At 36.6% G+C, this 68895-nt stretch overlaps 1 protein-coding gene across 2 annotated transcripts; it reads left to right on the top strand.

Annotated features, from left to right (window-relative positions):
• The first annotated feature begins 16406 nt into the window (after window positions 1–16406).
• Window positions 16407–36679, top strand: LOC131072202 (probable serine/threonine-protein kinase PBL7). 2 transcript variants are annotated; one of them, XM_058008278.2, is made up of 5 exons: window positions 16407–16881; window positions 34367–34560; window positions 34662–34851; window positions 34962–35353; window positions 35579–36679. In XM_058008278.2, the coding sequence occupies exons 1-5, from the start codon at window positions 16752–16754 to the stop codon at window positions 36203–36205; spliced, it is 1533 nt and encodes a 510-aa protein (XP_057864261.1). In that variant the 5' UTR covers window positions 16407–16751; the 3' UTR covers window positions 36206–36679. The 2 variants fall into 2 exon arrangements, with proteins under 2 accessions (XP_057864261.1, XP_057864262.1); XM_058008279.2 differs by having other exon boundaries at window positions 16409–16881; window positions 34370–34560.
• Window positions 36680–68895: the final 32216 nt, after the last annotated feature.

Here is a 68895-nt window from a genome sequence, read left to right as displayed (position 1 = left end):
TAAATGGGGAGTAGTAGTCGTCGAAAGTCTAAACAGAAAAGAAAGCTTTCAAATGACCAAATTGAAGTGTATAGAGAAAGAGATAGAGAAGGTCATAAGAGGAGAAGACAATGTATGTTGAATATTGCTAATGTTACTTCAAGTGAAGAGGAAATTGAATTTGAAAATGTTGAACAAGTTATTGAAAATGAAAATGTAGATTTTGAAAGTGAAAATGTTGAACATGTTGAAAATGTTGAAAGTGATAATGAAAATGCTCAACATGATGTGAGAATGGAAAATGAAAATTTGGGAGTTGACAATGAAGGTGTACATAATTTTGGTGTAAATATGAAATTTTTTGACATTGGAGGTGAAAATGTAGAAAATTTTGACATAGGAGGTGAACATGTGGAAAATTTTGACATTGGAGGTGAAAATGTGGAAAACTTTAACATTGACGGTGAAATTTCCCAACCAAGTGAACAATATGTAACACCTAATTACTTCAAAAATGAAGACCCTCTCATGGATGAAAGACAAATTCCAAATCCAAGACCTTCAAGAACCCCAAAATGGTTACTTGAAATTGATGGGAACATTATTGTGGATCTTGAAGGCAAGAGGTCAACAAGAACCGTTCGATTGTGGGCTACACAACTTTTTGACCAAAATTTTAGCAATGAGACATTGACCGAGCAATACCAACTATTTGTTCAATTTCTAAAGATGATAAAGATGAGACCATTGCTAAACAAATTGAAGATTCGTATGAACAAGAAGATGGAGAGAAATTCGATTATTGTCAAAAATCTACCTAATGCTCTCAATTCTATAGGAAAGAATACCAAGGAAAGAGATAAGAGAGCCACTCAAAGAGTGATTACAACCTCCTTAGTAAACCATCAATTGAGGAAGGCTCGTTAAATGAGATAAACTTGTGTTGATTTGAACATAAACCATAAAACTTTGGATAGAGCACTTGCACGAAGACAAAGACTTGACGATCCACTTCAACATGATACATGGGATTTTGGTGGGAGGCTTCCATGTGTTGATAGAAAGTTGACTGACAATGTGAAGGAGGAGATTCAATAATTTTGGTACTCTAATTCTAGAGTATCACCCAACGTAAAGGATGTTTTGAAATTAAGAATCGACAACCGAGACTGCACACCGCATCCCAAACATTTCTTGGAATCAAGCCAAACAATGTTGTACAAAAAAAATTGTGAAGTACATCCAACTTTGCAAATATCACAAAGGGCCTTTGAATCTTTGAAGCCATTTTATTGTGTACCTCTTAAGATTCATAATACTTGTTGTTGCAAGTACCATGTGGAGTTTTCAATGTACCATGAACTTTTATGCCATATTCGTTCTATGATGCATACTAATGTGATGTTGCAAGAGTGTGGTGCAATGCTATTTCCAAGATCATGAAGAGACTTGCAAGATCTATGTTTATGCCCTAGAGATGGTGGTTGCTATTTCTATAGAAATGATTGTTTGAATGAGAAGTGCTCACAATGTGGTGGGTTGTCAAAGTTTGTTTCATGTTTTCATGAGGGCAACAGACACAATTTTGGAAAGAATTATGTTGAGAAAAAAAGATATGAGACAATGAAATATACTTTGAAGAGTGGAGATGAAGGTTCTAGATGTAAATTAGTCTCAAGAGAAGTGAGTGTTGCTGATTTTATATTGGATTTTAAGGAAAATATTTTCTACAAGTATGCAAGGCACACCCATAGGTCTCAGTGGTTGGATCAACAGTTTAGGATGTGTAAGAACTCTTTCCTGATTGGCATTGGTGGTTGATTTTGCAAAGAACTATACATTGCAACCACAGAATGAGGTACAGTCTCAATACTACAATTCAATCCAGATTGCTATTTTTGTTCACATTACATATAGACATGGTCCTGATAGTACTGAAGAGGACATGAAGATAATCAGGGAGTATCATTTTTATATGAGTGACGATAGATCACACTCCTCTGAGTATGTGAAACATTCTTTTGAGAATTTTTTTGAGTTCTTGCATGAGAAAGATATTGCAATTGATCGACATCTCATATGGTCAGATAACTGTACAGGTCAATTCAATATTTCCTATATGTTTTATTGGTTGAGTAGAATGCATGTAGAGAGGCGTATACCTCATATTTGGTGTTTTTTTGAGGCAGGGCATGGGAAGGGGGAGCATGATGGAGCAGGTTCATGTTTGAAGAGAGCTCTAGTTAAGGATCAATTGAGGTTTTTAGGTGCAAATTTCTCTGATGCACGTTCTATTGTTGATTGGTGTAGTTCAACATTGTCACATGGAGGTACTCTTGATTCATCAGTGACCAGATGCTTTTGGTTGGTTGAGGAGGGCATAGTGGGAGACAGGTTGGACTGTCAAACAATTAAAGATTCTTCAAAGACGCATTCATTTCTCATCTTAAATGCAAGTACATGGACCATTTGGACACGAGCGTTGGTTTTTTTTTGTCAGAGTTGTGTTCGGTGTGATTGGGATCAATGCGAGTCAAGTGAGTAGATTGATACGTGGGTTCCACAATATCTAACTCCTTTATCTCAAACAATATCCTTGTCAAACGATGACATGGAAAGTTCACTTGAGTATGATCGTCTATCAAATCTTGTACAACCAGGACATATTTTTGCAGTTGTTGCACCGCAAGGGAATGAAGAGAGATCAAAATATTGGTTGGCACAATGTGTACAGGGAAAAAATAAGCTAACACAACCAGTGCCAAATGATGATGGGTTCACATATCCTACAGGTTCAGTTGTTGTTGTGGTAACTTGGTTGTGAACATACATGATTAGAAAGAATGACATACCTGCATTTGAAGACTATGAGAGACACAAAACCATTCTCATGTATTCACACCTTATTATTGCTACAAATGTCAAGTTGTTGAAACATTAAGCAAAACCGAAGACCAAAGAGCTATGGACAGTAACTACTGTTGATCATGAAGCAATACTAGATACTCTTAAGCAAAGAGATGACCCTTCAGACACACTTGAGTAGTAGCTCTTTAATGGTGTCTTGTTTTTTTTATCATGCATTTCATTTCAAACAATGATCATAAAACCTTAATGTTCAAGTTTGTTACGTGTATATTAAGCATGTGTTCAAAATGAAGGTCTATTGATGAACGTTTTTTTTTGCAACACAGTTTTTGCATGCACATAGCAGGTACACTCGATATAATTTGAAGGGACGTATTTTGCAACATGACTTATTATCATGCATTTGATGAGCATTACAATTTTTTATAATAGACAACATTATTTGACATTTTTTTATGATATAATTATTGTAAAACCTTTATGCTCATGCAGGCCTTTTTGATGATATACAACACTATCGCATTATGATTTTTGCATCAACATAGTGGGTTCACTCGATATAATTCGAAGGGACATATTTTTACAGTATATAATTCCACCTTTTCATTTATTATCATGCATTTCAGTTAAAGTGATTATCATAAAGCCTTTATGTTCATGCATGCATTTTATGTGTAGACTAACAATTCTTAAAAATACAGGTTCATGCTAGATCATTCGTCGTTGACTAGTTTACTCTTGGTGATGGTACATATTCCTTGGGGTTATCAATATTTAGCTACTTTTAAAGTTTTCTTTTCAAGAACTACAAAAATTTACAGCCAAACACAACACGATATGCTCTGTGTGCATTAATGAGATTAAATTTTGTGTGTAAACACTAAGTCCCTCACTTTGTCAATGTGATTAAATTTTGTAAACTTTCACACACTATGTCAAGTGAATGTATTGCCATTCAGAAATGACAATATCTACCATCGTCTTCAACCATGTAGAGAATGCAGTGAGAAATGAAGTGAGAAGGGCTTTAATCAACATGCGTCTTTCTTCAAAGTTATGCTTGTAGACTTTGCAGAGAAATTGGTAAGTTTCATAATTATACAATCTTGTACGTCTTAAAAATGTTTCAAATGATTTATTTATAATTTGACAAAATAATTTGTATTAAGTGCTATAATTTGTTTCTTGTAGCACATTCATTTTCCAATAAACGGTTGCTTATTTTGGTCTTCATTTATATGCAGCCATTGCTCTGCATAAGCTTTTCTCTTAGGACATGAGGATGTCTGATGTTGATGAAGTGGGATGTTGTATTTGTATATGGATGTGAATTGATGTAATTTTGTTATGATCATATACGATGTCCATGAGCAAACTGGTTTAGTTATATTGATGATATACAATGTATCTGTGCATGAGTACATTGGTGTAGTTGTAGTGATAATGATGAAAAATCATGTTTGCATATTCGTTCATGGATGTCACATGCAAGTGTAATGGTAATTATGTGTATACAATACATGGAAATATTGATGATCATTATGTGTCTACAGTGTAATGCTTGTTTGTCTATATTTTTTCATTGAATGAGTCTGACGATTTTTTCATCTACTGAAACCATAGGGAATCTTGAAAAACTGAGATAGGATTTTGTAGGGACCCCTCTCATGGCCTCGTAGGTTCAAATGGATTATTTGTAGGTGCCACGGATTTTGAGTTAGGGCCCATCAAAGTTTGACAATTTTTAGCACTTAGGGCGCTCAAGGGACAATGTCGGTAGGGTATGACCTCGAGCGTTCGACCAAGTGGGGGGGGGGATAGGAGCATGCATAGGGTAAGAATGCCTAAATGGACATGTCGGAACCGACGGTTCATGATCATGACAATTAGAACAAGAAATTGGCCACATGACAACATTTGATTGAATGAGACTGATGATTTTTTCGCCAACTGAAAAAATGTTGCCCTACAAAAATCATAGGGAATATTGAAACCAAGATAGGATTTTGTAGGGATCCCTCTCATGGACCCGTAGGTTCAAATGGGTCATTTCTAGGTGCCACACATTTCGAGTTAGGGCTTGTCAAAGTTTGACAATTTTTAGCACTTAGAGCATTCAAGGGACGACATTGGTAGGGTATGACCCTGAGTGTTCGACCGAGTGGGGTGCAAAAAATAGGAGCATGCATAGGGTAAGAATGCCTAACTGGACATGTCGAAACCAACGATTCGTGATCACGATGAGCAAAATGAGAAATTGGCCACGCGACAACATTTGATTGAATGAGACTGACGATTTTGTCACCAACTGGAAAAATGTTGCCCTAATAAAATCGTAGGGAATCTTAAATAACCGAGATAGGCTTTTGTAGGGACCCCTCTCGTGGCCTTGTGGGATCAAATAGATCGTTCGTAGGTGCCACAAATTCTGAGTTAGGTTCCGTCAAAGTTTGACAATTTTTAGCACTTAGGGCGCTCAAGGGACGACACTGGTAGGGTATGACCCTGAGCGTTCGACCGAGTGGGGGGGGAATAGGAGCATGCATATGGTAAGAATTCCTAACTAGACATGTTGGAACCGACGGTTCATGATCATGATGAGCAAAACAAGAAATTGGCCACACAACAACATTTGATTGAATGAGACTCGCGATTTTTTCACCAGCTAGAAAAATGTTGCCCTAATAAAATCGTAGGGAATCTTGAAAAACCAAAATAGGCTTTTGTAGGGACCTCTCTTGTGGCCTCATAGGTTCAAATAGATTGTTTACAGGTACCATAGATTCTGAGTTAGGGCACGTCAAAGTTTGACATTTTTTAGCACTTAGGGCGCTCAAGGGATGACGTCGGTAGGGTATGACCCCGAGCGTTCGACTAAGTTGATTTTTTCACCAATTGAAAAAATGTTGCCCTAATAAAACCGTAGGGAATATTGAAAAACCGAGATAGGATTTTGTAGGAACCCCTCTCATGGCCTCGTAGGTTCAAATAGATCGTTCGTAGGTACCACAAATTCTGATTTAGGGCCCATCAAAGTTTGACAATTTTTAGCACTTAGGGCGCTCAAGGGACGACATCGGTAGGGTATGATCCCGAGCGTTCAACTGAGTTGGGGGGGGGCATGCATAGGATAAGAATGCCTAATTGGACATGTTGGAACCGATGGTTTGTGATCACGACAAACAAAACGAGAAATTGGCCACGCGACAACATTTGATTGAATGAGACTGACGATTTTTTCACCAACTGAAAAAATGTTGCCCTAATAAAACCGTAGGGAATCTTGAAAATTTGAGATGAATCATTTCGACACATGAATCCCCCATTGACAACTTTTTAGAACTTTTGAGCAATCTTGAGCAATTTTGCTAATATGAGTAACCTATGACTAGACATAACAAATATTGGTCTAGATGACCTTATTACATAAAAAATGATTATATTTCACCTTATTTACATTGAAAATCCATCAAAACACTTGTATTCCAAATTTGATCTTGTGGAGGACTAATGAGCAAGGAGGTCATTAAATTTGGTGAAGTTGCCAAAGGCAACCAGTTTTCACACTTCCAATTTAGATGAAATGAATTATATATAATCTGAAGATTATACAAACAACACTTACAATGAAATGAAATGAATTCTATTGTTCATTAAATTACCATTATTAACCATTGTTAATTATTGGATTGAATATTACAGTTTAAAATGATAACACCATGCACACATGAGAAACAATTTATATGATCAAATATTAACTTTTGTATATATGAAAATGTCAAATTATTACAAGTGTATGTCCATACACAAATATGGCACAAATGCCAACTCAAACAAAATGTATTTCTATATACGTGAATGTATGTCTATATACAATATATGCATGCCAACTAGACATGTAAGCATCCCAAAACTATCTATAACATCCTAAGCTACTGATGGATCATCAAAATCAATCTTCACCACACTGCTTGGCTCTGAAGGATCCTGCACAAGAAAAAACAAACCACGATTAAGATTAGTTATATTATATAACTCACATTCAAAAAGTTAACATAAAAATGAACTATAATTGAACTATTCTTGTTTACCTCATCTCCATGTTTTCTCTTCGGATTTGGAGGACTCTTGATGTATGTCTTTGGTAGAGGAGGTATGTTTTCAATATTTTCATACATAACCTACATATGTTCACAAACATGACATTGATACAAGTTAGCATATAATTGCCACTGATAATAATGAATTATATCTACATGTACCCGAGGCATCTCTTCTTCTTCTTCTTCTTCTTCTTCTTCATCTCTAGGTATAATGGGTGTAGTCAACAAGGATGTGAAGCCAAGAATTTTCTGTACATATACACAAGTATTGGAAACTATCAATCTATGTCTAGACGTGTATAATTATTTATACTATTCATTCAATCATATTTGCATTCGATTACCTTTCCCTTGTCTCCAGCTGCACTACCAGATCTCGAATTGCACAGCCCCGCACTCGCTCTACTTGTGCCCTACAAGAGTAAAATAATATATACATGCAAGTTACTACATACTCTAATTAATGCCAATATAAATGATGAGCATGTATGCACAATAAAATACAAACGACTAGGTGCAATAATATATGTACCGTAAAGCTATCAAGGCCAAATGAAATGGTTGTCAAGGTGCCCTTTTGGACTTGTGTCAACTCCTCCTCTGACATCAACTGTTAAATAGACCATGTAAATAAACATTAGTACTTAATATTATCTAGATTATAAATATTCATTTGAAATATAGAATTGTAAAGCGGAAAATCACGATCGAACCCTAGTTGCTCTCCCCTCTTCCAACTCCAAGGAGAGAGAAGGGAGATTCACTAGGGTTGATGGTTTTCACTTAGGGGAGAGACTTTACATTCAAAAGAGGGGTTGAAACCCGCAAGATCCAATCCCACGAATGCAAGATTGGATGCTAAATGAGTTTCAAGGGTTAAGAAAGCAAGGCTACCCTCTTTTGTAAAGAATGTGCATAGGAGAATTAGGCTAGGAATGCATAGAAAGTGACAAAGATTCGCTTATAAACTGAGATAGGAATACAGTATGAAGCTGCGGACCTGGAATTAGCAGTGAAATGTCGATACGGCGCTGTCCTACAAATTTGAGCAAAAGTTGTCAGGACGATGGCGCCCGGTGCCACGGTCCTCCGAAAAATCCGCGAAACGAAGGGGGATCTGTTCGTCTCTGCACAAGGATTCTAGATCTTCAATTTCAGCCGCGTACCTGCAACCTACACACAGAAAAGCGAAGACGATTGGGGGGTTAGGGATTAGGGGTTTGCCTTTAGGTCAAACCCCGGTTTTGGAATTAACCAAGAAATGAGCAAGTGCTGTAAATGTAAATGACTGTAAAACAAGTACTAATACCTTGTTCTAAGGATGTTTGTATCCTTATGTGCGAAGGTTTAGATGTTGTATGTTGTATGTTGTAGTAGTATGTTGTATGTAGCATGTAGTATGTGATCTCCTCTTCAATGGTTGAATCCTTGTCTTGAATGCGACACTTAGCCTTGAATGGAGACTTGAAATGATCAATTGCTTGAAGGAATGCTTGAATGCTTGAATGCTTGAGTATAGTTTCCACGCCTTTTCCCTCATGTCGAATGAAAGAGGAAAATGTAGTTTATATACTTGTCATTTAGGGTTAAAAGACTGATTTTCCTGACCTTAGGCCGACCAGGGAATGTAATTTCCAATTTGCAAACAAAAAGACCTGAGACCCCTTAGGAGACCGGGCCCAAAATAGGACCCAGGGACCAGGGCGCTGGGTGCTCTGGTCCCACCTCCCGGGACAGCAGGGTGCAAGGAGGTTCAGGCCAGGGTGCTTGAAAAATGCAGTTTTCAGTGTCGTGGACAAGTTTCAGGGTCTCCATTCAGGTTGCGTGTTGCGTCGCCATCGTGAAGACCGAAATGCAGTCGAAATTGCAAGTGTCGCAATTTTAGGATGCTACAAGAATGAACTGTGAAAATACAAATCTTACCACTACATCATCAATGTATGATGAAGGTGCCTCCTCACCTCTAGCATGTGAGGACTCTCCAGGGTATCCTCCAGTCCCTGTCATAACATCTGGTGCATCGTGCATCTCATGCACCTCATAATTTGCAGTGTGCGTAGGAGGATCAACAGGTTGTCCAATTGGACCCAAGCATAGGTGCCCACACATGACACAACTATGGGGCACACAAATGTGTGGAGCCTAGGAGGATGTATCAGCGCCACTAGATGCACAACTACCATCAAAAGAAGGCTGAGCTACTGCCCCAGCCTGAGAAACCAAAAGGCTACTCAAAGAGTGAATAGCCAATATGGTCTGTGATGCCGCCTCACATATGATATCTAGATGTTGCACTGGAGGTGGGGGATCAACAGGAGGAGGGGGAACATATGGGCCCTAGACTACTCTGATTGCCCCAGGTCTATTTTGGGGCATACCTAAACCCACACCCTGGAAAGGTTGGATATCAAATTAGTTCACATGTTTTCCTAAAACAAACACAACATACAATTTTTTGATGAAGTAGAAAGGGGACATCAAGATTGTTGTTGGATGGTTTATTGAAAACCATCCACCAACGATCCCAATTTTTTTTCACAATATCATTATTTGTGTACCATTTAATAGAATTTTTTTTTTTGGGGGGGTCTACGGGTTGACCAATGCTGGGATTCTCAAACAATGCGGTAATATCGGCTTTGGATATCTCGAGATCCTTGATCTCCTTATAGGACAAGCCATCTGCATATTTTCCCCTCATAGAATCTCACCACAAAAGAGTGACATTGTGCTCCTCAGTGACGGTTTCTGTACTCTTTATGATGGACGTGAGGGGATCAAACATTGAGTTCAGGCGAGGGATCCTACGATATACATCTGCAATCCCCCTCAATTGGATCAAATTTTGTGCAATTAAATCTTGAATTGAGGGGGAGTTTGGCAAAGGAGGGTTTGGTTGTTACGATTGTGGTTGATCAATATTTTCCATATATATGTATATATGTGTTTCCATAAGGTCTAGGTGGTTAATAACCAATGTTGTCCTAAGTTGCAAAATGTTGCATTTGTTGTCAAGCAGCTTTTCAAAGTTGCCGGTAGGATGCCAACTACTTCTCCAATGGTCCTAACTATTCAAAAGTTGGTTATGGATGTTGGAAAAGATTTATATATGCTTGGACAACCGTAGGAAGAAAGGAGTCAAAAGTTTTGTAAAGTTTGGTGGAGAAAGTGAATAGAACAAGTTTGATTTTGCCATAACCGTGATATTTTTCTATACTATTCGTAGAGAGCATGAGATCTACTGATGAGTTTTTGATCTAGTTAGAAAGAACCCTGAAACACCCTTCCAATGCATTTGGTCTGACCTTAGGAAGTAAAGTTTAGTGGAAGTTATAAGCGTTTTATCCTCTGCAGGTTTGAAACCCTCCATTTTCAAGGCTTACCATGCAAATAAGACCCTAAATCGCAATATACTCATTGGGATCCGATGGCCATGGGTAGAATGCAAGTTAGGGACATGTATTTTGAGATTCCAGAGGGGCGAGGTCAGAGGAGTTGGTTGGTACATTACCACCAAGCCCTAGTCTAAACCGGTTGAGGGTTTAGATTAGATTAGATGAGTTTCATCGAGAATACAATGAACAATGATGAGGTGATGAGTTGAATTGATGGAATTGGAGTATTTGAACATAGAAGAAACTTCTTGAAGAGTTGGAACCTTCTTGTGATCCCATTCTCATATACCTCCTTTGTGAAATCGGTCTAACCTGATCAATTAGGCTTGTGACCCAAGTAGGTGTTGAAGAGTGCAGGAATAGGGTGGAGTTCCAATCTTTTGGAATCTGATAGTAATCCCAAAAGGGTGTCTGAAACCTAAATTTGTTTAGGGTGTTGTTTGGTGTTAGCTAGAGAAAAGTCCAAAAAGATAGTGAAATAGGGCTACTAACCGGTAGGCCGGTGTCGATAAACCTGTGCCGGAAGACTTGTACCGGTAGGATTGTCTAGGCCTCAAAAGCCAATATTTGTCTTATGCTTCAAAATAGCATTGTGGAAGATCTTGATAGGTCTTAGGAAGTGGTAGAAGTGTTGTGCCATCCCTGGTTAGGGGTAAGAGTTTGATTTCATAGTTGAGGTGTGAATCATAGCCGTGAGGGAGACTCAAGGTAAAGAAGACCAAGGTGTGTAGGTGGGTTTATCACCCTACTGTTGCCAACCTCTACATCAGTTAGACATGGAGCTCAAAGGCATAAGAGTTAGACATGGAGCTCAAAGGCATAGGAGATGAGGTTAGGATGTTTTCCATTGAATAAAATTTTCCACCTATCTATCTTATGCTGGGGAATACCACTTTACTATAAAAGTTAGTCTTTATAATTGTTTATATACCTTTTTAAATTGAAATATATTTATACACAGGAGTTTTATTTTATAGAACTTCATGAATTTTGAATGGAAAAAGAAGCAATTACATTTGCAAGAAAGAGAGGTAGTTATGGAAGACGAAATTCACAAGACAAAAAAAAAAGAACTCTTTAAATATGAAGAGAAAGAACATTAGAAGGATCCAGATTTATGATCCCCCTTGTAATTGGAGACATGAGTGAGACTCGATCTTAGTAATTTCTAGAAGGAGATTCGTTATTTGATTTTCTATAGAAAGGGGAGATAGCAATACAATTCTTTTGAAAGATGATGTTTTGTACAAGAATGAAGAGCCTTTGAATTCTCTAATTTTATATTCAAAGGAGATCTACTAAAGCTTTGTATCCATTTGTATTTTCTTCTGATTGTCATTTACTTTGTGATTTATAATCATTCTTAAATATTTTCACTTGTCATACCAGATCATGGGTGTGTTTATAACAAGAACTTTGAATCCTGAATAAGTCATATCAACTAAAAGGAACTGCTGCTGACTTTCCTAATCATTTGTGTGGGTCCTAAGTGAGTGGACTTTATATCATTTATCTCTCTTTCCCTTTGTTTTAAATTCATAATCGCATCTATAGCATAGTGATGCCCAGGTGTTAGTTGCCTTTCCTGCTTTCTTGTTAAAAAGATACCCCTGAGTTAGATTATATCATCTGAGGGAGCTATACCTCTAAAATTCAAAGGAAAATTGTTTATTCAATAACAATTTCTCCAACTGTTATTTATTTATTTGTCTTTCATTTTGGGCATATTGAGTTTTTTTCAAAATTATCTTGGAAGGACAAATTTGTTAACTAACAAAATGGAGAGCTAAGATTGAGAAGTAGGTAATTTAGAGAGACATGTTGTCATGTGGAGAAAAGAAAATAAAAGAGGTCGTTAAAAGGAATTTGACACTTATCACATGTCCACAAATTTATATTATGATCCATGTGAATGAGTTGGAGGGCTAGTATTAGAAAGAAGAGGGTAATGAATTAATTATATAAATTAAAGTATTTATTTAATTAATAGAGTAAAAAGGTGGGGTTTAGAATAATTAATTAAATAATAAGTATTTATTTAATTTTTTAGGAAAGAAAAGGCTAATGAGTTAATTAAATAAATAAAAATACTTATTTAATTAAAAGCAAAAAAGCTAACAAATTAATTAATTAAATAAAAACATTTATTTATTTAATAGAGAAATACTAGAAAATAATTAAATAACCAATAAATATTTATTCTGGCAATGCTCTCGGAAGTAACAACCATAGGGTGCAAATGCAGTTGTGACCAAGAGTCAACAAAGGAATAAATAAAGGACTTGTTTGTGATAGAGGGAGATTTGGAGGAAGGGGTGGTTCGAGGAATCATTGGAGAGAAATCTTTGCAGGGCCCCCACTCCCACAATGTTGCCTTGCTAGAATAATTCATCTACATAGTAGCCATAATGATGGGGGGCCATGAAGCTAGAGAGAAAGCCATTAGACAATTGATTGTTCCCTAGTTCAGAGAGCAAGCTATGAAGGCACTCAAAAAAATGGACACCATAGCCTTCAAGGGTCTAGTGGCAGATGCATTCAACATTGAAGAGCTACTTGGGAAGAATGACAAGTATAACACCATCATTGTTCTCAGAGATGGCTTGAGTAGGAATAATCTGGAAACTTAATATGAGCACACGATGTCTGTCAATGGGAGCATGTTACCCCTTGAGAAAATTGAGAGATCACAAGATATCATTGAGGCCATTAAGACCCCGTTGTTCTGTCTGTGTGGTTGATATGTAATTTTATTTTATTTTATTTTTTATTTTTTCTATATTAATATAATGGTAGCTACCCCTAGGCAACAATTTGCTTATAAAAATAAAATAAAATAAAAATTTATTCAATTGGGCTAGGACATTTTTAGGTGTCTATAGGACCTATTAAGCCAAAATTTTCTTAAATACTTAGTTATCATTATGGATCCATAAAATGAATAGAAGCCAAAATAGGCTAATACAATAATTTGGACCGACATGGGGGACAAGAGGCTTCACTTAGTGACCATCCCATCTTATAGGAGTTCATGAATGCCTTTTCTTTAGACTTGCTAGGGATGCCATCTCGATGAGAGCTATATTTTCATATAGATCTTGTTCTTGGAGTGAAATTACTTTAACAAGCACCCTATAATATGACCACACACAAGGTCAATGAGATCAAGCTATATATTTGGGGTTTCTAGAGAGGCCACATTCATCCTAGTGTGTCCCCTTGGGTGTTCCAACTTTTACTTATTAAGAATGTGTCCCTTCACTTTTGCAGTGATTATATGTAATTAAACAAGGTAACAATGACAATTTATTATCCACTTCCTAGGATTGATGATCTCTTTGACCAGCTGTAGTGATCTAAAGTGATCTCTATTATAGAGTTAGAGTCTAATTATCATCAAATGAATATTATAGAGGTATACATTCACATGATAGCCTTTTATACTTATTATGAGCATTATGAGTTCTCTATGGTTCCATTTGGGTTGATGAATTCCCCTACCATGTTCATGAGCCTCATGAAAGAGGAGTTTGATACCTTTTAGGAATATTTTGTGCTACTGTTCTTGGATGACATCTAACATGCTGATGGATAAAGAAGGAACATGAGGAGAAAAGTCATGCTAGGTTATATATTGTTTAAGAGAGAACCAACTTTATGGCAACTTGTGAATAATTTGTTAGATTGTTCCTTCTTATTGAATCTACTACTGAATAAATGTTACATGTTTCCTCATTTTCATAATCTCTATCCCTAACTCATGACAAGTCAAAAGGTTAGTGTAGGCATGTGTTATTAGCTTTCGATTGTTAGGATAATCCGTGAACAACTAAGAGGGGGGGGGGGTGAATCAATTGTTAATAGATTATAACTTTTAATCCACTTAAAAACCTTTAAATAGATCAAGTATCGGTAAAGCACATACAGATGCCGGTAGGAACAGATACCGGTAAACAATACAACTTAACAATAAAATAGATAATCAATGCAAAGCAACCATACCACATAACACCATGATTTGCACGTGGAAAACCTGAAAATGGAAAAACCACAGTGGGAAGCCTACCCGCAGTTAGATGATACTTCTGCAGAAAGTATGTGTTACAATGAGGGGCCTGCACTTGTACAAAGGCACATTGCCTAGAGCGTACTGCTCATTACAAAAGAGTCTCACTGACTACAAAGAGGCTACAACCATCTCAAGATAAATGGACAACAATCCAATAGAGTGAACTGTCAGAAATAACATCTACCATGCCTGATTACAGTCTCGGTTAAGCTTAATGTCGGAGGACTAAATCCTCTTCCTTAATCCAACTCGATCACCAATGATCTACCAACTCCTATGCTTGAATGATATTACAATATTCACACATTACATTCCTTGACCATGACCTTTTCATAACCATGATACTCTACAAAGAGTTTCTACCTCTTATTTATACAAACTCTAAGGCCTAAACCAATTAGGTCGGCCACCTAAAAGATATTACATAAATCCATATTACATTGATATGCCATGTCGGCTTAAGATCAAAACAACAATAAGAAATCCATAAATCATCTCGAAACATCCCGGTAACGTGTAGGGTACATGTTAGCATGATACCGGTCCATAACCTAGATAGGTACCAGACCTATTCTGGGTCCACTATGCCAAAGCAATGTCTTCAAGCAGTTGAAGCACGATCAAAGAACATCTTCAACATCCTGAAATCCATGTAGAAGCTGCACCAACACCACTTATGCATCCTGTCAAGATTCCTCAGTGAAAGCTCTATCGGTAGAGCCTTAAACCAATGCCGGTAAGGGTTTACCAGAATGTATGATAGTATCCAATACCAAGCCAATACCAACTGACCAAAACATGCTCATGAAGCACATATCACATGTAATCAAACATACTTCACTGATCCAAACATGCCGAAAATGTCCAACAAATAATCTCTTCTGTCGGTAACACTAGATCTTCTACCGGTAACAAAAACTTGTCTGCCGGTAACTATCCATATCAGCTAGTGTTGACATCAATGACAAAACATCAATGCAACACATAATCAATTTATCCATAATGCCAACATCGATTACATATTACTAGGAAGGGATATGATTATGTGATTGGTTAATTATCTATCATGTTCAATAGTAAGTTAGTTTGAGTATGCTTTTGCCTAAATGGGTCAAGTACAATACTTTTTAGCACCACTAGCTTTTGGTTTGCCAACTTGGAAGGGTGTAACTTGGATTGCTACACAAGGCTCAATTGAGACCAATATAAGTCACATATCTCCCCACTTAACAACATGGTGTACTAGTGTTTTTAAGCACCACCTAGATTAGATTCATACAAGCAAAACTGTTTCTAAAGCATAGAAAGACACACTTCAAGGTTGCAGTTGTATATTCACAATTATGTGAAGATTCAGGGATGTTACTTTCTAGATCAAAATTATCTATACATTTTTTATTGCTAACGAAACACAGATCAATTTCCATTTTATTGAAACCTTACTATTATAGATATTATCATAAAATTTCAAGTTAGATTACACAACTTATGTCTTAACATTAAATTCATCATCACATACAAAATCAAACACTATTTTCTCTTAGTCAATTTTAATGTTTTAAATGAATTGCTTTATTATTATTACATTTGATTAGCCTAGATATTATTATAGGGGTGTATTATTCCTATAAATTGAGGAAGAAGAAACATGTAAACTCATTGAATATTCTCTCTATCATTTTCCAACAACATCGGAGGGTACAACATCATGCGAAAGCAGCTAAAAGGGAAAAAGCAACATCACAGCAAGCACATGGGAATAATCAGGGAGGCAGAGCATCGGCGTTTTCTTGCCTTCTGGTCATCCTTATTCCTCCCCCTCTTAACGTCACAAAGAATCAGATTGTCTCTTTTAATTTAATGTTAAACATATCACAGCGCTAGCGCCTCATCCAAAGCCAAGAACAACGAAGTACCAACTCCAGCTGCTTCCAAGACGCGTAAGTAAAGACTCTTGTATACGTGTGAACTGGGCTGTAAACCGTGCAGTTAACCGCGCGGTCCCCTTAATGGAAGTAGTAATGGTAATAGTAATAGCACCAGCAGCATCACCATTTTTTTGTCGAGTCATTTGCACGGATGCAGTTAAAGTGATTTGTGTAGTGCAAAATGGATCGCCCAAATCCAATACGAGCACCATTTCTCATAATTTTGTCGCCCAAATTGAAAGTTTTACAAAAATGAGTTGTCTTGCTGCGTAGCGAGCATTTGTTTCTAGGATAGCTGCCTGGGCTGCCTACCGTGGAATTGGGCATGCCCAAGTTTCAGTAGTTTTGGAGATGGGTTAGTTGTTTTGGCATGAAGGGGTCAGTGCACATTGCACTAGTTTAGAAAGAGATGAGCTGTTTTAGATGTTATGGGACCTTCAAGCGGGAGAGTCAGTTGAAGAGGCTGGAGGGTAGTAAAGACACAACAGCAGACTTATCTGGTTCCTCACCTACCCAGCAAATCTCTAAGGTGCCATCAGGTGGGTGGTTCACATTTCTTCAATTTCGTTGTCATTCTTCTTGTTTTTTAATTGGTTGTTAGATGTATAATTAGGTCCTAGAGGGTCAGGTCGCCTAATGGGCTTTTAGTAATCTGGTTCATCATACTTCCATGTTGCTTGAGACATTTTCAGGGTCATAGTTGGGTTTAGATTTTCCTATCAGAATTTGAGTTCATTTGAATGCCTTTCGAGTGCACTGAAATTTAGTGTATTGCACTTCCTGCTTGAATGACTGGTTGCATTACCTGTTTCATGTACCACTGAAGCGGACCATACCCGTTGAGTTAAAATGTTATACTATTAAGTACTCCTGGATAGGGCCTATTTAGTTGTCATCTCTCAATTTCTACACTTATTTTGTTGTTTCTCTTTGAGGGTGTTCCTAATATTGGATCAGAGCTTGTGTATTGATTCACTTTTTGTCTCGACTCAGTTTTCCTGATAAATAATGTAATATCTCTGGTATTGGAGATCTATGTCATTGTTTTACTCAGTAAATTGTAAAACACACTCACGGTGTTTTCAGTCCTTGGAGAATGCGCCATCAAACAGTCTTTTTAATGCACGAGAGATGCACTGTGAAGCTTAGATCATGGTCAGGCTTATCAGTTACACTGCTTTAACACAGGGTGTATATTTCAGAAGGCTTGAATCTGGGTCATCATCATAACAACTGCTTCTCCTTGCAACATCATTTGGTTTTGGCCTGCAACTGGAGATTTCCAACTTTAGGCCTATAGGTTGTTATTTTATTTCATGGGAAATGGACTATTAAACAATCTTTAATGTGCGTGGAATGCACTTAAAGTTCAGCTTACCGTTAGGCTTAGAAATGACGTCACTTTAACACAGAGAGCATGCTCCCCAAGCTTTGAACCCAGCGGATCATCATGTTGATCACTCCACCTTGCACCACCGTTAGATTATAACTTGCTGGATTGGAGAGTTTCAAAATTGTAACATTAGGCCTCTGGGTTGCTTGGCTTTATTATCGGCTCAAAGAAATTATATTTAAGTCAAAGTAGGTACAAACAATTATTTGAACAGCTTCCAGTCACGAGCATTTTTGAACAGGAAAAATGAAAAATCCCAGCAATGAATAAGAGTACTTCTTTATTATGTCGCTACTTTTTCTAGTGATCTGGGATTGCCTACCTGATTCTACCACTTCTTGGCAACGGAATTTTAGGGAGATAGTTTTGATTTTCTTCCCTTTGTTTTAGAATTACCGCCTCTAGATTATCTTGATTCCCAACAAGTTCTGCTAAAGAATTTACCATGTACTGCTTTTGAGGACGATCTTTAATTTATTAGAATTATATATACTCAAGGGAGACAATTCTGGTTATTAAATTTTTAATTTATGTAAGATTTAATCTGTGCAGTTTTAGTGATCTCAAGATGATCTCAGTGAGTAGTCATTGCACGAATGACTTTTTTCATTTATGTCGGTAATACGGTAAACTTGCAATGCAAGGGGACCCCTTAGCAAACAAGCACCTTCAAGCATATTCACCACTATTAGCTTTTCACCCTCTAGCCACTTTCTCAAATGGGAAAGCTTTTGGAGCATGTAATGCCTTAAAAATATGACAAAAATAAAATCTAGTTGAAAATGCCTGTGAAAGCATTCACCTACTTCACAATTTGGGTTATGCTTTAGACACATCAAGAATAATACAAAATATATTTTGATCAGTTTTATAAGGAGAGATAAGAATATTTTTAAATTTTTTAGTTTTGTACAAGGTCACCAGGAGACGGGTACTTGGAGACTCTGGAGACTGGTACTGGTACTGGTACGGCTAATTTTCAAAAATAGGATATAGGGGTACTCGGAGACGCCAAATTTTTTCTTTAATATAATTAAATAATTTCCAAAAAATATCATGACATAGGACTTTGAAAACAAAAACAAGGGTAAAGTTTAACATTAACTTTAAAGTTTAAAAACACAAATCAAAATGTCAAATCTCATTGTGTCAAAGAGTTCAAAACTCTCACTACATATTTCATATTATATTATCATTATATATTGAAATTCAAAAGTATTGATAGTTGATGCTGATACACAAACATAAAACAAAAATCAGAAATCTATCATCTACTCTTCAGTTTTTTGATCAACTATATCAAGCTCCACATCTATGATGCTCTCCACATAATCATCACTCTCAAACTCCAGTTCCTCTGATGGTACTAGAACTTGGGGTAATTCATTAAGGCCATTTGATTCAACCGCTTCATCCACCATGGCTGTTGAATGATGGAAAACAGCATTTTCTTTTGATTTTGACCTTTTCACGTTCCTTTGGTCAGAGGAGACGTGTGGGAGATGGCCAAAAACCTGGCAAGAGACAGGGAGATGGCAGGAGACGTGGAAGTAAATTCTCCAGCCAAAAATGAGGTCTCAGGAAGTGCAAAAAGTATCCGAGACGCGTCTCAGGGGGATGGAGATGCGTCTCCGGGTTACAGAGGTTTTATATGATATTGATCCTTAACAAGTGTAATTCAGGACTAGTAACAAAGTGTGATGGATCAGAGTGTGATCCAAAATGTTGATGCAAGAAAATGATCATAGCTAAATCCAAAAGCTTGAAAACATCTTCATGGACTGTGGATTACTCATGTCTATACTAGCAACAAAGTAAAATCACTCGTAAAAATGTGAATTTGTGAAGTGTTTTTGATATTCAAAGAATGGTAACTTGCAGAGCTAAAGTCCTCTAGAAGAGTTCAGAGATTTTTTGGCCTTGAGTAGGTGCCATTTGCAACAAACTATTTTGATCTTTACGAGTAAAGTGATTTATAGGGTGATCAGTTTAGATCTTGAGGGGAGAGCTTACATAGATCCTTATGCATTTGCATGCAAAACTTCTTTGAGGAGGGCCAATAACACAACTTGAAGGCCCTGGTTTACTAAATAAATGTGGACGTATATTTATATATTTGTTAGGACAGTTTTCCAAATTTCTTTTGCACCAAGTTTCCCTTTTATTTATTTTTCTTTGGTTGAACTTACAATGTGGCTTCGTTATAGCTATTGGGGTACTCATTTGTTATGTGACATTTTGTATTTCTTTTCTTTATTTAGGGATATCAATCTTCCAGAAGTCATAATGTTAATGACATAGCTTTTGGATACAATTGTGTAAATTTTTTGAAGGACTGACAGTTTGAACTACCTAGTGTGGTTAAACATCTGGATGTATGATAAGGTTACAGATGAGGATTCTTTACATATATTACCCTGATGAAAATACAATAGAAATAATAAATTTCAACCACCTGTAATATTTATTCAATGCTTTTTACAATTTTTTTTTTGCTTGGTAAATTGGAGGGTTACATCAGGTCCCCCAATTTTAAAATACAGAACCTAGAGTTGGCCCTGAAAATCAAATGCGCTCAAGCCTATCATGCCAGAATTCAACTGGAATCATAGACAAGAACTTGCATACTATCTATATTTATTAAAAAGTGAGTTACAATACTTCTTAATCAGTTTGGGAGATGAGGGCTATTATCAGTCCAAGTTACAAAATCTCTCACTATGTGAGGGCTTAACCCAAAATTCTGTTGGCCCCCTTAACAACAGACTCATTACAAAAAAACCTAAAATAATACATTTCCTAAACAAAACAGCAAAAATAAATAGGAGACTTTAGTGGCTCTTTTGCTATGAACCATAACTCCCACCTAAATTGGTCATCCTTTCACTTCAACTACCCAGACTATCCTCTAATTATTTACACCCCACGCAATGCAGAGGCTCTTCTAGTCCAGTTGCAATGCTTCTCCGGTCTATTGAATTTACACAAATGCAAGTAGCCTTCTGGTCTTGTTTGTTGTTGAGTATGAGAGATTGGTCCATTCCCTGGGATAAGAACCACCTGCCAATCCTGTGTGGCGACCTTCACAAGCCTGTGTCCCGCTTCTGACTATCATCCTAATTAAAATCCTTGGCGTTGTCTGCACTATCTTCACAGAAGGCCTGTATCCATCCTTGCCTAGAGAAGGTAGTGTAGTGGTGGGCGGTGCCTATGGGGCCAACAAAATGCACCCACCCATAGTGTATAAATATAAAGTAGACTTATAAAATACACTATGGACAGGTGCATTCTGGTGGTCCCATAGCCATTTGCGTAGTGATGCTTGGTACTCCAATTTGGAGGCACTGGTTTACCAGACAAATTTGGACGTCTGTTTAAACTTTATATATTTGTTAGGACAGTTTTTAGAGTTTGTTTTGCACCAAGTTTATTCTATATTTATTTTTCTTCGGTTGAACCTACAACATGGCTTCATTTATAGCTGTGGAGAATCTTGAAATAGTCATGTGTTTGGGGACTCTTTATCATTTTTGAGGGGATGGACATCAAATCTATTTTATATCATTCCCCTCTGCCCTCCCTTTAATTAGAATTAAGCTTCAGCAAGTCTTAAATTTAATGGAATAGTCTCTATACAATTATGTAAAGAATTATGAAATATCAATGTTTTGAATCATGCATTGTAATTCATCACCAGGATGAGTGATAAGATTGCAAATGAGGGTTCCTTATATAGGTATCCCTGATAAAAATATATAGTAAAGATAACAAATGTCAATTGCCTTCTAATATCTATTGGTTATAACTTATAATCAATAATTTACTGGCTAACTGTGGTCATTAACAAGTTTTCTAAGCAAATGAATGATGGGTGTCTATGAATCACTACGCTCTAGACCCTTATGTCCTTTAAGCTTATTGGAGTTTTCTAATCTCAATTGCTTCTGTTATCTTCCTCCTTAAATAACGTTGCTCATTGGCCAAGATAACTACTTTTTCCTAACAAATGCTGTGAATATTATTATGTATGCTCCACTAAAGCCAAAGACTTAATGTCTTGTAACATTGACATGAAATCAAAAGTCATGGCTTCATATATTTTTTTGTCATCAGTAAATCACGGTCATGGGGACCACACCCTTTATATTATATTAATATCAAAAAAAGAGAATACAAAATTCAGCGGTAGCAGCTGACACAGTTTCATTACAGTTTAAATAAAAATCCTATCTTCATACTGAAACCTACGGGCCAAGAATGCCAAAAAGCATGGGAAGAAATAAGAAAACCATACAATGAGCTCTTAGCTACTTGAGGGCTACAATACAAAATGCCCAGAAAATCCTAACGAGGAAACTTGATTTACTGGACCTATCAGTTTCCTTCTGCCTTTGAATCCACACTTACCAGGGCAAGGATCTAATTGATCCCTGCTGATTCTTCAACCCTAGTGACTTGTTTGAGAAACAAGGCTCCTTCAAAGATTTCATCTTCTCTCTATGTTCTTTTTGCTTGATGATGGTGACAACAAAAGGTTGTCACTGACCCACAATCTTGCCTCCTTGCAATTTCAACACTCCTTTGATAGGAGGCATCCCTACACCTATTGCAGCCCCTTGTAAGTTCTGGTCGAGGCCACCAAGCAAATGCTTTCTTATAAGTTGAGAGGCTAGCAGTCTGACTGTCTCCTTCCCCTCCCCTAAGTCCAGAAGCACTTTAAAGTTCATCCTATAGGGGTGGTCTGTGGCCAAAAACTCTTCACCTGGGAGGCATTGGATGGCATAAATGATGACTACAGCCTTCGTTTTTACAATTGTTTTCAACCTTTATTCAGAGATACCACTGAGGAAAGCCATTTGCCACTGTGAACGCACCAATCCTATATTGGTATCCATTAAGAATATCATGAAGAAATGTAGATGACAATAAGAGAGCATGTGGGATGAAGATGAACTATTAGTATTACTTGTTCGGGATGCTTCAACTGCTGCCTTACCACTGTTTTATTAATGCTTTGTCTTGTGGCTATTGTGTTCATGATGGATTTGAGTTTTCTCAGCTGTTGCTACAAACCTTGGCCTACAAACTTGTGCAAGTTGTCATTTTGGTTATAGTTATCTTTCTAGCCTTCAATGCTGTGGGAGGAAATGCAATGGATTATGTGAGATTGATTTTTTCTTTTGAAAACTTGCCAATAATTTGCTCAAATATCAATAAGGCATTCCTCCTCATGGTCTATTGCATATTTAGCAAGAAAATAATATTCTTCAAAGGTATTCAATATGGGCCATACTGATGTCAGTATGTTACCAAATTTCCAATTTAGGGAACCTTTATTCCTTATTGCATTGATGATCACCTGGGAGTCACTTTCAACTTGAATGTTATTATCCATCGTGCATATTTCTAACCCAAATAAAAGGGCCTGAGCTTTGACCTCATTATATGTGCCAATTTTAACTTCTTTGAGCCAATCACCAGTAAATCACCTTGTTCGTTGCGAATAATACAACCAACTCTAGAGTCTTGTCCATTATGTACATGGAGGTAACCACTTTGCTGTTTTATGCTTATGAAGAAATCTCAAATCTCCCTCTCCATGAATGGGGGGAGCTTTCAAACCCTTCCATCTTCCCAAGATCTCATAGCCCCAAGCAGTGAATTTCTTGTTTTTGGATGATTGATCTTCAATCTAGTCATTGTGATCTCTTCAATGGCTGATTCCAATTTCAGCAAAATCTCTTATCACCCATGCACTTATCTTGGAATGCTTCTCTCTTTGTACACCTCCTATATTAAAAGAGAAGGAGCTGAAATCCTAAGAAAACAAAATGTTGATTTGATGATCAGCCGTGATTCAAACATTGTTAGGAAATCTTTTAGAAGAGCTTCAGACCACCCCAGAACCACTGCCAACATTTTATTTTGAAATTGCAATTCATCTAGAGGTGATTTGTTGATTCCTTAGCTTCACGACAGAGAGAACATTTTGATGGTCCCAAGAAGCCCGGCTTTTGAAGTTTTTCTGCTGTTAAGATTTTCTTGTGAATAGCTTCCCATGCAAAGACAGTAGCCTTAGGGATTTAGTTTCTATTCCAAAATAACTGAGAAGGCCAATCCTTTTCAACAATGGATGCATCACTAATTTTGTATCCTAGCTTGGCAGTGTAATATCCAGTTTTGAGGCGCAACATTTCAATTTGTCCTGTCATATCTAAAAAGTACCTTTACCTTTGACCACTCTGCCCTAAAAGAAATCACTTGTTTGTCAGGGGTGTCATAGCTATTGATCTCCTTGTAGCCCCAATCTGCTAGTCCTTGATTGTTTGTTTGTTGTAAATGATCTTTTACTCTTGTCTCCAATAATTTCATAAGAATATTCTTTGTGCAAGCCAACCCCTCCCTGTCATCTAATTTTGGGTATCAATTCCATGGGTACTCCCAGAAATTTTCTTTTTGATCATTATTGATCTCCTAGATTAAATATTCTGTAATAATTTTCCTGCAACTTGACGTGAAGTTTCAAAGGTAGGAGCTTTTGGGGGGCTTAGAAATTGTTAAAATACACTTTTGATCCATAGGTATTTACATCTCAAAACTTTATTGGATTTGAAATCTGCTTTCAAAATATGGTTCCAGATTAATTTTGCTCCCAAAGCTTGATTTTGAAGTTTAGACTATCTCAAAACAATATTCCCTCTTTCTTTAAGAATCTAAATTGTTTTCCATTTAAAAAGAGGATATTTCCTATCCTTGAAGCAGTGTTCCATGGGGACGCATCCCCCCACCCCCCCCCCCCAAAAAAAAAAACCCCCGTCCCGGTAGGGGGACGTTTTGAGATTTGGTGACTTGGGGGAAATGTCCCCACACAACACCACCACTTCCACCACCTCTGTCGAGGACGCTGCCAGGTCGCTTGCTATATGACATATGCCATTACGTACTGACTGCAACCTTTAACTTCGTGAAAACTAGTTGGCCTTTTATGGGGCACTCACAGAGATGTTATATTGCAGATTTTGCCTTGAAGATTTCAATTCATCTCTATTTTTTTATCAGCATTGCCCCCCACCATCACTCTGCTGACATCCACTAGCCGGCCCACCGTCCCTAAATTTAGGCCCTTTGTCATGTCCCCTCCTTGATCGTTATATATATCCTTAATGAAGCAATTATTATTATTAATTAATATAATAATTACCAACAAATGATTATTTGAAATTTATTTATTTATTAAATATTATTATTTAATATTTATTAATATTTATAACTAATAATATTCTTGAAATGATAAGGACCAGTAAAAAGAATACATATAGAGCAATCATATGGTTTCTCTGACAAACAAGAATATCATTTAGACTAATTGACATTAATAGTTAATTGGTCAAATATTATGATAAGAGATATCGTTTATGTGCGAAGCACGATTAATATCGGATATTAATTATGATCATTCATAAATAGACACTAGACTATATGACGCAAAACTTATGGAAATTACACAAACCTTCGACTAGTGATTGACTAAGACAAATCTGTCAGAAAATATATTAATTATATGAAGGGTTAGTCACATATATTCGATAAATAGAGTATGAACCATGTTTGAAGGAAGGTGAACAACGATTATCTTATGTATGGCAACAATTGCTTTGAACTCCATATCATTTTCAGCGACAAGGATTTGGAAAATGTTAGCATTAAGTCTCCAGTATGATCGAAGCTCTAAATTGGGTAACACAATGGTGTTATGACTGACATGGAACTCATGGGAGATAGGAATGAAATAGTCAATACCTGATGTTATTAGAGATAACAGCTTGGATAAGGACTTGCATTACTCATGGAATCTCAATTGCTATGTAAATACTTTAAATAGATGAATCAGACCAAATATGTTCCAATGTAAGAAGAGAGCGGTCAAGTGTCTGAGTTTCCAAGAGATTCAAAAGAAGTATGGCAAAGACAAAATTGATAAAGCCCTATACAATACCAAGTACCGCCACCTTGGATTAAGTTAGCAATTAAGAGTTATTTGGAAGGATATGATAACCAAGACCAAATAAAATGATCAAGAATTATTGGCATCCACTAAAGCATCTATTTAAGTCAATGCATCAATTTGTAAGGAATAAGACGACCATTAAACCAATGGACGCGATCTATTAATGAAGAACCACAACTCTCAAACGGACGGAAGGGCAGAAGGAATGTATATAATGCCAATCAAAATAGATTGAAGAGGGGGAATTCAGGAAGGAAAAGAAAAGAAAAATAGAAAGGAATCACAGATCGCAAAGAATCAGCACATAGGAGATGAGAATCGGAACTGTTAGCAAGTGACAGGCAGCAAACATCCTTGTTCTTGGTGATGTGCTTAATATGAATGCTTAATATATGAAGCACGATAATATTCTTATGCAGAGCTTAATAATAATATTAATTATAGGTAATAATATAATGTTTATAATTATTATAATATTTTATAAAATCTACTCTGTAGTAAAATATATATTATAATACTATTTGAAAATAAATAAAATATAAATATATATATAAATAGTAATTTAAATGAACAAATAAATATAAGATTACAAACCAGATTGAATTATTAATTTAATATCAGAAAGAAGATTATGTTTTCCTGTTTGACTGTCAGTATCTAAGAAGTTGGGAAATGCGATATTTAAGATAGTTCGGTTCCCTAATCAATTTAGTTTAAGTCATAAGTATATTGAGATGGGTTAATTATGGTTAAGATAGATCTAAACTTAGAAGGGAACATTACACCCTTGGTCCCCCAATCACTGAGACCCATCCCCATGTCCTGCTGTCAGGGAACATTGCCTCAAAGGATCCTTGCCACAAGAAGGTTCTCATCATTTTCTCCAAATCTGAGTTTGTCTTCTAGGGCAGCTTTAGGCATACCGTTAAATAGATTGGAAGAGCTAAAACAACAGCTTTGAGCATTGTGATCCTAACATCAAAAGTCAACTATTTGCCTTTCCAGGAGGCTAATTCAGCTATACTTGTCTATCAGGGGTTTTAACTATGAGGACCTCATTTAAAGGTGGTATTCACAGATATTTGCCTGGGAGTTCTCCAATTTCGAACTCCAAAAGATGGCTATTGTGCAACTCAGTTTTCATTTTAAAGAAGATCACAGATTTAGCTTTATTGATAGACTGCCCTAAATCCTTTGAGTACACTGATAGGATGTTTTTCATCTGTTGTACCCCAGTTAAGGTAGACTCCCCAAAGAGGATTGTGCCATCAACAAATTTCTAATGAGTAATGGTGCTGACATCTTTGGTAACTTTGATTCCCCTCTGCACTTTCATTCTTTGGCTGCCTGAATGGCTGCCTAAGGCTTCAACTATTGTTATGAAGAGAAATGGTGAAATGGGGTCGCCTTGTCTGAGACCACTGGTTGTCTCAAAGTAGTCTCCAGGATTTCCATTCACAAGCACTGAAAATCTCACAGGCCAAAATTTACCTTTATTTCCATCTGAAACAACCAATCTACCCTGTCATAAGCTTAATTAACATCCAATTTGACAATAATTCCTTTTTTCTTTCTTGTGTTTATGGAGTGAAGAGTTTCATATGTTACAATTATTCAATCTTCAACTGCTCCATCTAGGACAAATCCACTTTGTTTTTCAGGGATTAGATCTGGTAGCACCAATTTCAGCCTATTTGCCAATGTCTTTGCTATTATTTTATGAACTGTTTTGCATAAAGAAATCGGTCTATAATTGTCAAAAGAGTTCACATCCTTCTCGGGGATTAAAACAATGAAAGCGTTGTTTAGGTCTTTAAGTATCTTCCTATGCATTCTTGATTCCTCCGCAGCCAACCAAATATCTTTGACAACAAAACTCTTAACACTTGTGAAAGAAATTTGTCATAAAACCGTTGGGACCAGGTGCTTTAATGGGATGAAGCTGGAAAGCTGCACTTTTATTTCTTCCTTTGTAAAAGGATTTGTGAGTATCTTATTCTGATCTTCCTTGATTAAATGGGGAATATTACTTAATAGTGCTATTTGCCTCCATAAATCAGATCCTTCTGTATTCTTGAGGAGTTCTTAAAAAACACTTGGGGCCTTTGTACTGATATCCTTGGGATCATTTAGGGTTCTGCCGTTCCTGCTAGCAATAGCTAATATTCTGTTGATATACTTTCTTGCTCAAGTTTAATTGTTAAAGTATTTGGTGTTTTTGTCTCTATCTTGTAACCAATATTCACATGAATTCTGTCTCCAATAAATCTCCTTTCTATTCAGCATTCCACATGTTGTGCCATCAAATATTTTTCCTTGTAATATACTTCCTAGTCCATCCCTTTTTCCATTACCTCTTTATTTAGGAGTGCTAACTCGACTTTTATTCTGCGCTTCTTGAGTGCGCTCTTGATGTGTGTTCTGTTCCATTTCTTCATTTTCCATTTGAGGGCATTGAGTTTTTATTTATAGAGAACATTTTTAATGCTTTATGAGCAGGCTTTCCACCATTTTTCTGCTAATGTGAACAAGAAAGGATCATGCAACTGCATGTTCTCAAATTTGAAGGGGCTTTTATTGGCAGTTTGTCCCTTCGAGATCACAATGAAAATGGGATAATGATCTGATCCAAAGCATGGCAAGGTCACATTTTCCAACATTACAGGAGCTTGTAACGAATTGTTACTCCCCAGAAATCTAACCTTTCGAGATGTAGCTACAACCAATCCTTCTGTTGCTCCAGTTAAACTTACTGTTTTCGTGGACTATATGTATTGAATTCCACTTATCCACAAATTCAGAAAAATCTTCTTGAGATTGAGTAGATCTCTTGATGCCTCCTTTTTTTTTTCTTCATTATTAAGGATTGCATTCAAATAGCTCCAACATTGCAGGAGCTTGTAACGAATTGTTACTCCCCAGAAATCTAACCTTTCGAGATGTAGCTACAAGTTTACAACCAATCCTTCTGTTGCTCCAGTTAAACTTTGTTTTCGTGGATATGTATTGAATTCCACTTATCCACAAATTCAGAAAAATCTTCTTGAGATTGAGTAGATCTCTTGATGCCTCCTTTTTCTTTCTTCATTATTAACTATTAAGGATTGAATTGAAATTTCCTCCAAAAAATCAAAGAATCTTAAAGGCTAATCAGAACTTTTGACAATTTCACCCAAAGCCTTTTCTTTAATACACAGTCAACAGGGCCGTACACATTGATCAAATGAAAACTTATGTTAGAAGAGAAGCTCTTTACTTTGCATACTTGCCAATTTGTGCCCATTCCTTAAATTGAGATGTTTATTGATTTAGGGGACCAAAGAATCCATTGCCCCACAAAAGTGTCATTTGCCTCCATGAAGGGTCTTTTCCATTTTTTCCAATTTTTGAGTGACGTATCAACTTCCAGAAGATCTAATTTGGTTTCCTATAAAAGAATTATCCCCAAATCGGATATTTCCAATTGACACTTTATCAAGTGTCTTGTGTTAGGAGCATGGAGGCCACTGACATTCCATGAGGAGATCCTGATGCAAGAGCATATCCTAGGGGACAAGAACAATCTTGCATCACCAAAAATGTTCTCTTTCATTTCTTTTATTTGTTTGCAGGTTTTTATTTAGTAGTCAGTTTCTGAAGAAGATATTGCACTTTACTACAGTTTGCATTTTGGTCATGCAATTTTGAGATAATGTTTTATAGAGGTACTTGGATGTCATATCCATGTTTGGGGTTAATTGGATGAATAGAGCAGCATAATTTGATTTGAGTACTCCACACCAACAGATTGTCATAGTTATATTTTTACTGTTGGTGTTGATCATCTGAAGTTTGCAACAACCAGGGAACACATGTTAAGATTCATTGAACAGGGTAACAAACACCAATTACGGCACATATTTCTTTTCCATTACCACTGCTTTGTTTGAAGAATTGGTTTTCACCAAATGACTACATGTTTCATGGAGTATTGAACTTTGCACCACCTTGCAGCTGACACAGATCATTTGGAAGTCTGAGATTGCTATATACAATCATTTAAAATCATCAAGAAGAGAAAGGAAAATTGGTGACAAGAATTTGGATGTATGAGGGTGAATATCGGAATGAGGGTTCAGGACAGTGTTCCACGGTCGTTGGGGACGGAGAGACGGGGGGACACGGGGACGGGCTTTGGGGACGGGGGGACAAAGGGAAAAAGTTTTGGGGACAGGTTTTGGGGACGGGGGGACTTGGGCCTGGGAGGGGGAAACGCGTATCCGTGGAACACTGGTTTAGGATGGATTAGTGATGAAGACATAGAAGAGTTAAGATGTACTAAGTTTCATTTGAAAGTAGTAGTCTTCCATTTCAATAGTTAAGTGGCCATGGCCTGGCATGTAAGAAGCACATTGTGGTAATGGTAATCGATTAATGTTCCTGAATCCAACAAAGATGGTGTTGCTGTTTCTGGGAGGTTTTGTTGTTTTTGTGCCGATTATTTAATTGGCTGCATGGTTGGACAATACTTTATTGGATCCTTCACCCATGACTACATCAGATCTTCGTTGCTCAGTTGGAAGGAGTGTCTCCTTCCTAGATCTCATAACCATATTGGTTAATTTCATTTGAATTTTAAGGTCTTGTATCTTTTGATCTTTTGATATTGTTTGGTTTCGTTCCCTTCTTCCTTGATTCTCCACAATTGGGCTTTAGTTGCTGAGAAATTGATTTGCTCATCATTCTAATTTCCATGATGTCTGTGCCATTCACCTCATCTACCTCATTTCCTTCTTCAATTAACTCTTTGTCCTTTGCCTTTGTTGCCTGCATGTATCTGTTTGGGGATATACCAAAATGAGCAAGTGCTAGATTGTTAAAATGGAGTTGTCCTTTAATAAAGTTTTGGTTGTTCCAGCCTCCTGGTGAATCATCTTTAAACTATTTAGATCCCTCAATGGTATTTTCACCTCGCTCATTAATTGGACTAAGGAAGGGCTGGAATACTTCCTTTTGAAAGTTATTGATATCATGTTCTTTCTTCTTGCAATCTTTGCCTGAATGCTTCCTTTTCTTTCATCACTCACAAAAAATGAAGGTCCTTCCAATCTGATTTTTTGTGTCCATCATCCTTTTGTCCAAAGCAATTTGTCTTCTCTCATCAGAGGTTTAGCGAGATCAAAGTTGACATAAATCCTTGTGTAAATCCTAGCTTCCCTTGTCTGTGAGTTTTCATTTGCTTTGATGAATGTGCTTAGAGAATTCCCAATATTGGCCAGAACCTGAGGTTTCCAGTAATTTGAGGGAAGGCTGTACAATCTGATCCTTCTCAGAGATATGCATATCTTACGGTTAACAAGATTGAAATTGCAATCTATTATATGCATACCAACACCATGGTTCTCCTCCCATAATATTTTTCTTTTCTTTTGCAAATTCACATTCAGTCAAGAAAAAACCTTTGGGCAATGCTTTGAATGTAACTGTTAACCTCAATTGGACCTTTTAAGGTAACTGTTAACCTCAATTGGAGTGAATCCAATCAATCTCTTATAGGCCAAAAATTAACTAGTTTGGTGAAGAAGGCTCAAAACGAGGGAGGAGAGTGGCATCTTCCAAAATTGCTTCATCCAATTCAATTCAAGTCTTTTTGCCTTTGGAAGCTCCTTCTCTTACACCCAAGTGTGTTGTGTTTACCTCTGAAAACCCCTCCTTTCACACATCTGGGATTTTGTGCCAATTTTTGTTTGTAGGGTTTTGAAAAAATAAAGGGATTATTTTTGTTCCACTTTTGTCGACTATCTCCTGTGCAGAGATTGTTTCCAACCCTTTTATCGCCTTTCCAAACTTTCTGAAAATATCTATCTTTTGATTGTTGATTTGCTACCGGTTTCCAAATTTGCTTTGCCCCATCTCTCTTTGCCTGCTCTATCCACCTATGCTCCTGCTTTTGCTCTCCTTCGGAATTATTTCACAACAAATTCCTCCCCATATTCTGTTCCTTGAAATTTTGTTCCCAGCTCAACCCTAGAAAAACGAGGAGTCTTGGCTTATATCTTTAATATACAATAAAACAATAATTTTCCGAAAGTTTCATATCTCTTCCATTAGTATGAACCAACCATAACACAGAAATTTAATTAACATCTTTCCCAATTTTAACAATAAAATCATATTCTAGCATTGCACCAAATCCATAACCCAAGCTGGCACTAAAATTGTAAACAGTGATTATTAATTGTTGACATTTAAGGGCTAGAAATACTCTAAAATGTATTGGATTGAAACTTTTGTGGTTATGATATACCATCTGTTTAGGTGCTTATGGTGTTCAGGAATACTGTGATATTATCATATTTCATATATAGCAGAGGAAAGAACAGAATTATGAACATATACTCAAAATTACATAAACTTATGGGGTGCCTATCGTGGTTTATTCATCTCTTTAAAATAAATACATGTTGCACTTTTTAAGAGGCCATCCTCTTTTGGGGTTTGCCTTGTTGGAGAAAGGGAACTTGTCCTTGAAAAGGTAATAAATTGTTCACCTCTTTCCTCTATAAGGCATCTTTGAATTTTTATTGATGTTCAGTGACCAAAACCATGAAAGTTTCAACTGCAGCTATTTTTTGTGCTTTAGTTGCACATCAGTAAGGGCACGGAAAAATTGTTTTGACAGATGGAGATGATTCGCGTGACTTCATAGGGGCACACATTTTCGGTCTGTTGTATGGTAGCATTCTGTTTACATGGTATGGTAAATGGAATTCAATAACTCGGGTTTAAAGTGGTACAAAACTCGGAAAACTATTCGTCATAATAGAGAAAAATGATTTTGTTATTGGGTCATTTCATGTCAACTGTAGTTCATACCATAGAAGCAAATATCTTTAATTAATCATGATTTCTCCTGTTAAATCTTTTATGGCTTTCTATGCCGTTAAATTGCCAAAAGAAATTATGAGAAATCAAATTTATCAGCTCAATACATATTTGCTGGATATTTTGATGGGATTTTTACTGGATTTACCACCAATAAAATGCAATAAATCATATTTTAAAAAAGTCATTTTTTTGATGAGTAATTGCAAATTTTTTGTGCTTAAATTGGAAATTTTCAGTCAAAAATCTAGGGTGGGTGTTTTTTATTTATTTTTTCTAATTTTTCCCTAAGCTAACCTTAGCCCAAGATTTTCCAGTTTTTTCTTGATTTTCTTAATATTTTGGTTTGCTGATAAATTCCCGATAAAGAAGTTCATAGAGATAAAAAATAAACATTAGACTTCATAGAAAGTAAGAATAAAAGTTAGATTGTTATAAAAAACTTTTTAATGTTTTACAATTTATACAAAAAGAAGTGGACTGGACCTAAAATAGTATGCTGTGCGTCATGTAGCGAAGTCTATGTTTTTAGAGGCAGCCCTATGCTTTTTATCTAAACACTTATTAGGGTAAATATTAAAAAAGAAACTCTGATCTGGGTTTAAAGTTTAACTTCTAAACTATATCTGTCCAAATTAAATCTACTAAGGCAAGACTATTGCCTTAACTCTAACACAAAATCTGCCCTTTCTCTGTATTTTTTCGCCTCTGAGTGTAAAATGAGCCAACAAAATTTAGGTGTATGCAAAGTATTTCGGAGCCAACTTTTAAAAACTCTGGAAAATTTTAGAAAGTGGTGTAGAAAATGCAGACGGTTGGAAGGTGCATGCTTGTAGAATTTCTAATTAGATTGCCTTGGCGAACTGTATTCCTGATTCGAGTCTTTGCTGTTGTATGCCAGGAGCTGGTCATTTTCTGGCATTGACTCAGTAGGGCCAAATAGATGCACAATATGCAGGCTTCTTGAGGTTGGGAGGCTGCCAAAGTTTGATATATGAGAAGCAAAGACAGGTTAGGTTAAGAATTGAACAGACCAGAAGTAGACCTTAGTCAAGAGAAGGGAGAGTCCACGTTGTTGTTTCTCCAGTTTAAGAAGAGACTCCCAAAGATTGAATCAGATTGTTTGGAGTATTTCCATATGAATTAGCCTTTTTTTGGGCTAGGGCTGTGAGGGATATGTGCTTGTGCTGCAGTGATTTCTTGGGTAATTTATGATGTTTATGTCCGTTGTTTTTTGTATCTCTTTGATTTTATTTTTTATATTCTTTTCACTGTCTAGCTAGATGTATTAAAAGCTTGCATTTTACGTATTTAAATCTATCATAGGATGATGGTTTCTATCTCTTCCCGAGGGTTATTTTGCAATAACTGTCTGTTCTTTACTTTTATTAGAGATGTTGAAATCTGACTCGACCCAGAATTTTGCCTACAAGGGCAGGCTTGTGGAGTTGCATGACATCCATTTAATGCTTATATAGATAATAATAATAACTCAAATCCCACATTTGGCATGGTTTGATGTATTAATTTTGTAATACTATTAAAATCATTAATATTACAGGTCAACAAAAGTAGATCTCTTTATGTTCATCATTATATCAATTCATCACACCAAATTGTTCTAGGCTAGTTACATGTCAGAATTGTAACAAAATTTTGCCTATTTTTCATATTGGGAAATCTTGGCACAAAATTGAATTGTGGGACGCTACTTTTGGATGTATTCCTTTTATAAATACTAATAGTATCCTCAATGCAGCAGAGAAGACAAAATCTAAACCTTCAGTTGATAGCAAAAGGGAGGCTCGCAAAGATGAAAAGCAACATATTGCTGCTCAGACATTTGCTTTTCGTGAGTTGGCTGTGGCAACAAAGAACTTCAGACCTGAATGCTTATTAGGTGAGGGCGGTTTTGGTAGGGTCTACAAAGGAAAGCTTGAGAACACTGGTCAGGTGATTATATTTTTAATGTTTTCATAGTTGTTTCTCATTGCCTTGCATAGGGCAGACTCATCAATGACATGGTGTTGTTGGTTTTTGCTGATTATGCACAGGTTGTGGCTGTTAAGCAACTTGACAGGAATGGCTTGCAAGGTAACAGGGAATTCCTTGTGGAAGTTCTCATGCTTAGCCTTCTTCACCATCCTAATTTGGTCAATCTTATTGGGTATTGTGCGGATGGGGATCAGAGGCTTTTAGTATACGAGTATATGTCATCAGGATCTCTGGAAGATCATCTGCACGGTACTTTTTGATTCCTACTTCTCAGAAGTGATTTAGTTTTTAGTTTTTACCCATCCAGTATGAAATCTCATTCTCAACAGACTTACACGTATCGATGTCACTTAATGCAGATCTTTCACCAGATAAGGAGCCATTGGATTGGAACACAAGGATGAAAATAGCAGCTGGTGCTGCAAAAGGGTTGGAATACTTGCATGACAAAGCCAATCCACCTGTGATATACCGAGACCTAAAATCCTCCAATATTTTGCTGGATGAAGGGTTTCACCCCAAATTATCAGATTTTGGACTAGCTAAGCTTGGACCTGTTGGAGACAAGACCCATGTTTCCACACGGGTGATGGGAACTTACGGATATTGTGCACCAGAGTATGCTATGACTGGTCAGTTGACTCTAAAATCAGATGTCTTCAGTTTTGGGGTTGTTCTATTGGAGTTAATCACAGGGAGGAAAGCCATTGACAATTCCAGGGCAACAGGAGAACATAATCTTGTTGCCTGGGTATGTTCTTCCTTATCTATTTTTAACTTGTTTTAAAATTTCAAATATTGTTGATATGTAAGCAGTACTACATGATGCTGCTTAGATAAATGTTTGAAATTTACATTTATTAATCCTGAATTATACTTGTTACACTTAGTTCAAATATGTTTGAAACTGCTATATTTTCCTAGCACTAGTAACAAGATTCAGCAAGTCACTGATATTGTTTTATGGCTTGTACAGGCACGTCCCTTGATTAAGAATAGGAAGTTTTCGCAGATGGCTGATCCATTGCTTCAGGGACGCTATCCTATGAGAGGTTTGTATCAAGCAATTGCTGTGGGTGCAATGTGCCTTCAAGAGGAAGCTTCTACTCGCCCCCTGATTGGCGATGTTGTTACAGCACTTAGTTACCTTGCATCTCAGATTTATGATCCTGCAGTTCATCCTATTCAAAGCTCTCGTCTTGCTTCTACCTCTTCTCGTGAAAGAAGGGATGAGAAGAAGCAGAGTTGTGCATCTGACAAAGAAAAGGATAAAACCAACAGACGTGGAGATGCTAAGTCTCTTCTGGTACATGTACAGGCTTCTCCTGATCGAAGAATAAAGGAGTCTAGAATGAACTTTGCAAATGGATCAGTTAATTCTTTTCACATTCAAGGAGGCCATGATGGAGACTCTGGAGAGAGTGGAAGGCGTGAAGGATTTATAGATAGTCCTGGCAGTGCTGGTAGAGCTTCTCGAGAAGGTCAGAGATTTGCTGCTTATCTAGACCGTGAGCGAGCAGTTGCTGAAGCTAAAATGTGGGGTGAAAATTGGAGGGAAAAGAAGAGGGGAAATATTCAGGATGACATTGATGGTTTTCATTGAGGGATTGGTTTGGTGGCTGATAATTTTTCTCTATTGTTGCAAAAGTCAAACCTATTTCCACATGAATATTTAAGGTTCATGTGTATTGCATACATATCAGTTGTTTTTTGTCTAGACGGGAACAGATTGTAGGCTGGAAAGGAATCATTCAAACCACAGATTGTATTGGGTATTAGAGTATTCCCAGGTTTAGCAAAGATTGAGGTGCAGTTTCAGTGCTTAATGGAATTCTCTGATGCTGAGTATGCAGCTCTCTCTCTTATCTAATCTGATTCATGGCATGTGTTGCATCACAGAGTTGGGGTCGGTTTGCTAGGCAGAGTAGAATTCATAAGTTTAGAGTTTGTTATCCTTTCCAGATCAATTTACTTTTGGGTAGATAAGTCGTCTCTCTCTCATTGTGGGGAGCATTCTTGACAATGGATTCCATTTTAGTTTTTATTATTCCTTAAAATGTTCTACCAATTCAATCTCCGTCTTATCAACTCATATTATCATATCTTAGCATGATATATCTGGTTTGCTTTCAATTACTTGTTTTGGCTTTCTGTTGCTTTCATTACCAAGTCTCAATGAATGTATCAGTTATAGATCCTTTAATAGCCCAGCTGAGAAAGCATGTTAAAACTAGAATACAATTATGGAAAAAATCACGAGGTCTCAAACACATTGATTGATGCTACATAGGTTGTCTTTAATCAACAAATCTGTCAAAGTTCCATGGTTCGTTGCTATATCAAGAAAGGGTAGGTTGAGCTAATCACTTATTAATTTGTCCCCATTGCTTACGGAATTGCAAACCAAATGTAATCTTATAATTGTCTTTATTGATGACAATCGTCACCATCCTCTTATCTTGAGGTTGTGATTGGGTTAGTCCCACATTTGGAAGAATTGTGAGACAAGGATGACTTAGAAGGCACTGCATGCTTCTAATCCTTGCCGAGAGGGTAAAAACCTTGAAGTGCTGGATTACTTATACTCTCTTCCCCTTTAACAAATGCTTAAGGGTGAATTAATTAACAATAATTTGTATTTTTTTAACATGCTTGAGGAGTTCAAACATTCATAATATTCAATATTATTACAATGATTACTAACTATCAACACAAAAATCTTTCTTTTGAGCTTGAGGCATATTGGTTGAAATTTTTTTACACTTGGGTAAATATACAAAATTGTGGTTTCAGTCACAGTGTGAGTAAAACTTTCATAATTAAGGGAAGGCTCCCCCTATCTAACTACAACTTTAAAAATAAAATAGGATGGGACAACAATCTTTCCTCTTCTTTCAAGAAAGACAATATCATTTTCTCTTCACAGAAAAGTGATAGCGATTTGATATAAAACAATAGTAACAATTTTCAAAATGAAATGAGAGAAAGGAAATGAAGTTTTCCGAAAGCTCAAAGACTTCCGTCACTTCCTTCGGGACGGGATAACAATATCAAACTCAAAGACTTGATTATGTGAAGTCTTATCTACCTTTTTCTATACTAATTTAATTTTGAACAAATTATAACAGCACAAAGATTGAAATATCTCATCCTTCCTACAAAAAACAATGGGAAGTAGTATAAGCTCAAAAACTTACAACTATTTCTCACAAAATCTACTTCTAAATTCTGTTAAGAACAAGTGTAAGAACAAAGTTTTACTACTTGTTCCAATAGAATTTCTACTTTAACTAAATTAATCTTCAATACTTGCAGCTCAAAGATTGCAAATCAGATTCGATTAAGCTCTCAAAGAAACACTTGTGGAACACCAACTCAAGAATGTAGCACAAAGACTCAAAACTTGAGCAATTTTCTTCTATTCTTTTCAATTCTTCAATTTACACAAAAAAGCTCAAAGACTTCTTTGCTGCAAATTTGGCAGATTTTTTGTTTGCTTTCTAAAAAACAAAGATTACAATAGACCCCTCAAATATTTATAGAAGAGGAGCCTTGCGAAAAATGTGGGAAGATTTTAACTAACTTGAGAGATTCTCTCAACCACCAAGACTAATTCAATAACTAACTATGACTTATTTCAACTACAGTCCTAACTGAACTCAAACTGTAGTTGCTTTACATGTAATTACAAAAGTGCAAGTAATGACTTATTTTGCAATTTACAAAAAAACTTTAACATGTAACATGTCAAAAGAAAAACTACAATTAAAAGATTACAAATTTGGAAAACATACAACTAAGTGTTAAAAAACACTTAAGTTGCAGTATGTGAAGACATGAATCTTTCGAACTTTTGGATGATCATTTGCAGCTCATCAGGATCCGGTTCATGAGTGTTCTTGACCACGATCATGGTTGCCACGACAACATTGCTGCAACGAAGGATTGTGACATTATTTCTCTTAAAAGAAGACTGAATTTTTCGCAAGCAACTTTGATAAGTCACTAAGGCTTGAATGGATGTTGCTGAAAATGGTTCGCTTTTCCACTCTTGACGGATTTTCAACTATAGATCAGAAAGAACCTTTTCTTCTAACAACAATTCTCCATCATGACCCATGATGGTGCAAGAAGCTTTCTGACAATGAGAGACCATATCTTGAAAAACTTCCATTCGCAACCTCATAGCATCATCAGTGTCTTCAATGAGTGACTTAAGAACAAGAACTTTGTTCTCCAAGAGCTCCTGATATTCCAAGTATACAACTCTTGAAAGAATTACCTAACGTTCTAGAATAATGCTTAACTTTTGCTGAGGAATTTTAAGCAAAATAGTCAAGCTGTCTTCTACCTTTTCCAAGTTCTGTTTGAAAGTATCGAAAACTTGGTTCAATTGTTCTTCAATGGTTTTCAACTTGGCCATCATTTGGAAAACCTCCTTCAAGACTTGTGCAGATAGATTATGAAACTGATCAACCCAAGATTCCAGTGCTTGTACCTTTTGAGTAGCTCTCTCAACTCCCTGGATTGATTCTCGTGCCTCAGAAGGACTTGTATAATTACTCACTTCACCAATTGATTTTGTGATTTTACGAACAACTGCAATAAGTTGTCGGTTGTCCTCTTCTAGCTTATCTTTCTTAGCTAGAAGTTCATCGTATCACTGCACTAGTGAAGCTACAAAATACTGGGCATCATGTTTAACCATTTCATGCATCTGCTTGCCCAATTCTACCCTTGTGACTTCGTAATCAGTAGCTGACATCTCTTCAAGTGGCTTATTTGCTAGAGGCTCAACAATTTCAGCCACTTTCATCTTGTTGCTATCAACAATTACTCTTGAGATAGTCTTGGCCTTTTTAGCAACTTTGGGTCTAGACTGTTTAAGTTGCTGATAATCAAAGGCATCATGTGAGATTTCTTGCTTTTTCCTCTTTGGAGTAAAAGAACCAAGCCATGGAGGTAAAGCCATCAACTCTCCTTCAGTAGTAGCGGAGAAGCAGTTTCTATTCGAACAACTGTGGTCATCCTGGGAGGAGTATCTGTTTGGATGGTGACTGTGGTTTGCTCAGTAACCAATGGGCATGAAGATTGCCTCATAAATTCTTCGAAACCAGAAGTGGAGGTATCAATCTCTGAGAGCTGGATACATGCAGGAGTATCTTCAGGAACTTCCAACACACTTTCTTGTTGATGATCAGGAGGCGGCTCATATGCTGAAATATGAACGACATTCTTAGGAGATTCTTCCACCATTATGTCAGGAGGAGAAAGGGGCGTCTCAATGGAAACCGAGGAAGGGATCTCATGAGGTGAGTCCGAAGCTGGAGACTTAAGAGCATCATCAGATTGTTGCCCTTCTTCTAGATTATCAAGATCGATCACCTGAACATGAAACCTTGACTTTTCCTTTCCACGAACTGTCGCCTCCTCAAGAGGAAACACTACTGCCCGACTAACTCGTAATTTGATCCTGGTGCCAGAAGATGATGCTCCTTTCTTATTGTCAACCTGAATCTTAGACTTACGTCCAAGGGGCCCCGTAGAATCATCTTCTTTTCCAACCTTGTTTTTGATGAGTCTAACACCATTACTTTTCAGCCAACCATTGGTGTTAGCCAAGATAGGCTGAAATCTCTCAAGAATGGATGTGCACTCCTTGTGCGACCATTGAATTAAAGGAAGTGGAGCTTCCTCAACCCTTCGTGAAATATATTCAAGATCAAGCACATGCCCATCATCAATCATCCCTTGTGGAATATCCACCAAGTTCAAATCAACAACTTGCTCAACAATAAGCCTGAAGTAATCCATCTTCAGAATTTCCACTTCTGTACAGAGATCTACTCAGATATCCTCAATACGATGCACGTGCATGAAGGACTTTTTTGATTTTTTTCCTTCATACCCCGGTAATCAAAATCAACTCCGGATTTAAAACTTTTGAGCTTAATTCCCTGCATCTCGATCTCCATAGCCTTGGCTTTAACGAATGTGACAAGAGAATACTGACCAATTTTTAATGTGTTTGTTGTAGAAGTCCCCATTCTGACCTTATGTCTGACAGACTGATGGGCATGCACAACCATGATCTGTCTTCCAAACTCCATAAGTATGATCTTATCAGTCGAGTATCTAGGGAGCATGTATGGCTGCCCACTATAGCATCCGACTCTCATATAGGTAAAGGTTGGGAATTGAAGAAACAAGCACCTATACTCATTCACTCTTTCCCATGCCCCATCTAACACCCCTCTGTTCTTTAGAGTTCTGTCAAACTGGCACATGAAGTAACCAAAGAATGCATCTTGAACTCTTCTGAAATGCAATCTACTGGGTCTCAAAGGCAGTTGATCATAGTATTCCCATACCGGTATAAGCGAGCGGTCACCCTTGGTAGAAAGACCAGGGAAATGTCTGAGTGACGCTGCCAAATACACTAAGTATGAATTCATATAGAAAGTCATGGTGGAAGGGACTGCTGCAAGTTGCTTGCATAAAACATCATTGACAATCTCTCCCCATGATATATGATGGGACTACCTTATGAACATGATGAACTGGTACATCTAGGGCTCAAAAACGTTAGAATGTTCAAGACCCATCATCCTGCTGAGGAGAGTTATGATGTCTCCAATCTCCCATTTGAAATCACAACGGTACAACTTAGCCCACCTTGAGAAGGCGGCTCGTGGCTCATGAATCCACCTGTTAATATGACGTTTGCAGTTCTTTTCCCTTTTTACATAGTACTCAGCTGCACTATATCTGGAGATTTCCATATAAATAGGTGCCGATGGTATTTTGAAGACTTTCTCAATTGTGTCTGCGTCAAGGCGGATTATTGCTTCATCATCATCATTTTTAATGGTTCTTGTCTCCTTGTCAAAGCGATGGGCGCAAGCGAGAATAAAGTCAAGTTCTAGGGCAGCCACTGGAAAAGAAGATGCGTGATGGATATGGCTGTCCAAAAGTCGCTGCATGTTGCTATCCCGCGGATCCTCCACCCTCTTGACAAATTTTGACATGTCCACATGCCCTATCTATGTATCTTTTATGCGATCCAAATGAGAGGAAACTTGAGAAAGTGAAACCTCATTTTGGTACTTATCATATTTATACTTCATCTTCTTTGGAATTGGAGATGACGACAAATCTGACATTGAAGGACAACCTGGTATACTACGATGAACACTTAAAAGTGTTAAAGCAACATCATAATCAACTGCAACTAACATTTTTCCTTCTTCAAATGGGAAGAACTCCAACCCTTGCACTTCATGTTTTTGTGAGAGGAAAATGGGAAATAAATGGGAAATGCTAGGAATCTTGACTTTGACCAATTTTGGATCTTGGGGAAAATTTTACAAGTATACAAGTTTGGGAAGAATGCACGTGCAATCGGATTTTTAAAACCCGAATGCAAGTATACTTGTAAAATGGAAAATGGAGAAATGGGTGAAAAATGAAAATTAGACTTTCAGGAAATGATGTGAACGGAAAGTACAGATATAGGCGATACGGATGGATAAAAATGGAAAGATTTTGGGGATGACATTTTCATGAAAATGGGAAGAAATTTGAACATGCAATCCGGTTCTAAAAACCCGATTTTGGAAGGATGGGTATTTTTCATCTTTGCAACTTGGAATTTCAACAAAAGATGGTTAAAAATTTTAACCGTAAGGGAAGAACAATGATTTTCATCCAACTTGTAATCGGGATTTAAAATCCCGAATACAAGTAAAGAGGGAAAATGGGGAAGAACAATGCAATTCAAAAATTGCTTTTCAAAGGGGAAAATTTCTCTTACAAAACTGATTTTTGGGGCAAGAACAACATATATACAAATCCACAACTAGAAAGGAAAATAAGAAAACAAGAAAACAAGAAAATAAAACAAGAAAATAAAAGAAATCATACCTTGCTTCAATCCGAAACGCCTCTTCAAAAAGATGAACAAACTTTGATTGAAGAAGACTACCCCTTAAGTAAGCAATAAACAAACTTAGAAACCCTTGCCACGTTTTTGAAAAACGTCTTCAACAACAAAACGTGGTGTAAGATGCAAATTTATTGGCACAAGAACCGGTCAAATCTTTCTCTAACCTCAACGCCTTGGTGAAAAAAGACAAAATGATTTAGGAGATGGAAGATTCGTGGAGTTTAGATTCACCAAAACATGGGTTTTGGCAAACACGTGTTTGCTGATTTAGATCCAAAAAACCAGCAATCATAAACCCCAAATGGCGTGAAATGTGTTTGCAAATGCATCAAAATAGGGAAGAATCCCAAATGCCTCTTCTTCCTAAAAAATCTCCACGAAATTTGCTTGAAATCTCCAACAATAACGTTTTTCTTGGTTGGTCGAGTTTTTTGGATGAAATAGCAAGTTCGAAATTGCATGTATTTGTGAAAATCGGGTTTCTTGGATGAAATAGCAAGTTTAAAATGTCACTTTTTCATCAACAAGGCAAAATCGGGTTTTGGAGAGAGATGTGTAAGTTATAAATTACTTGTAAAGGGAAAATAAAATCCCTACAACAAGTTTTAATAACTTGCACACATGTAATAGGGGTTGAAAATCCCTATTACAAGCAAAAGACATTAAAGTAGGGGTTTTAGAAAATAATTACAAGTGATCTTTAAATATGTAATTTAAAATTAACTTGTAACTTGTCCAAAAAATCTCTACAAAGACTAAAAAAGCCAAAATCATTAAGAGGGAAATAAAAGGTAAATTACAAGTTCTTTTTTCAATAATGTGCACTTGTATTTAGCCAAAAATTTCCCTACAAAGACCAAAACAAAGGAAATCATTAAAACTTGCAATTCAAGGAAAATTTCCCACCTGCAGTCAGGAAGAAAAAAACCCGAAATTGAAGGAAAGACATAGAAAACGAACCCAGAATGCGATGAAATTCGAAACGTGGTTCGAGGATGGACTGAGGATTAAGCCAGTCCAAGGATTAGGCAAAATTTTGCCTTGAGAAGCGTGCCATAGAGTAAAATTTTTATTTTTGACAAAAAATTCATGTAATGGTCCTTCATTTTTGAAAACAAAAATGAGGACAACAACTGGCTCTGACTGGGGAATTATTTCATTTATCCTTCAAGATTGTGAAAGAATAGAAACCAGATCTCTAAGTGCCTTCCTCTTATCCATTGGGCCACATAGTCAATCAACACAAAAACAAACAAACAAAAGACAAAAATCAAACAAGAAAAAGACATTATTTACAAGAAGTTACCTCGAACCTTCATTCAAAGTAATGCTTCAAATGTTGGCCATTATAGGGTAGCACAAATGGTGTACCATCATGATAAGCCAAGATAAAACTATCTTCTCCAGCAATACGATGAACAATGAAGGGTCCTCGCCAAAGAAAATCAAATTTTCCATGTAAAGATTTTGGTTCCCTTCGTTTATCCCAAAGCAACACACGATCACCAATTTGGAATCCTCTTTGCTTTGCTTTTTTGTCAAAAAGGACTTTGACTTGTTGTTGATGCTAAGCAATCTGGTCCACCACTTGTGTTCTTTGCTCTTCCAGCTGAGAAAGATACACGATCCTCTTGTCTAAAGCATTCTCAAAAGTTTGATCTTCAATTGCTTTAGCCAACTTAAGAGTAGGAAGTTCCAAAGTGATGGGTATTTCTGCATTGATCCCATAAAGAAGCTGAAATGGTGACATACCAATAGCCCTTTTGGGTGTAATTTTGTCCGCCCATTAAGCATCAAAAAGAGCCTTATGCCAAGATTTTTGATTTTCTTCCACAAGCTTGCGAATAATGGTAATCAAATTTTTGTTACTTGATTCCGCCTGACCATTACCTTGGGGGTAATGATAAGATGAATGAGTTAACAAAATACTATATTCAAAGCAAAATTGTGAAATTTCAGAGGAAGAAAATGTGGTTGCATTATCAGTCACGATCTTGAATGGAACACCAAATCTGGAAATAATATTCTCCTTGAGGAATCTGCACACTATCTTAGAAGTAGCGTTCTTTACTAGTATTGCTTCCACCCACTTGGTGAAATAATCCGTAGCAGTAAGAACATAAGAATGACATGCACTTGAAGAAGGATTGATCACACCAATGAAATCAATGCCCCATTGTCGGATAGGTTCTTCAACAATCATCGGTTTCAATGGTAATGCTGCAAGTTTTTGTTTGCCGACAAACTGCTGACAATGTATACATTTACGCACCCATCTAAAAGCATCTTGAAAGAGTGTAGGCCAATAATACTTAGCTCTCAAAATTTTATGAGCAGTCACTGGTGCAGAAAAATGATCACCACAAGCCTTGTCATGGAAAAATTTCAGCAATTTGGTTTGTTGTGCTTTGTCAACACAACGAAGGAAAGTACCATCAATTGCTCTTTTGTACAAACCAGTATCCCATGATACAAAGTTCGTAGCTTTCATCTTGATACTCCTCTTTTCCTTGAATGATAAATGTTGTGGACATTCACCATAAGTCAAGAAAAATGCTATATTAGAGTAGCATTCATCAGTAGTACTGACAAACAACACCTTGGGAAGATATTCAGAATCATCCAATTTTTGCTCCTCTGGAATCCCTTCTGCCATGAGTTGACAAAGTCCTCTTCCTCGAACAAGCTTTGTAGGCCTAATCTCCAAATCATACTCTTGGATTTTAGCAATCCAATTCCCTCTTTTTGTGCCAAATTCTTGTTGTGTCAAGATAGACTTGACTGATATATCAGGAACTAACACAACGGTATGAGAATTCAGGATGCAAAAATGGAAATTCTTGACTACTTTAACAACCTCATAGGCATTCTTCTCAATAGAGGAATACTTAAAGACAACTAATGAAAGCAATAGGAGATTCAATCTCTTCTGAATTCTTTTGCATCAAAATAGCCAACATAGTGAAAAAGATGATTCTCACGGTCTTTAGAAAAAATAGTAAGATCATCAAGATACACTACAATATATCTTCCCACAGTACCACGAAAGGCCAACTCCATACCTCATTGGAAAGTAGCTCTTGCATTGATCAACCCAAAAGGCATTCTGCGGTAGGCAAAAGTACCCCATGGAGTAGTAAATGCAATCTTATGCTGATCAGATTCACTAACCTCAATCTGATTGTATCCCAAAAATCCATTTAACATAGATAGCATTTCAGAACATGTCACTGTTTGTAAAACTTGATCCATGATTGGCAATGGATAATTATCCTTGAGTGACAATTGATTACGATTTCTGAAATCAACACAAATACGTATTTCTCCATTCTTTTTATGCACCGACACTATATTTGCCAACCATGTTGAATGATGGATGGGAAAAATAATCCAAGCATCAAGCATCTTTTGAATCTTATAAAGAATGGTACTTGAAATTTTTGGATTATACTGGCACTGCTTTTGTCTAAAGGGAACTGCTCCAAGCTTTAGGGGAATATCATGCTGAACTTCCTTGGGTTGAAAGGATTTAACTTAATATTTAATGGTGCTTGAACCTTTTCCTTTGGTTGTTACTGTTGAGTGGTTGAGATTTGAATAATTAATGGCTCTGTCTACAAAGAAGCCTTGCAATTTTGTTCCAAATATGTTGTGCAAGTTATGGGGTCTAAAACTCCCTTGGATATTGTTCTCTTGATTTCAAATTTTGATAATGCTTGCAATTGGTTGAATAGTGTACTCATATAGGCGGTTCTATATGATAGATTTTGTCTAAAGTCATGCTAAGAAGTCGGGTGAATGATGTTTGGGTCCTACATGGTGTTAAATTATATGCAAATCAGAATTTAATAATTTTTTTTTATTCCTCTTCTGCTTCACGGAAGCTATAGATGCCATCCTTCAACATAGCCCTTGCAATGTCCATGGCTCACTTTTATTTTCTCCCCTAGATTGGAAATTTTGTTGCATTTGATCACACGATCCTTAACCATATTGCCTCCTCTCTAGAGGGGGTGGTTTGTGTTGAAATGGATAAGTTCTATTTAGCTCGACTATAATTTAGAGTTTGCATGCAAACACAACTCTTTCAAGATCTTAATGATCCTTTTGATATACATATTGGTGATATGGGCAATGTGCAATATGTTTGGTATATTAACCTTCCCAACACTTTATTTTTTATGTGTCAATCCTAAGAACATCAAATTAGAGGTTGTCCCTCTAGTTACCCATAAACAAAAACCAACCTCCAAATATGATTGAAATGCCTTAAGCTAACAATGAGGACATTTGGGCTAATGTTGGCAACCTAAAAGGTGGTTGCAATGGGTCTAACAAATGCTCTCAATCAAATAATGCAGGAAATAAAGATGGCGTGCCTTCCAAAGTCTTATCTCTTGGGGCCCATCGTCAGCTTAATGCTGATGACAAAGCCAAATAAGTGGCGGTGGCTCAACCATAGCTTGTCTATTCTTTTGGTGAACATTTAGAGGAGGTTAGTAAGGCCCATTGTTTTGGAAATCCTCTTGTAAGTGTTTCATCTAGTGCAAACTTGGTGGTTCAAACCTCTCCTCAATAAGGGAGTAACATGTGCTCTCAAAACCCTCCTCAATTGGCAGAAGAAAGGGAACTTGTTCATGAAAAATGACATGCATTTTGGAGATCAGTCCTAGAACCAAAGTCGAATTTTGCAAAATTAATTTAATCTTTACAAGGGTCGGATTTCGAGCTAACATCCCTAGACCCTCATTTTTATGAATTGCATTTCATGGAATGTTATGGTTTTGGTGGATCCACAGTGCAAACACATTGTGTCAAATTTTTGATAGATTTTCTTCTCTACACATTTTTTTGTCTTTAGAAGATCAAGGTAATGGGGTTTCTACTCCCAATCATGTGGCGTGTATATGGCCAAGGAGTGTTTGTTTCAATAGTAATCATGAGTAACAATGGGGAGGCATGTTAGCATTAATGGATGTCAAGTCACACTCACTATGCTATGCATGGGTGCAACTCATTCAAGAGGACTTTGGGGGGTCTTTTTAAGATTGACAACAAAGTCTTTGACATTGCTAATATTTATGCATTGAATGATATGAGAGAAATCACTCTTCTTTAGTGCTGGATTGCAGATGAACTCCTAAGGCCCAATTGGTCTTCAGTGGTGACTTAATGTAGTGGAGGTGGCTATTTTGACAAGTGTCACCTAATGATGAGATTAACAATTAGAGAAAGGGAGACATGCTTACTACATGTACAATAAATTGAGCCTCTATGATACCAATCTTGGCCACCAAAGTGCATCTTCTTTTTGGTCGACTTAGTCCAACTTGCATAGTGGTCTAGAAAGAGTCACAAATCAACTTGATTGTGTTGACGTGTCAACACAATTGTATTTTCCTTTATTAGCTATTATTTTCTCTTAGTTGAATCCTTACCATAATGAGTGTTTCCCAACCACTCTATTCTATTTCCTACAGGTGGGGTCTTCCCAAACCCTAAACATTTTTTTGGAACATGTTGCTTCGTCACAAGCCCATGTCTCACATTTGACGTGTTTGGAATCTCGTGCTACATCCAAAAGGTGATATAGGTTGGATTGCTTTGTGCACTATGCCTATCTTACATTACCTATTTCTTTGAGAAATTGTGGACAAAAGGTAGAAAATATTTACCACAAGTCATATGTAGCTATATCTTTAGAGCTGAATTAGTTGTGTTCAATTGAAGTAATTCTTTTTTACAAGGCCTTATAGATCTAGGTGGCTAAGTTGTGCCGCTAGGTGTAGGTGATCATTGCCTCAACTTTCGAGGGGTCTAAAATTAAAGCTAGACTTCACTAGTAGAAGGTTGGCAATAGAACATCCAAGGATTGTTTTTAGGTCTTGCAAGTGCAAAATTTTGCTCAAAAAATCAAAACCATTAAGGACGTAGATAGGAAAATTTATGTACTTCCAAAGGTTTTAAATGCCTTTGTTCAACATTATAAAAATGTCAATACAGCTCAAAATCCCTCACTAATGATGAGGTGTTGAAACATTGTTTATATGTGGTCCCTTATCATCTTTCCACCATTGAATTAGTGGTCTAAGGAAAACTCCTTTCTTAGGAGGACCTCCTTTTGGTAGTTCATGGATAAGGCTCTTGAGTGTGACAATCTCTCTTGTGAATTGTACAAAATTCTTTGGCAAGATGTTGGCCTTGACTCACATTTATTTTGAAGCATTTCATTCTAGCTCATTAAGTTCTATCATCAACAAAGGCAATGTTAAATTGATACCTAAAGATGGGGATTTTGAATTTATTTACAATTGGAGGCTCATCCCATTATTGAAAGTCTCCTATGAGCTCATTGGCAAGGTTCCTATGCTCCATAGAAGGCATCTCCTCTTGGTATCCCAACAAGAGAAAATTGGTTCGATATAGAGTAGATATTAGAGACATTATGTTTCCACGACCCATTAGGAATGAATTAGAATACTTCTAGCTTGAAACAATAAATTGTATCACACTCCATTATCTTGATCCTTCTTTCTCATCAAGGTGTTGGATCCATTGAATCTAGGGAATCAAGTAGAATGCTAAACTCTCAAGGCAATAAAACACATAAAATAAGAATGCCAAGATGAAGTGTGATGATAATACTACAAGAGGGGATTAAGTAATGGCGAGAGAAGTCTAGGCCAAGGACAAGGATTCTTGATATGGAGCCAAGGAGAAGGGTGATAGGAGAAGCATATGAGGGGTTCATTTCTTTTCTCACCTAGGGAGTATCACACAAAGGCATCTCAATTCCAAGCAAATTTATTATAATTGAGGGCCAAGGTGGCTAATGCATGCAATAAAAACATGCAAAGATGCAAGAGCACGCTGCACATAGAAGGAAATGATTAAGGCCAAGGATGGGGTATAGAGGAGAAAGATGGTATTGATAAGAATTAAGATCTATAGGTAGCTAATCATTAAACATTAAAGCTTTAACATTGCATAAATAAATAACTAAATCATAAATTGCAAAATACATAGAGATCAACATATTACACCTAAATGAATTGTTCAACGACTTTCCTGCTCTCCCACTCTGATGGCCAACGACTCTCCTGCCCAAAATAATTTGAACACCACTACTTTGTCTGCAACTCCCCCTGGTGCCTTGGCCTTCGCGTTGGTTGGTTCAGCCCCCCCTCCCTGCACGAGTGCTGCTGATTCTATTAGTGCCACCGTTTCTGTTGGGTTTGGGTTGGGTGCCTCCCCTGTCGATGCCCTTCCTTCAGGCATTGGTGTTGGATATTTTATGCCCGGTGTTGCTACTTGTTCGAGGGACACTCACGCTGGTGTTGTCTCCGCTGTTGCTGTTGGTGACCTAGCTGTGGGTGCTAAGCCAATACCTTCCTCCTTTGTTGGTAAGCATAGCTTTGCTCGTGTGGCCAGATCTACTACTCACTCCCCTAAGGGGGTTTGTCCTCTTCCTTGTGCCAAGTCCTCCCCTGTGGTGGTCTATGGACAAGATGTTGTTGACAACATTGGTCTATACCAACGTTGTGCACTGGTGTGCAGATTTGCTGGATTGTGGCCTTTGCTCCTGAACCTCCATTGTTGGGTGAGTGACACATGGAAGCCTTTGGTTGCTCATAGCATTAAGCTTTTCCCTTGTGCTAAAGGATTTTTCATTGCTTCCTGTGCCTCTTCTTCTGATCGTGACTTGGTTTTGGGCAAGTTGTGGGTTGGGGGAGATCATTCTCTCTTTGTTAAAACTTGGACTACTTCTTTTAACCCTCTTATTGAACCTCTTAATCTACGTTCGATTTGGGTTCGCCTCCCTAATCTTCCCCTTCGTTTCTAGGAGCATTCTTGCTATGAGGCCATTGGTAACTCTATTGGTCGTTTCTTAAAGGTTGATGATGCCATGTCCTCCATGGGTCATTCTACCTTTGCCTGTATCTTAATCGACATTGACATCTCTTCGCCTCTCCCTAGGGATGTAGTTCTTATGGTTGGGGATAGGCCTTGGACTCAATCGTTGGACTATGAGGGCCTCCCCTTTCACTATCAAAAATGTTTCTCTACAAGACATTTAGCTTCAAATTGCTCTCTTTTGCATCACAAAGGTGTTGCTTCATGGTGGAAGGATGCTACAACTGATCACTTGACAATCAATGCTTCTGATCTTGATTCGGTTAACTCCTCTCAAGAGGATGACGCCTCTACTTGTAATGAGGTGGTGCTCCTTAATGCTGTTGATGTTGCTCTCAACCCTCTTGCTGCTATTGTTGTGGCCTCCTCTGTTCTTGAGGATCCAACTCCTGTTGCTCCTGTTATATAGTCCAGATCTTAAATTGTTGTTTCCGCTCCTAATGTTGTTCTATTGTAGCTGCAACAAGTTGTTGTCTATGGTAGAATCCCTGTGGGGGCCTCCCCACTTGATTCTTCTTTTGATGTCTGCCTAGACTATGGTTTTTTCTAGGCAAAAGGGGAAATCCTTCCCCTTCTCCCAAATCCCTCCTTGCCAAGGCTCAGGTGTCTCTCCCCTTGAGATGGATTTGGGCTATTGCTAGTTTGACAATTTTTTTCTTTTTTTACTCGTCTGACCTTGGTTTTTCGGGGCTTTCTCCCTTGTTTTGGTGTATCTCTTACTTCTTGTGGGATATTGTATTATGGGTAAACACCCTTTTTTCTTGCACCTTTCTTAATAAAAAACATGTTACACCTAAATTGAATGGGGAAAACCTTAAGGTCAAAACCCTCACAAAAGTATTACTCTTTTGCTTGAGAAAATTTCACAATTTCACTTTTTCTTCTTCCAATGACTTAATACCTCTTATACCAAATTCTTTCACACACATATCTAATAATATATGCAAATCATTCATTTCATTTGCAACATACTCTCTCCTATTTAAGGTAAATTTTAGAATAGGATGGTTCATATATTTCTCAACTTTTCAGATAGGGGTTGGTGACTTTTCATGAAATAATTATTTAAGATAATTAAAATTAGTTAATATATTAATTAACACTTATAAACCAACATTTCATAAAACACTAAACTTAATACGACCAATGTCATATTTTATGTTATGAGGCTAAACCTTATAATAATAAAGCTTTATTGATGTTATTAGGATGATTTATAATTAAGTGCAATCTCCTAATAAAAATTATGCTCCAACACTCCCCCTTAATGTTTATACGAGGTTATATTCTCTCAATTTCTTTATAAGACATTTGTTTTAGTGATAATACTTCTTTCACAAGCATGCCATAAGGATTTAAATTTATGCCAAGATGAAGATCATGTATTCTAGATTGCATGGTAACTAGTTTAGATCCTATTTTCCTCAAAATGCTTAAAAAGGTCTTATAAAGTTTTTTGTTGGAGTCCTTTTAAAGAACCTCCTTAAAACAACCCTACAAGTTCTTGTTACATATATACAATGCCTTTATAAATGAAAGAAGGAATCTTGAGGAGGATATATGTAATGCATGTATGTGTTACATACAATGCTTGTAAGGTTTACATGTGCCTTTAGGTCTTATCTAGTGCCCATGTGGTCTTACATATACTTTTAGGTCTTTATAGTTTGTAGGTCTTATAGGTGCCTTTGCCTATAGGTCTAATACTTATATATAAAGTTACCCACTGTGAGGTTTCTCTCCTCTCAACAACAACTCCTTGAGGTTGATCATTGTAGAATTTGGTACTGTATTAGGGCTTTGTAAACATATTTGCCACTTGATCATTTATTTGGCTGAAATTGAATGTAATTTCACCAATGGATTTTTTCTCAAATGAAGTATACAATGAATTCAATGTGCTTTGTTCTTTGGTGTTGAACAAGATTATTGGCAAGCGCAATACAATCATTGTCTATCACATGAAAAAGGGGTACTCTCACTGATACACATATGTGTTGGGATTAACATATACCAATTTTTGAGTCCTAGCATTAATTTATTGATTATTCAATGAATATTTACTTATCCTAATGTTGTTAATTTCCTAAGTTGTCATTCACTTTGTGGCTCCTATTGTTTAGGTGGCATTCTATATGATAGGTGATGAGATATGGCAAGATCTCCATATTTAAAAAAATCGGTGCTCACCCTTGGAGGTCATATTTTTTAGGAGGTTGAAGTCAAATGTTTCTATATAGGTGAGATAATTGATTTGAAAATCTTCTAAGTTGATCTGAGAGTCTTGATTGGTAGTTTCTATATCAAAATTGTAGAGGATTTAACAAACTCCGGACTTATCTATTTTAGGTGCCAAAGATATGGATGGGATAATTTTTCTCAGAGTTGAACACTAAGAGATGAAATTTTATTGGATTAGCAAGTTGAGCTTTGAGATAATGGATGTTGAGCTTTTGCAATCTTTTGCTTTGTAGAAGGTTGAGGGTGCTTTTTTGGGTGCCTATCTTGTTCATCTTTATATACTTGTTGTATTATTCCATTATGTATGACAAGTTATGAGCTACCATTATGTTGTTGAAACTATTCTAAGTTCTTGTTGTAGTGTGAAGAATCCTAAAAAGAATAAGCTATGATATTGTATTGTGATTTCTTCATAACTGTATAATACAATTGAGCTAGGTGTTTGGACTGTGGTTTTTTTCTTGAAAGGGTTTTCCCATGTAAATCAATTTTGTATATGCATATTTTTGATCTTTTTTAATTGATCAAGGGTTTGAAGAATTTTTTGCAGCCCTCTCCTCTGTTAGGTTGGCATAGGGAGTTATTTCCGCTTAACCAACTTCTTTTCACTTGGTCATAGAGCCTAACTAGCTTTGTTTCCTTTTGTGGGTTGAAGGGTTCTTTGAGCTAATCTAAGTTTCATTGAGAGTTTTAGAGGAAGAATATGTAATGTTATTGCCGGCAACAAATAGCAAGTTCATTTGAAAGAATTGAAATGAAAAAGTTTAATGGCAACAATTGTAAGTTGTGGAAACTCAAGATGAAGGATATGATCGTGGATAGAGATCTATGAGTTGTAATATCCAAAACAAAACTAGCAAGTATGACCTAAGAAAGTTGAAATTTAATGGATACAAAATCCAAGGGTATGATTATTACTCTATTTGGATGATTCAATACTTTTGAATGTCCATGAAAAGAAGATTGCAAAGGATCATTAGAAAAGCTTAGAGACGTTTATCAGAAAAATATTTGGTAAACAAGTTAATCCTGAGAAATAAACTTTATGCTTTGAAGATGGAAGATGAAGGATCTATTGCAAATCAAATGAATGCGTTTAATGTGCTTGTTGCACAACTAGGGTTGGTTGGTGATAAAATTGAAGATGAGGATCATTGCATGCTTCTTTATGTTCTTTGCCCGACTTGTGGGATCACTTGGTGATGGCTATTGGAACTACTACTACTAAGTTCGATATTAATGAGGTAGTTGGATCAATTTTCTCTAAAGTGATGTGAAGAAAACCTTTTGAGATGACCAAGAAATTGTTGGCAATATTACAAGGATATTGAGAAGGTTGTTGATGATTATGGACATAACTGATTAAAGATGTTTTACTATCTTGATATTATTATTTTGTCATTGATGTCAAGGAATTGATTTTCTAATTCAATATGATGTTGCCATATCTTAAGAAATATGATATGAAGATTATAAAGAAGTTGGTAAAGACACATGAAAGAATATGATGAATAAGGGGATAAGTTATTCAATGGGCAACTCTACTGAGTCAGACAATGATGAGATCTTGATGTTTTAGATTGTTTTAACATCATACATATGTTGTAAAATGTAAAGGTTAATACTATACTGTGTTATCAAGCAAAGAACCTAGTCGGTAAACCCTAAGGAACCTAGTCGGTAAACCCTAAGGTTATCGCAGTCGGTTAATGAAGACAAAATGTCTACCGAGTGAAGTTTAGTATTCATCGAGTTGTAACCGAGCTATAACAGAATGCATTAAATGTTTACATGTGATATTTAATGAAAGATGCTGATGACCTAGAGCAGATCAATGATTGGCAAGCCGTAAAAGAAGTTTGTTAAACGAATCTAAGGCAATGCAAAGTCGGCAAGAAGATCTACAGCTCAGATTGAACCGCATTACCCTAACACAAGTTTCAAGGTGATTATGCAAGTTCCAAGGTGGGGTAAAACATTTTTAGATTGAAAGATACAATGAACCTGGACAAAGATTGAAGATCTGATGGCTATGATTGATCATGGGAAATGTGATCAAGGAGATTAAGCGGTTAGAAGATTGTTTATAAATAAGGAACTGTTGATGAACAATGTATGCAGGCAAGTGTATGCACAGGGGTGCTACATAGTGATTACCGAGCACAGAAGCTTGAAGACCTGTTAGAATAATAGAGTATTGATGCCCAACAGATAGACAAGATTAGTTCTGTGTCTAGATTGTATTGAACAAATAGGAATCTGATTTAGCATTTCAGATGTGAAGTTGCAGATAGATTGTATTATTGTTATTTTGTGAAAGTGACAGGAAATCTCTTAACCGAGTGGACTTAACAGTCTTATATGTAAATCCTCTAACAAGGTGACATTCTGATTGAGTGTTTGAAATCCTTTGACAAGGTCACTTCTAACAAAGTGAAGATCCTAACAGATCTGAGGGAAATCCCTTAACCGGGTCACATCTAGCAATGTGTTTGTAATCTTTAACAGGATTTGCTTTTAACCGAGCATACTCTAGAAGAGTATATTTCTTAGTGGGTCCGAAATCCCACAGTGGTTTTTCCCTATTTGGGTTTCCACGTTAAATCTGGTGTTATGAGGTTTATATTGTTCATATGCTTTTGAGTTTGCATGTTTGACAGTTTTTGATTATATGACCGATATATGTTACCGAGGTTGAATCTGATGTTTTTATGGATGATTAAGTTTGTATGATTCACCCCCCCCTCTCATCTTGTTGGCTATTGGATCTGTACTTATATTAAGTATCAGAACTATCAGAAACCCCTTGCCATACACAATAGATCTAAAGAAAAGGGCAAGAAAAAAGACAATAAAGAAAAAACCAAGTCTTTGAAGAGTTCTAGATCTCTTGGTAATTCAAAGGTAGAATGTTGGAATTGCGACAAAACTAGTCACATCTACAAAGAGTGCAAGGAGATGAAAAAGAAAGGTAAAAGAATTTATTTGATTTAGACTCTAAAAAATCCTCTCACTATGATGTAGATGCTTTTGTTGTATCCTTGACAACACATGCATCAAAAGATGTGTGGTTGATAGACACACGTGCTTCTTTCCACATGACCTCTCACAAAGGTTGGTTCTCAAAATATGAAGAATATGATGGTGAGAAGGTGTATTTGTGTGATGTTCTCATCTGAATATTGTTTGCCATAGAAGAGTCAAGATCAAATTCCCTGATGGTAGTGTGAAGGGGATTGATGGTGTAATGCATATCCTAGGTTTGACATGGAACCTATTTTTAGTGAGTAAATTGAATGATTTGGTTGTGCATGTTACTTTTTTTGAATGACGGATGTAATATGATTAGGGGATTTATGGTGTTGGCTAAGGGTGTTTAGATCAAAACCTTGTACAATTTGGATACATGCACAATTCAATGCGATAGTTCTTCTAATAACCCAAAAAAGAAATCTTTGGATTCTTCATCCTTATCGCTAGATTGAGTAGAGAAGAATTCTGTAGTGACTACATCTGATTGTCATTCTTTTTGGGTACCTAAGGGTGATCATTCCTTGGAGATGAATCTTTTTATAGAGAAAACAATGTTATGGCACCAATGAATTGGTCACACTGTTCAGAAGGGTCTTAGAGCCCTAAAAAATAAGAGCTTTGTTGAAGGCTTTGATGATTGTAATCTTGAGTTCAATTTTTTTGAACATTGTGTATATGAAAAAAACACCATGTTTCTTTTTCATTGTTGGATTATTTTTATGTAGATGCATTTGGTCTTGCGAGTGTTCCTTCGTTGTATAAATCCGTGTACTTGATCTCATTCATATATGATTACAGTGGGACATCAATGCATTTTCTCAAAAGTAAAGTTGAAGTCTTTAGTTATTTTAAGTAGTTTTACACACTTATTGAAAATTGGACTAGTAAATAGATTATGTGTTTGAGTACTGACAATGGTGGTAAGTTTTGTTAAGTAGAAATTGCCAGGTTCTATAAGGACCGTGGAATTATGCACCTCATAACAAAATGGAATGAAAAAGAGGATGAACATGACGTTGATGGAGAGGAGTACGAGCATATTGTGTAATTCCCCAAATTTTTATAAAGTGATTTAATTAAATTAATTGATTAAGTTGTCCCAAAAAAAATATTATTATAAAAGGGATGACTTTAATAGATTAATTAAGTATAAAATAAAGTCAAAATAATAAAATAAGCCACTTTATTAAATAAAGTTTTCTAGTTATGAAAAATATCAAAATTGGTCTAATATTCCAAGGTCTTTATAAGGAGTTTCTTGGGGCTATAGTAAGGCATGCTTATGCTTTTGATATGATTATGTCTAAGCCAATCTTTGAGGACAAAAATCTAATATAGATTAAAGAGGTTTTAATAGTTATCGCATTTCTGAATATTCTAATAATGATATATATTCATGGCGGACCTCATTTTGTTGGCAAGAAAGTTTAAAAAGATAGGTCATTTTTCACCAAGTTAGCGGTCATATAAATCAAAGGTTATTGACTGGCCGTTGAATGGAACGTTGGTTCGAATAATATTGGATGACAATTTATATTTTGTTGATGTTTTATTTTAATTAAGGGTTTTCTCCTTACTTCCGCAATGCATAATATTTAATATGTATGCTCTCCTTTGTTGGGAATAGTAAAGTTTTTAAATCTATCTTATGTTTGCAATTTAATTTGCAAATGCTTAAATAAAACCATACAAATAAATCATTCAAGATTCAACATGGGAGGTATTTCTATTTGTTGGGAATAGTAAAGTTTTTAAATCTATCTTATGTTTGCAATTTAATTTGCAAATGCTTAAATAAAACCATACAAATAAATCATTCAAGATTCAACATGGGAGGTATTTCTATTTGGCTTGAGTACGAGATTAGACCTGGACAAGTTACATAATTGTAAGAAGTTTTCTAAGTCATATTGTTGTGAATGAATAAAGGTGCAATCTGTTTTCAATTTGCTTATGGAATCAATGAGAACATTGTCTCTTCAATAGTATACATTACCAAATAAACTATTTTAATTTTTGGACGTCTGTTGTCACTCATTTCTGATTTTTGTTGTGGAAGAAAACAAAGAGGCAAATTTAGATTGTTCTTCAAATATTTAATTTCTAGTATATGTTTATTCTTTTATATTGAATGCTTTTGTGTTTGAATACCATGTTGTACAATCTGAAATATGCATGATAGTATTTTAAATTGGGAAGAGAATTAAATGAGACAAATTAGAAGAAGACATCACATGTTGAGTTGTGTTGGCCTTGAACAAAAGTTATGGATTGAAGTTGTAGTCTTTACATGTTATTTTATCAATAGATCTCTTACATTAGTGCTTGTTGGAAAGGCACCCATGGAAGTGTGGTTTGGTAAAAGCTCTCTAATGAGAAATCTTAGAGTATCTGGTTGTGAAGCTTACACATGTTTTGATTGAGAAGAGAACTAAGTTGGGAAAACCAGATAGTGAAGTGTATCTTTATTGGCTATGGTGTTGATGTTAAGAGGTACAAGATTAAGGACCCAGTGGCCTAGAAGGTTCTCTACAACAAAAGTGTAATTTTTCAAGAGATGAATCCTTCCACAATTGAGCTACATCCAGAGAAATAGGAGAAACAAAATAAGAAGGTAGTTCAACTACCACCTACTTCATTGAAAAGTGAAGTACACACTCCTATTGGCCCTAATGATGAAGAGAGCTCTAGTAGCTCTAAGCATTCTAAAGAAGATGAAGAATCTTAACCTCAACAATTAAAGATGTCAACTCATGTTAGGTGACAACTGAAAAGGTTTGGTTATTCATTGTTGGATTCCAATTTTATTTTTGCTTTGATTGTTAATGTTGATGAGATTAGGACTATTAAAGAGGCTATGGGTATGAGTGATACACTTTTCAAGATGAAAGCCATGGATGAAGAGATGGTTGCATTGAATAAGAATGACACTTAGGATCTAGTGCCCTTTCCCAAAGGATGAAAATTTATTGGCAGTAAATGGGCGTTTAAGAGAAAATATGGTCCAGATGACAATGTTGAGAAGCATGAGGCATGGTTGGTCACGAAGGGTTATTTTTAGGTAGAGGGAATTGACTACTGTGATATTTTCTCTCTCGTTGTGAAGCTAAAATCTATTCGATTTTGGTTATCACTTGCAAGATTATATGATTTAGAAGCGGAATAGGTGGATGTGAAGAAAACATTCCTTCGTAGTAATTTGGAGGAAGATATTTATATGTTAAGAGTCCAAAGTATTTTATTGAAAAAGGTAAAGAAAATCCGGTTTGCAAGCTAAATAAGTCTTTACATGGTTAAGTATGATATATATAGTGAAATGGAGGAAAATGAGATCCCTAGGCCAATCAGTGCAACCTAGTGTAGCATCATAAATTGCAACCCTATACAATTTACACCACTTTTTGTGCCACTACCTTAGTATGACCCGTTTTAGCGTCTCATCCTAGGATATGTGCACACCATCTCCAGTTTGTTCACCTAGTTTTGGGTGGACAATCCCGCCTAGGGCCCCATTGTTCTAGGATAGTGATGCCTAGAACACCCTTGTCCTCCCAAAATAGGCTCAAATTTGAATAGTTCAGTGCACGTTTCCCACTCATTGGTTTTAGATCATGATGTCTCAATTTGACTATTGGAGGTTGACCTAATCGGACAAATACCTTGAGAACCCTATATGAGAGAATTCCTCTAATCCATTTTGACATCCACCTACATCCACAATTCATAAGTCATCAAGAATCCATCATCAAGCGTTCATTGAGCATCAAGGCGACATTTCACCTCACCATATTCTTTAAGAATTCTTCAAGATCTACACACCATGGAGCATCATATTACTTCAATCATCATGTAATCATGTGTGTGTTTGATTAGGCCATTCATGTATTGTCTTGTCATGTTATGTTATTGCAACAACACTTATGATCACATTTAAAGAGAATTGCATCGTCAACCTACAATCATCTACAATAGATATAAGGTATAACATTTAGCATTTACTTTAGTATTTCAATTCATTTCAAGGGTTAATTCCAAACTTAGAATTTGACGTAGGGAAACCCCTATTCCCAACATCTTTCTTCTCTTATTGTGTGTAGGTGATAGGTTCAAGAGCTATAAATCTAGAATCAGGCAAAATAGTCAAAGACAATTAGATCCATCTTTTTGTCAACACAAAAAGAGAAGGACAAATTTGCCCACACTACTGTGTCTGACATTTTCCCGTGAAATTTATAGGGTAGATTCAAAGCAGTATTTTAGTTCCAAATCAATAAAATTTGTTTGCATCCAACATTCGAGGAGACAAATTCGCTTGAAGCTACTTTGTCTCAATTTTTCAGGACCAATTTGTAGTCATATTTTTTGATCATCTTCTCATTTCATCTTTCTTGTTACAACTTCATATTTGATCTATAAATATCTGTTTATGTTCATTTATGTAAATTTTCCATCTTTAGCCTTAGATATAGTATTCATTTTCTTATTTTTCAGTGTCCAATTCAATCCCACAAATGGAGCCACCTGAAGTCAATCAACGTTCATCCCCTTGGGAGTGAATCTATCGAATTTCATCCCTCTTTAAATGTGAGGACTGTGTGTAGCATCATAAATTGCATCCCTATGCAATTTCTTGCTCAACTAGGCCCTATTATGCCCTGTATGACCTCCCAACTCTGATCCCATTTATCACAACTTAATTTCATATGTCATTTCAGCTTTTCCTTCACATTTTAGATCTCAAGTCCCAATTTGAGTGCATATTGGAGGAGTGAGGTTCCCAAGACACCCCGCTCCTCAATGTTTGTCCCCAATTTTAAACCCCAACACACTTGGCTAGGTTGAGCAGGAAATCTTTTCTCGTATCAGTCTGCTCTAAGTTTTGCACCTCAAAATGCTTGAGAGAGGTATATAAGAAAGGTATCCTTAGGGTAAAAGAACAATGTTGTGTCACACTTTTATAAAGGAAGTGGCCAACAAAATTAAAACTGCTTAATTTCGATTGCATAAAAGTGGCATTTCTAAATTGAATTTCAAAATGATGTAAACTGATCAAATATAGAAATATTATTGAAATTTATGTTTGTTATTTTTAAAAAAAAATTTGACATTTATTTTATATATTCAAAGACATAATTTTTATTGTTGAAAAATGCTAAAAATTAGGGGTTCTAGTCGGCATCACTAAACAAAATTAAAACGAACTTATTTTTTTCTGATTTTAATTTTCCAAATAAAGGACATATATATGCAATGTTAAAAAAAATTAAATTTTGATGTATATTTTTCTCATAATAATATTTTAAAGTCCAACATAGCTGAATTTGGTAGTTTTCATTAGGCGTCACCTTTTGTCTAATAAATTTATGATTATCAACAAAACAATTTGACCGAACTACCCCCAGTTAGCCCCAAGTGCGACACAACTTCATACTTTTGCCCCTCCCTCATTTTGGTAAGAGAAAAAATAGATGACGAACATAGGAGGAAAGATATAGGTGATTCAAGGCATTCAGGCATTCAAGACCTTTCATCCCACCATATTCTTTATTGTGGCAACCTTCATTAACCTTCATGCATGCATGCCTTTTGTGATGTTCTTTTAGGTCTTTGCTGTGGAGTCATGCTATTGAATTAAAATTTGTGACCATCTTCAAAGAAGCATTTGCATCATCAAGGTACAAGACATTTCTATTCTCAAATCTAGCCTCTACTATATATTAGCACACTTTCCTTTCATGTTCAATTTAATTCAATTTCATAGTTGATTCTAAAATTTGGGTTTGACTTAGGCAAACCCCTTTATACCCAACATTTTCTCTCTTTTTTGTTGTGCAGGAACAAGTGGCACACCTACGGAAATAGGTACAGACTAATAAGACAAATATCTATAGTCTATAATTCATTGAAGTAGAAAGTGTAGGTAGCAAGGCACGTACAACACCCCAGTCCTAGGAGTAGGTCACCCAGGGCACCCCAGTCCCTACCTCAAATTTAGTTTGTGATTTGGTTTTGGTCTTCTTTGTTGCATTTTCTTTTGGAATTGGGTTCTTAGCCTATTATATCCTTCCACACACATAAAGGTCATTTTCTTACCTTACCTTACATTCTTCTTCCTTATTTGTATAGTCATTTTAAAGTACCTCCAACGAGGGACCATTGAATCCACTTTGTGCATAAGAACATCTTGGGCCAAGTGGATCATTCTCCCTCTCAATATAATCAAAGCAAAAATAAGCCAAGTTTCGTAGTTTGCTAGTGAACCCTATTTCCCACCACATTACAGTGTAAAATAGATTTATTCCTTTTTTATATAGCTAAGCTAGTGAATCCCTTTATCACCACCTCACATTTTGGTGATGTAATGACTTGAAAATTTTGACTATTTTTTTTAAATCACTTATTCTTAATTGTGTTTGATTCAATCACATACTCAGGCACATCTATTCAAACATGATAGACATCCATACAACTGGGATGGGCATCTAACCATATAGGTTAGGCATATGTCCATACAGGACAAGAGGTTTCATCTATCCAATTTCGGATAGGCATCTACCCAAACAGAGTAGGCATCTATTCATAAGAATAGGAAATTCTCTGGCCAGAGACTTAGACTCATCGGGACCGTCTGGGTCCTGAGTCACTCTCTAAAGACTACACTCCCCTACTAGGAATGCACTGAGGTCGCCGTCTTTAGGAGTATATGAAAACAATTATATAAACAAGCTTGTGTTCCGCCTTAGAATTCGGCCAAAAGCCTCGGGAAGTCAAGCGAATCCATAAGGGATGTCTTCTGAGCATGCATTGAATTAATCTTATTCTTTCACTTAGCATTATCTATACCCTTTGATTGAAGGACTAAGGAGCTTCGAAAAACCAAACATACACCCTTAACCAAATCCTAATCCCCATCCTCGATTGCCCGAGTACAAGGGACAACTTTGTCCCTAGACTGCCCACATACCCATTTCGGCATGGGATCAAGGCATAAAGTATCTAGTTTTGGTTTCTAACTATGGTTTAATGTAAACTATTTGGTGGGTACGCAACCCTTTCTAGGGTCAATGTACCAGATAGCTTCTCTGCGGTTGCTACCCATGATGGTAGCTCTATAGAAAAAAGGCTCAAGGTGGACTTTTGCTTGTGGCCAAAAACAACTAAGTCCTATTCCCTATTAAATACGTCACCCTTAATCCGTTTTCATCCACTAAATTGTTGGAAGCAATGAACATTGAGAGGGGGGGTTGAGTCAGTGTTCTGCAATTTTCAAACGTATTAAGCTGATTCTTAAACCACCAGATGCACAAGAATGAAAGTGAAATGCAAAAACATAAAGCTTAATCAACCACAAAACCATAACATCAATATTTTTCCGTGGAAACCCAGAAAGGGAAAAACCATGATGGGATTTAAACCCACAATATTATTTTACTATGGCCAGGATTATGATAATATTACGTAAGGAGAATGCACTTGCATTCAGGCACACTGCCTAGAGCTCACTGCTCAAATACAAAAAGGGCTACAGGCTCACTTCCTTACAAACAATTTCAATTGATTACAATAATGAATGAACTAAAGTATAGTATCTATTTATACCAAAAAGAAGTTCTGGTTAGGCTCAGATTGTCTTCTGCAATTGATCTGTCTTTCTGCTTTGTTTTCCTACACTGTCATACACCGGACCACCAAAACCTTCAATCACATTCACCAAACTTCTCACATTCGCTCTTACAAACTTCTTTTTCTCATCACATATATATCAAAATGTTCACCTATATAGATCTTATATATCCGCACCAACAAAAATATTTATCATTTACCACGTCGGCTTCCAAAAACTACATAACACACAACATGAAACGTGTAACCTTCAGGCGGCTCAATCTGTCCACAAATCTATATGCAGACCAAAACATAATGATAAAAAGCTTCATACAAGTCGACCCAATCACCTCGAACATGAAACCAAACACCAAAATCAACCCAACAATTACGCAACACACAATACACGAAAATAGCTCTGCTCTAACTGAATTACCGAATACCAAACTTTTAATCTTGCTCATGAATCAACACCAGATATCAGGATTACAAAATAATCTACTACGGACCTCGAATAATCTGACTTGATCACGACAACCAAAATTACCCAATTAAAATAGAGATATGCACACTGCACTCATACTCCACCGGTTACTGTGTTCCACCTTCCAAACTTATGCCTTATGAACAATATAACTTCCAGTAAACCAAATCTATGTACACCAGATGTAATTTTTGGACTAGGTTGCCATCAATGATAACTCCAATGCATTCCTAATGCACTAATCTTTACTGGAATAGTGTCTCTTGCCAACATAAATTTCATCAAGATAAAATAACTTTCCAAAATCATCACACACAACCAAACCCTAGTGAGGTTTTTCTAAGGTTTAACTAGGTAGATGTAAATTATTTTTTGTTTAAAATTTATCTTTTTAGATTATCGATCCAAGGGGAATTACCTGCCCCTTGGATTTTAACTTCCATATGACCCTTATTTCTCCCCGACGATTTAAAGGGACGATGCCACATACGTCATTGTTGTAGCTCTATTAGGCGTTAAGTACAATAGTTCAACACGATGACATTACCCATAAGCGTGACCCAAAGGCACCATAGATACCGAATACTACTAAGGTTTTTGGTTTCAATTCATCTTGTTTAGTTATCTATCTAAGAATTTAACTATGAATTCATGAAATCATAAATAATCATTACACTAAAACTGTTGGATATTAGAGTTGTTGGAATGTGTGGTTGTCATTGATGTCAACATATTCATGTGTTGCAGAGAATTGGTGTATTGCAGAGAGTTGGTTTCGGTGATCTGTTGCAGATGTACTAATGTGGTTTATTGGGTTTTGAGATGCTTATCTCTAGTTGAATCTGTTATAAGTGCGGTTGCCGTTGCACTAAAATATTGACCCGTTAATGCCCAATACAACCAATAGACTTATAGAATCCACAGGAGGCGGTTAAGCCATGTCACAAACCCGAGCGTTGCACTGCACAACACACAAAGACCAAGGGTGCACACCTTGCAACAATCCCCCCCCCCCCCAAGCGTAAGCGAGGGGTTTGAAACTATGACCAAAATCTGCTACCACTTGTTACAAGTGCGGTTGTCGTTGCACCAAAAGATCTACATGTTAATGCTTGATACAACCACTAGACTTATAGAATCCATAAGAGGCGGTTAAGCCATGTCACAAACTCGAGTGTTGTGCTACATAACACAAGGAGACTAAGGGAACACACCTTGCAACAAATTTAGTATGAGTTTCATGATGCTATGGGGTGATTTGATCGAGTTGTGTGATCTGGTGTACTGACTTTTTTTTAAGTATTCTGTGTTGCTAAGCTGTGGTATTTGATTCAAATTGCTTCGGAATGATAACATCTTGAGTTGCAGATTTTGGTGAGTGTTTGGGACATTCATGTGTGTCCTCTGATCAGATGGTTCATGATTTGGGACTTCACAAGCGTATCTTTTAGCTTGTCAGTTGATGTTCTTGAGATCCAGTGATGGTGTTAATGATGATTCTTATTATCCGAGTTGTTGTGGTGATTGCAGTGGAATTCACGTTGCTTGTTGATGTTCTCTGATCGTGTCCTATGCATTTTGGTGGTCCGCATTGATCGTGATGTGCATTAATGAAGATTTTATTGGTATGATTTTATTCTTTGTGTTATGTGACATATTTGGTGGTTTAGCGTGTTGCGGATGATCTTGGAAAATTATTAGGCGATGTCGCATGTTCGTGGATTTGATTTGGGTCCATGCTATGTCCTTGTCAATATTGTATTGGTTTGATTATGGATTTACATATCATGTGATGTAATTTTGTAATTAGGTCTTATGTGTTGAGTCGACCTTGAGGTTAAGGTTGATGATTTGTATAGATAAGTGTTGTAATCATGTTAGTTGTGTGTCTGCGGTTGTGTTTATGATATGAGAGTATATTGTATGTGCAAACAAGAGAATCTATCATTCAGAAGTGTGGAAGAGCAGAGAAGAATTGTTGTGCAGGCAATGTGCTTAACCGAAACTGTAATCAAGCATTTGGAGATTCTATTCTTTCAATTCATGTAATCTAGATTGTTGTCCGATCTTTGTAAGGCAATGAACCTTCCCAAGGTTGTAGCCCTTTGTTGTTTTGAGCAATGAGCTCTAGGTAGTTTTCTTGAATGCATGTGCATTCCCCATTGTAATATTTTCACATACTACTACAGAGTATCATTTTATTGTGGGTAGGTTCCCACCATGGTTTTTCCCTTAACCGGGTTTTCCATGTTAAAAATCTGTGTTATGTGTGTTGTTGATGTGGTGATTACTTCTGTTATTGTTGTTCCTAATCATATTTTAAGTTGAGGTTAATTTGTTTGAGTTTGGTGAAAACTAATTCACCCCCTCTCAGTTTTCATGCTGCTTTGCTTCCAACAATCGGTATCAGAGCTAGATCCTCTAGAAGGAGCTTGACTGCTTGAGGAGATCTGAGAGGGCAACTGTTGTTTTTAAGAAGGAGAGTCCAAGATTTGATGGAACTAATTACTCTAAATGGAATTATCAGATGGAAGTTCTTGGAGAAGATTATTGGAAGATCACAAAGAAAGCATACATTGTTCCTCCGAATGGTTCTGTTACTGTAGTTGAAATCAAGGATGCTGAAAGTAATATTAGAGCTAAAGAAGCATTGTTGAGTGCCCTAACTGATGCAAAGATGACTAGTGTGATGGGATTGCAGATTGCACATGAGATTTGGGTGAAGCTTGAAACCCTATATGAAGGAGATAAACATGTGAAAGTTGCTAGATTGTAGAGCTTTTAAGGAAAGTATGAGTTGCTAAGAATGAGTGAAAATGAGAATATAACATCCTTTATGACTAAAGTGAATGATCTTATGCTGAACATCAGATGTGCCGATGGATTCCTTGAAGAAGATGATATTGTTACTAAAGTGCTGAGATCTTTGCTTCCTGCTTATAAACATAAAGTTGCTGCTATAGAGGAGATTTGGACTGTGACAACTGTGACAAGAGATATGTTGGTTGGAAAGCTCGCCGCTTTTGAATTGAGCGAACTTGGTGAATCACATGGTAAAACTGAGACTTTTTTTAAAGCTACTGTATTTGGGAAGTAGAAGTATGATCTAGGAGAAAGTTCAACTAGGGTGTCCAGATATGAAAGAGAAATGAGAGAGATGGAAGAACAAGAAAGAGAGCTAGAAGAGCTTGAAGCACTTATTGCTAGAAAATTGCCTAAGGGATGCGACAAGTATGAAGGGAAGTTACCTTTGAAATGTTTCTTTTGAAATAAGATTGGTCATTTTGCTTCTAGGTGTCTTGAAAGAGTAGAAAAAGTGTCAGAGTATGTTAAGCCTTACAAGCCTAACCGGAAGTATAGATATTAAAAAAAATGTTACTATGCTATTGATGAAGGTGTAATAGATGAGGAGTTTGAGAAAGGGAATGCTGAAGATGAATTTGTGTTCATTGCTATCAAGGAAGATGATCTAATATTTGCTGAATCTACAAGCTGTACTGTTGAAGAGAAAGATTTGGCTACTAAGATTAATGAGAAATATGAATGGGTGATTGACAGTGGTTGTTTACATCGTATGACAAGAGATAAAGGTAAATTTGTAAATATGGAGAAGTATGATGGCAGTTTGGTTAGATTTGGAGACAAAAAAGCTTGTGTAATTCGTGGTAGAGGTTCTATTTCTCTTAATGGTAAGAATAATACTGATGATGTTTTATATGTTGAGGTTTGAAGCATAATATTTTGAGTGTTGGACAGATGGTTGATAAGAGATATGATTTGCAATTTAAGAATGGGAAATGCAATATTTTGAACAGCTTCGATATAGAGATTGCATCAGGTACTAAAACTAAAAGTAATATCTTTCATCTGAATGCTGGTGAGAAAAGTTGTTTGATTGCTCAGATTTATGAGAGTTGGTTGTGGCATAGGAGAATGTGTGATGTTAACTTTGACTGCATGATTAAGATTAGATCTACTCAAGCTGTTAGAGATCTGCCTAAGATTGTGAAGCCTACTAATCCAGTATGTAAAGAATGTCAATCGGGAAAGCAAACATGAATTGAATTCAAGAGAAAACTATATACATTTAATGGATTGTTAGATCTTGTGCATACTGATTTATGTGGACCTTCTAGAGTGAGAAGCTTGCAGGGAGCCATATACTTTATGTTTATGATTGCTGACTATTCTAGGATGATGTGGGTCACTTTTCTAAGGGAGAAATATGAAGCATTAGAGAAATTCAAAACATTTAAAGCCAAAGTGGAGACAGAGGCAAGATTGAAGCTGAAGTGCCTAAGGTCTAACAGAGGAGGAGAATTCATTTCTGACAAGTTTAACTCTTTTTGTGGAGAGCATGAAATTTGGAGATAGTTAGCTGCTCCGAGAACCCCTCAAAAAAATGGAGTTGTTGAAAGAAAAAATAGAACTGTTTAGGATGCTGCTCTAACTATGATGATTGAAGGAAATGTTCCACACATATATTAGAGAGAAGCTGTTAGCACTGTTGTATACACATTCAACTGGGTGCATATAAAAGGTGATTCCGGTAAGACCCCTTATGAGCTATGGTTTGGTCATGTTCCTACAGTTAGATATTTCAGAATCTTTGGAAGCAAATTTTATATCAAAAGAGATGAGGATATAGGTAAATTTGATACAAGATGCGATGAAGGAATATTTTTAGGATATTCTACTAAGAGCAAAGCCTACTGGTGTTACAACAAGAGACTAAGAAAGATAGTGGAAAGTGCGAATGTGAAGGTAGATGGGAATCATGGGAAGCAAATCAAAGCATGTAGATATGAGTTTGATGATCGAGATGCTAATTCAAATCAAGTGCAGAGTTTGAGCATGAAGTAGAGTGATCTGATAGAGGTAGAGATAGTGAATTCTAATGCTATTGCCAGTGAAGAAGTTCAAGAGCCTGGAAATCAGAATAATCAGAAGAAACCGAGGTATGTAAGACTAAATCATTCAAAGAATCAGATTATTGGTGATAAAAATAAAGGTGTGATGATTAGGAAAAGAATTGTTTCTGAAGAGACATGTTTAATTTCTAAAATTTAGC

Source organism: Cryptomeria japonica, chromosome 6 (assembly GCF_030272615.1).
Source record: "Cryptomeria japonica chromosome 6, Sugi_1.0, whole genome shotgun sequence".
Taxonomy (NCBI): Eukaryota; Viridiplantae; Streptophyta; class Pinopsida; order Cupressales; family Cupressaceae; genus Cryptomeria; species Cryptomeria japonica.
This window is presented reverse-complemented; position numbering and strand designations above follow the sequence as displayed.

What these genes read in the sequence shown, in the direction of transcription:
- LOC131072202 (XM_058008278.2), top strand. Translation starts at nt 16,752, where the DNA reads ATGAGCTGTTTTAGATGTTATGGGACCTTCAAGCGGGAGAGTCAGTTG. An exon ending in AATCTCTAAGGTGCCATCAG is followed by an intron (nt 16,882 to 34,366) that starts GTGGGTGGTTCA and finishes TCCTCAATGCAG; the next exon opens with CAGAGAAGACAAAATCTAAA. An exon ending in AGCTTGAGAACACTGGTCAG is followed by an intron (nt 34,561 to 34,661) that starts GTGATTATATTT and finishes GATTATGCACAG; the next exon opens with GTTGTGGCTGTTAAGCAACT.